Source organism: Trichosurus vulpecula, chromosome X (genome assembly GCF_011100635.1).
Source record: "Trichosurus vulpecula isolate mTriVul1 chromosome X, mTriVul1.pri, whole genome shotgun sequence".
Classification (NCBI taxonomy): Eukaryota; Metazoa; Chordata; class Mammalia; order Diprotodontia; family Phalangeridae; genus Trichosurus; species Trichosurus vulpecula.
In genome coordinates, this window is record NC_050582.1 from 59,257,364 (window position 1) to 59,329,452 (window position 72,089).

At 43.3% G+C, this 72,089-nt stretch overlaps 1 protein-coding gene across 1 annotated transcript; it reads right to left on the reverse strand.

Annotated features, from left to right (window-relative positions):
- Positions 1-14,014: 14,014 nt before the first annotated feature.
- Positions 14,015-15,807, reverse strand: LOC118832632 (CCR4-NOT transcription complex subunit 7-like). Its single transcript, XM_036739953.1, has 2 exons — positions 14,807-15,807; positions 14,015-14,407 (listed from the first exon to the last, which is right to left on the reverse strand). Exons 1-2 carry the CDS (start codon positions 15,790-15,792, stop codon positions 14,347-14,349), a joined length of 1,047 nt encoding a protein of 348 aa, XP_036595848.1. The 5' UTR covers positions 15,793-15,807; the 3' UTR covers positions 14,015-14,346.
- Positions 15,808-72,089: the final 56,282 nt, after the last annotated feature.

Below are 72,089 nucleotides of genomic sequence, written 5' to 3' on the forward strand. Positions count from 1 at the left end.
CCCTGCTTCATGCCAGTGGCCTGTGTATTTCTGAGATGGCTTATCAGGGCTGGAGATCAGAAAGGGTTTATTGGATCTTGTGAGTAGGAGTTGTTTCCTTCAGTGCTCCTATCCCCGGTACCTAGAAGAGTTCCTGCACCATACTAGGGGCTTAGTAAATGCTTGTGGATTTATTGCCTTGGACTGGATTGGAATGCATGGCTCTGGTTGTTAGGACAACTTATGGTAAGGAGGAGCAGTCTTCCGGCCACTAAATAGCAGTGTACCTCACCCAACAGAAGGCAGTCCAGGCCCCCAGGTGGAAGCTTGTCTAAATCCACTAGGGCTGGAGTCCTATCAATGAGCCACTCCCAAGCATCATTATGCCAACATAGAGACCTAAGGGAAGCAATAAGACTGGCAGTAGCTCTCACCTCTCCAGGCCCTCAGGATTTCAAAGCACTTTTCTCCCTACAGCCCCGTAAAATAGGGAGTAAAAGGTCGATCTGAGAGGAGGTGGAGGTGAAAACCTTCAATCTGAAGATCTAAGTCCTTGGGAAGGTGGAGCCCAGCAGAGGGAGCAGGGTGGATTCTGCTGCCCCCAAGGGCTTTCTCCTTGATGGATGGGAAACTGCAACCTAGAAATAGACCCTGGGGAGATAGAGACCCTTGGAGAGGGAAGAAGAATTGTCTTGACTCTGTATGAACTCAACCAAACAAGCATTGATTAAGTGCTTTCTGTGTATGTGCCAGGCACTGTGATCAAGTACAAGTCTTTTGTGCTTTGCATTTTCCACCAGATAAAAATAAAGCCTATCTTATATTTTCTATGTTTTCAATCTGATTTATCACATGGGAACTAAAATCTACACTTTTTCTTCTGGAGAATTAGAAAGCAAATTTTTATTTCCCCTGGGGAAACCATGGTTGGGAGGCAATATTTTATGCACATTCAGATATAGTCAGATTGTGGGTCAGTTATACTTAACTATTTTTCTTTTTTAAAGGAGACAGTTCTGTTGCAGAGAGGAATATCAGCAATTGACTGATGAAAAAAATCTCTCTTTTTTGTTTTGTTTAAAAAAGGAAAAGGAAAGCTACAGTATGATTTAGTGGAAATAATGATGGCCCTAGACTTGGAGTGTGAAGAAACATGAGTTCAAATCCCACCTCTGTCACTTATGAGCTGTGTGACCATGGGCAAGCCAGCTAACCACTCTGAGCTTCAGTTTCCTCATCTGTAAAATAGCAATAGTAATACCTCCTTGGAAAGTGGGAGCATCAGATGAGATAATGAACATTGTGCAGTCTCTGAAAATACTCTCCAGGCCCCACTCACACTAGTCTGTCAAGTCCCCAGAGAGCCATTGCTGCATTTCCCCTCAGGGACATTCATTTCTCATGAGGCTCTAACACTGTGTTGATGTAAATTAGTCCACCTGATTTAATTACCTTTTAGAAATAGGTATCTACAGTTGGTACAAGACAACCTACTTCTCTCTCCAATTCCATGACACAGCCTCCCACTGGTATATACAGAGTCCTGGGGAAAGTGGGCTAACACTTAGGAAATACATGTAGTTAAAGGGTAACACTAAGCTACTGAAAATCTTTTGTGGAGCCCCCAGGATGTCCCCCTGAGTTATGATGTATCTCTCCTGCTAGGCTACTTGAATCTACTTTTCCTTATGGTGCCTGATCTGTCCTCTACACACCAGCTGGGAACACTGCTAAGATGTCAAATAAAAAGTTGAAATCCTCTGGCCCTGTGGCATTCCCAAGGCCCTCCTCTGCTTAAGCGGAGGGGGCAAAAGAGACTGAGGCCCATGTTCTCCATCACCCATGGCCCCCTCCAAGAGATTCCTTTTCCAGGACTTGGCTGCAGGCTTCTAAATAAATGCTGGAGAGGATGTGGGAAAATTGGACCATTGTTACATTGCTGGTGGAGTTGTGAGATGATCCAGCCATTTTGGAGAGTAATTTGGAACTACACCCAAAGAGCCATAGGAATGTTCATACCCTTTGACCCAGTAATACCACTTCTAGGGTTGTATCCCAAAGAAATCACACAAGAGGGAAAGGGACCCATATGTACAAAGATATTTATAGCGGCTTTCTTTGTGCTAGCCAAGAATTGGAAATCAAAGGGATGCCCATCAATTGGGGAATGGCTGAACAAGCTGTGGTATATGAAGGTAATGGAATACTATTGTGCCATAAGAAATGGTGATGATACGGACTTCGTAACACCCTGGAAAAACCTACACGACATAATGCTGAGTGAGCGGAGCAGAGCCAGGAGAACATTGTACACAACCACAGATATATGGATTCCGTGAGGACCAACCCTGACATACTACGCTCTTCTCAGCAACGCAAGGTGCAAGGACAACTCTAGGGGACTCACGATGGAGAATGCTATCTTCATCCAGAGAAAGAACTGTGAAGTTTGAATGCAGATTGAGGCACACTACATGCTCGCCTTTTTTCTTCTCTTTTGTTTTTCTTTTTGGGGGTTTTTTTTTGGTTCTGTCTCTTCTTTCTCATGATTCATTCCATTGGTCATAATTCTTCTCCACAACTTGACTAGTGTATAAATTAATTCAATGCGAAGTTATACATGGTAGTTATATGAGATTCCATGCCATCTTGGGGAGGGAGGGGGGAGGGAGGGGAGAAAATCTGGAACTCAAAATTATGTAGAACCGTGTATGGTAAACTAAAAATAAAAAAAAATATTTTAAAAAAAAGAAATTTAATGAGAATTCTGTAAGAAAGAGTTGGAAAACAAATGAGAGGTGTTGAAGAAAAACTTTAACAGAAAGATTAGAAACCTTTCTCCATCCATACAGATTATTTGAAAATTAAAATGGACCAAATAAAGTTAATTCTTTTTTGAAACAACAAGAAATGTTAAAGGAAAGTTAAAAGATTAATAAAAATAAATTATCTCTTGCAAAAAATAACTGACCTAGAAAACAGAACAAGAAGGTATATTTTAAGAATTATTGGACTACTTGTAAGCCATGACCAATAAAATAGCCTAGATATCACATTTGAAGAAATCATGAAAAAACAAACTTGTTCATAGCTGTTAGAACCAAAGGGTAAAGCAAAAATATAAAGCCCACTCATTACCCCCTGAAAGAAACCTCAAATGAAAACATCATAGCTAAAATCCAGAGCTTCTATATAAAAGAAAAAATACTGCAAGGATCTACAAAGAGAATCACTTAAGATTTCACAGCCACCACCACAAATAAGTGGAGAGCTTGTAATATCTTATTCAAGAACATAAAAAATATAGGCTGATAACCGAAAATAACTTAGCCAGTAAAGGTGCACATAATCCTACAATGGAAAAAAATGGATAGTTAATGAAATGAACTGGTGAAAAGATCGAAACTTAGTAGAAATTTTGAAGTCATGAGAAATATAAAAAGGTAAAGACAAGCAATCAAAAGTGAAGAAACAGAGATGACATGCTTACATTATAATGGAAGAGATGAAAATGTGTACTTTAAGAATCCTAATGTCATAAGAGGTCTTAGGGGTAGTAAAATTGAAAGACCTGGGAGTAGTTTTGTTATATTTTGATGATCTTAAAAGAAGAAAGGAAAGGAAGAGGAGAAAAAGAAATGAACTACTAAAAAAGGAGGAGGGAGAAATTAATATATAATCAGGTTGTGCAAATAGAAAACTTTACAAAGAAGGGGAATTCATCTAGGGAACACGTAACACTTGAATTTTACTTGCACCTGACCTGGGCAAAGGAGAGAAGAACTCACACAAAGATAGGTACAGAAACACAACAGGGAAACAGGAAGGAAAGGGGAGAGGGAAAGGTGGGCAAATGAAAAGGAGGGTATATTCAGGGAAAGATTAGCCATAAGAAAAACAAATACTAAATTAAGAAGGTGCATTGGTAAGAGAGGTTCAGATTTTGGGTGAGAGAAAGAGAAGAGATGAGAAAGCAGAAGCAAATTACATGAAGCATATAAAACTAGTACTGGGAACTCTTCCCACTACCATCTTCTTTGTAAAGATGGGGTAGGAAGCAAAGAGAGGGAAAAGTAAAAGAGAATAAGATGACAGGAAGTACAAATTTAATCATCACAACTATAAATGTGAATGGGATAAATTCATCTTTAGAATAGAAGAAGATAGTAGAATGGACTAGAAAGGAACCAGTCTAGGGCTTCCTATATGCCAGTCACTGTGCTAAGCAAAGTAAGGTAAAAAATAGCCTTTTCTTTAAAGGCACTCACAATCTTAATAGGAGAGAAAACATGCTAACAACTATGTACAAACAAAATATATATAGGATAAATTGGGCATACTTTCAAGGGAAGGCACTTGAATTATTAACGATTTTTTTAAGTTTGTTGATAAGAAATATACTGAAATGGGGGGTGGAGCCAAGATGGCTGCTCGAAAGCTGGGACTTGTGTGAGCTCCCCACCAGGGACCTCCAAAAACCTATAAAAATGGCTCTGAACAAATTCTAGAACTGCAGAACCCACAAAGAAGCAGAGGGAAGCAGGGCTCCAGCCCAGGACAACCTGGATGGTCGTGGGGTGAGGTCTATCACAAAGGGAGCTGGGAGCAGAGCAGAGAAGAGCTCAGCTTCGGTGGCAGCAGGACCTACCAGACTGGGAACTGGGCAGAACAGGCCCTAGCGCTCTGAATCAGTGAGCTGTGGCAGTTACCAGACTACTCAACCCACAAACACCAAACACAACAGAGAAGGTTAGTGGGAAAAGCTGCAGGAGACAGAGTGAAAGATGGAGTTCATGGTTTGGCCACCGCCCTGGGGGCAGCGGAGGAGGTGCAGCTACAGAGATACAGCTGCAGTTGCTTCCGGCCCCAGGCCCACCTGGTGGGAGGAATTAAGTGGCGGATCAGAGCAGGAGTGCACAGCCTGCTGAAGATTTGTCAGGTCCAGGTTGGCAGTTTTTGGGGAAGGAGGAGTGCTGGTGTGGCAGAGCTGGCTATATAGAAATACCTCTGAAAACAACAGTGCATCCCCTCAAGCTAGGAACAAAGTACTCTTTACTCTACAAGCAGTCATACCCCCATGAAAAACTCAAGTGTCAAGTAAGTTGGCTGGGAACATGGTCAGGCAGCGAAAACGGACTCAAATTCAGTCTCAGACTTTGGAATCTTTCTTTGGTGACAAAGAAGACCAAAACATGCAGCCAGAAGAAGTCAACAAAGTCAAAGAGCCTACATCAAAAGCCTCCAAGAAAAACGTGAACTGGTCTCAGGCCATGGAAGAGCTCAAAAAGGATTTGGAAAACCAAGTTAGAAAAGTAGAGGAAAAATTGGGAAGAGAAATGAGAATGATGCAAGAAAACCATGAAAAACAAGTCAATGACTTGCTAAAGTAGACCCAAAAAAATACTGAAGTAAACAACACCTTAAAAACTAGACTAACTCAAATGGCAAAAGAGCTCAAAAAAGCCAATAAGGAGAAGAATGCCTTGAAAGGCAGAATTAGCCAAATGGAAAAGGAGGTCCAAAAGACCACTGAAGAAAATACTACCTTAAAAATTAGATTGGAGCAAGTGGAAGCTAGTGACTTTGTGAGAAATCAAGATAGTATAAAATAGAACCAAAGGAATGAAAACATGGAATACAATGTCAAATATCTCATTGGAAAAACCACTGACCTGGAAAATAGATCCAGGAGAGATAATTTAAAAATTATTGGACTACCTGAAAGCCATGATCAAAAAGAGCCTAGATATCTTCTTTCAAGAAATTTTCAAGGTAAATCACCCTGATATTCTAGAGCCAGAGGGTAAAATAGAAATTGAAAGATCGCATCCTCAAAAAGATCCCAAAAAGAAAACTCATAGGAATATTGTCACCAAATTCCAGAGCTCCCAGATCAAGCAGAAAATATTGCAAGCAGCCAGAAAGAAACAATTTGAGTATTGTGGAAACACAATCAGAATAACCCAAGATCTAGCAGCTTCTACATTAAGAGATCGAAGGGCTTGGAATATGATATTCCGGAGGTCAATGGAGCTAGGATTAAAACCAAGAATCACCTACCCAGAAAAACTGAGTATCATGCTCCAAGGCAAAATATGGATTTTCAATAAAATAGAGGACTTTCAAGCTTTCTCAGTGAAAAGACCAGAGCTGAATAGAAAATTTGACTTTCAAACACAAGAATCAAGAGAAGCATGAAAAGGTAAAGAAGAAAGAGAAATCACAAGGGACTTACTAAAGTTGAACTGTTTTGTTTACATTCCTACATGGAAAGATGATGAGTATGATTCATGAGACCTCAGTATTAGGGTAGTTGAAGGGAATATGCATATATATATATATATATATGTGTGTGTGTGTGTGTGTGTGTGTGTGTGTGTGTGTGTGTGTGTATATGTATGTGTGTGTGTATATATATATATATACATATATATGTATGTGTATATATATATATATATATAGACAGAGGGCACAGGGTTAGTTGAATATGAAGGGATGGTATCTAAAAAAATAAAATCCAATTAAGGGATGAGAGGGGAATATATTGAGAGAGGGAGAAAGGGAGAGATAGAATGGGGTAAATTATCTTGCATAAAAGTGGCAAGAAAAAGTAGTTCTGTAGGAAGGGAAGAGGGAGCAGGTGAGGGGGAATGAGTGAATCTTGCTCTAATCGGATCTGACCTGAGGAGGGAATACCATACACACTCAATAGGGTATCTTACCCCACACGAAAAGAGGAAGAAGGTAAAAAGGGGGGGATGATAGAAGGGAGGGCAGATAAGGGGAGGAGGTAATGAAAAGCAAACACTTTCAAAAAGGAGCAGGGTCAAGGGAGAAAATTCAATAAAGGGAGATAGGTTAGGAAGGAGCAAAATATAGTTAGTCTTTCACAATGTGAGTATTGTGTAAGGATTTTACATAATGATACACATGTGGCCTATGTTGAATTGCTTGCCTTCTTAGGGAGGGTGGGCGGGGAGGGAGGGGCGGGGAGAGAATTTGGAACTCAAAGTTTTAAAAACAGATGTTCAAAAACAAAAAAAAAAGCTTTTGCATCCAACTAGGAAATAAGATACACAGGCAATGGGGCCTAGAAATTTATCTTTCCCTACAAGAAAGGAAGAAAAAAGGGGATGGGAAGGGAGTGGGATGAGAGAAGGGAGGGCTGACTGGGGAACGGGGCAACCAGAATATATGCCATCTTGGAGTGGGTGGGAGGGTAGAAATGGGGAGAAAACTGTAATTCAAACTCTTGTGAAAATCAATGCTTAAAACTAAATATATTAAAAATAAAAAAAAAACAAGATAGATTCGTGAAAAAAAGAAATATACTGAAACAAAAAAATTCTATGAGGTTGAAATGAGAGTTTAGAACAAAATCTAATATGCTTCACCTAAAAAAAAGAGATATGTCAATCACGATCTCAAGTCAATAGCAAAAGTAAACTTTATTAAAATGATAACAAACAGGGAAAACTAAATTTTGCTTAAAGGGACTATTATAAAAACTAAACATGTGTATGCTTTATGGTATACCATCTAAATACCTGAAAGGAAAGTGAGTCATAAGGAGCAATAGACAGATTGTTATAATAGTGAATGACCTCAATCTATCTCTTCCAAGCTTAAATAAATCTAACCCAAAAGAATTAACAGGAAAGAAATTAAGGACTTGACTTTAATTTTTAAACAGTTAGATGTCATAGACATCTTGTAATTATGGAATAGGAATAAAAGTGAAGAAATCATTAATAACTAATTGGAGACCAAATAACTTAATCCTAATGAATGGGCAGGGTAAAGAAAAAAAATCAAACAATAATTTCACTAAGAATAGTAACAACAATGAGAAACAGAAGTCAACTTTTTAGAGAGCAACCAAAACATTCCCTAGGAGAAATTTTATACCTTTAAACACTTTCATCCACAAAAGAGAAAACATACAGGTGAATGAATGAGAAATGAAATTGTAAATAAAACCTTACAAATTTAAAAAATAAAAGATTTGAAAATCAAAGAACACATTAAGAAAAATTGAAATAAACACCATTAAACAAATAAATAAAAATACATGCTGGTTTTTTGGAATTAAACAATAAGGTGCAACAACTTAACTGATTTAAAAAGAGGTACACCAAATTACTAGTATCAACAATAAAAAACAAATTTACAACAAATGAAGAAGAGATAAAAGGAATCAGTAGAAATTATACTTCCTAATTACATGTCAGCGATATCGATAACCTAAATGACTTGGATGAATATTTATAAAAATATTACATTCCCAGATTAACAGAACATAAATAGAGGACTTAAATAATCGGATTCCAGTAAAAGAAACTTAACCAAGCCATAAAATCCTGAGAACAGATGGATTTACAAACGAAATCTATCAAACATTCAAAGAACAATTAATTCTAGTATTACATAAGCCATAAGGAAAAATAGGAAAGAGGAGATCCCAGGGAGAATGAAAACTGTAGACTAATGTTCCTAATAAAGGTAGGTTTAAATATTTGAAATAAAACACTAGCAAGGATACTATATCAACATATCAAAGAAGTTATACAGTATATATAACAAGCGTTGATTTATATGAAGAAGGCAGAATTGGTTCAATATTAATAAAACTATCAGCATAATGAGCAACTAGGTATCACAGTGCATAGAGTGGTAGGCCTGGAGTCCAGAAGACCTTAATTCAAATCCAACATCAGACATTTATTAGTTGTGTGACCCTGTTTGCCTCAGTTTCCTCATTTATAAAATGAGTAGGAGAAGAAAATGGCAAACCACTCCAGTATCTTTGCCAAAAAAGCAAAAACCCAAATGGGATCATGAAGACTCGGACACAACTGAAAAACAACTCAACAAGAAAAAAGATATACAAATTAAAGCAACTCTAAGATTCCTCCACACATCCATATGGTTGGTAAAGTTAACAAAAAAAGGAAAATAACAAAGGTTGGAGGGGCTGTGGGAAAACAGGCACACAAATACACTGTTGGAACAGGTTGTTGGCTCATCCATTCTGGGAGGCAATTTGAGACTATACCCCTGAATTATAAACCTTGCATGCCCTTTCACCCAGTGATACCACTACTAAACCAGAGATCAAAGAAAGAAGAAAAGAACCCATATGCACAAACATATTTATAGCAGCTCCTGTTGTGGTGTCAGACTATTTGGAGGGAGAAGTGAAAGGAGGGCTCCACAATTGTGGAATACCTGAACAAATTATGGCACATGAATGTAGTGGAATACTATTATACTCTAAGAAGCAATGAGGGGGGTGGCTTCAGAGAAGCCTGGGAAGACATAAATGAACTAATCAGAGTTGAGTGGTAGAACCAGGAGAACAATTGATATAATAACAATATTGTAAAGACAAGGACCTTGAAAGACCTAAGTACTCAGATCAGCACAGTGACCAACTGGGATTCTGGACAAACCATGACAAAAACATAAAACTCCTGAAAGCTCCTGGCAGGGAGGTGATGGACTCATGGTGCATGGTAGAGACATGTTTTTTGGACATGGCCGCTGTAAGAATTGGTTTTGCTTGGCTTGACTGTATTTTTATCACACCTATTTTATTTTCCTGTTTCTCTCACTGGGGAAGGAAGGGTAGGATGGGAGAGAGAGAAAATAGCTTTTGGTTCATTGAAAATAGTTGAATTTAAAAGAAAAATGGGTATAAGACCACTTGAACTTCCCACCTCAAAGCATTTCTGTAAAAAAAAAGCGCTTTAAGAAGCTAAAAGCACCATAGAAGGAAAAGTTATTATTGTTGTTTGTTTTATTGTTGCCGTCATGGGGAGGCAGCCTTGGTACTTTGGGTGGAGTTCAAAACTCAAACTCAAGAAGACCTGGGTTCAAGTCCAGCCTATGACACGTACTGGAAGTGTGGCCCTGGGAAAGTCAATTAACCTCTCAGTGATCTAGGCCAGAGGTGTCAAAAACAGGGCCAGAACCAGATTAAAAAGTAATTGGAAAATATTTAACAGAATAAATAAAAAGACAGTAGAACATAGACACCATTCCATTTTAAACACCAAAGAAATATGCTGCCATCAAGGACTCTTATGTCCACACTAGTGGCCCCAGTTTTTATTTGAGTTTGACTCCATTGTGTGAGGCAACTCTGCTACCTTAAGTTTCAGAAAAGGAAGGGACAACCTGCATTACTGGAGAGCATGTAGTTTTCCTGGAGGGGATTTCAGGACTTTCAGGCTCTCCCCTCAACAGCCTGGAAGGGACCTTAAAACACAAAATGTCAGAGCTGGGAGGGAGTTTCAATCATAGCCTATCACAGCACAAAAGGACCTTCGAATGTAGAGTGAACGTAAGAGGTACAAGAGAATTGAACACACAGAATGTAGACTGTGAGATCTTGTGAGGACCTTAATGTAGAGAAATCCAGAACTAAGAGAGTCATCAAGCAGGGAATAACAGAGCTAGGAAAGGTCTAAAATCATAGAACAGAGAACGTGAGAGATGGAAAAATGCAAATCTTAGAATATGAAGTTTGAGTTGGAAGGGACCTTAAAATATGGAATTTCAGAACCAGCAGGAACCTTATTACATGGAATGTCAGAAGTAGAAGGAGGCTCAGAACATGGAATGAGAAAATTTAAAACTTCTGGAAGTGAATGTTGAAAACTAAAAATAAATCAATTAACTTCTTATAAAAAAAGAACATGGAATGTCAGAACTAGCAAGAACCTTAGTACATGGAATGTCTGACCTGGGAGGGACCTGGGGACAGAGAATGGCATATGTAGCCTAGGAAGCACATGGAATGTCAAACCTTGAAATGGTCCTTGGCCACTCCAATCCCATCTATTTTCTGAAAAAGGAATAGCACTTCCCCAGTTCTTTTTTATCAGAAGTACCCTAGCCCACATTCCAATGTCACTGGAAAAAAATAATACTTTAAGTGTGGTGAAGGGATCTATAAAAGTATGCTTTGAAGATACCATATTCTTGACGAGCCCAGGCTTGTGGGACAGGATTGGCCTCTGGGCAGATGATGTTCCAAAGTTTGATCTTCCCTAGCAATCTAAGGATGGTAAGAGCTTCACAGAAGGCATTGAGGCTGGATCCGTGGGGAGCTGGGGACCAGTGGCTCTGGGTGGAAAGGAAAAGGGGTAAGGGAGTTAGTGGGAAGTGTCAGTGACCAGCCAGCATTGGTGGGCTCTGAGGACTGAGAAGAGCAGAGCATTCTGTGGAATAGGGAGATGAGAAAAAGGAAGGGGAATCGTCCACTCAGTGGGTGGCTGGGGACAGGCATCGAGAGGGCTGTCATGGACCCTGGTAAAGCACAGTATTCCAGTGTTGCAGAAAGAGGCTAGCTAGCACAGGCAGATGGGCTGTAGTGCAAAGAGCACTGGTTTGGGCTTCAGAAGACCTTGCTTAAAAATCCTCTAGTGACAGAAAACCCTTGGTTTTTGCACAGGGGGAAACTGAGGCTTGAAGAAGGGAAGAGCCTTGGCTAAGGTCACACAGCTAGTAAGCCGCAGACTCTCATTAATAAGTAGGAAGCCTTCCACTCAGACAGAAGACAGACAAGCTCCCTTCTGTTTGGGGGTGAACCATCTCACTGACAGAATTGCAGTGGTGACTTTTGATTTCACGCAGTACCACACCAAGTGCATCCTGCATGGGATCCAGTGACCTGGGTTTGAGACCTGGTGCTTCCACCTCCCTAGTGCTGTGACCTTGGGCAAGTCACTCCACCTCTCTAGCCCTCCGTTTTCTCCTCTTTAAAATGGGTATATTAATACCTATTCCACCTACCTCATTGGGGTGTATGTGTGTCTGTGTGTGTATCTGTATGTGTATGTGTGTGTGTGTGTATGTGTGTGTGTGTGTGAGAGAGAGAGAGAGAGAGAGAGAGAGAGAGAGAGAGAGAGAAATACAAATAGAGAGAAATAGAGAGGGGGGAGGTTAAGGGGGGGCGCTGCAAAAGTCCTCAGGAAGCAGAAACCACTACAAAGACGTGAACGATTCTTCCTCCTTGCGTCTGACCAAAATCTTTCTTGCTGTGCTCCACACCCATTATCCTTTCCTCAGTTCCCAAAGCCTCCTATTCTGCACCCATTGTGGAGGCCTGCTCTCCCCCAAGAGGGAACCTGGACCACCCACCTCTTAGGGCTGGTCCCCCTTTCTGGGCTCAGCAATCAAATTGCCTGATGCCACCCTTATGGAACCTTTCTGCAGAAGGGGAGATCCACTTCCAGCTCTGTAGCAGGTTGGGATGGGGCTGTGGCAGTAATGGTATGCAGGGGCTTTCAGGCTGACACCAGGGTCCAGGAGGCAAAGTGTGGAGGAATAGAGAGAAAAATGGTGAAGGGCAGAGGAGGAAGAGAAGAAAGGGAGGATGGTTAGGAGATGAAGGGAGGAAGGAAAGAGTAAGGGAGGAGAAGGAAGAGGAGGAAGGAGTAGGGGGAAAAGGAGATGAGGTTAAAGAAGAGGACTAGGGAGAGGAAGGGGAGGAGGAAGAGTGATCAGAGAGGAGAAAAGAGAACAGGAAGGAAAAAGAAGATAGAGGAAGAGGCAGGAGCTCAGCGCTTTGGGCTCGTAAAGTCCAGACCAGTCCTTCGGCAGGCCTCCTGTTGAGCTGCACATGCTGAGCCAGTGCTACGGCATGCAGGGGACAGGAGGCTTTGGGCCAGGAGGACAGAATACCAGTGAGCTTTGCCCTGCTGACCATCTCTTAAGGTAGTGGGGGCAGCAGGAAACAGCCAGGGCCTGACCCCACTACACATGGCCTCCCAGGGATGTGCCCGACCATCTCAGGGGAGGACTTCCCAAGAAACAGTAGACAAAGCAATCAGTCAACGAACATTTATTAAGTCCTTACTGTATGCCAAACACTGTGCTAAGCGCTGGGGATACAATGAAAGGCAAAAACACTATCTGTGCTCTCAAGGAGCTCACATTCTAACAGGGGAGACAACTTGTAAATAACTAGGTACACACAAGATATAGACGGATATAGGTGGAAGGCAATATGCGAGGGGAAGGCACTAGCAGCTGAGGGAGCTGGGAAAGGCCTCCTGCAGAAGGTGTCCCTTGGCCTGAGCCTTGAAGGAAGCCAGAGACTCTAAGAACCATCCACTCATCAGATGCCTGCTGTGTGTGTGGCACTGTACTGGGCAGTAGGAATGATACCACCTTCTCCTTTCCCATGCCTTCCTTCTTCTTGCACTCACCAAACCTGGCTGTGGTTGCACTTTTGCTCATTTCCCCACTCTGCTCCTCCCTCCCTCCCTCTCCTTCATTGAGGTGGAGGAGTTGGAATACTCCTTGCTCCCCACTGCCATCTCCCTCTACCACCAACACCCCAGCACTTTTCCTCCTTTGAGGTTCACCCAATCCATGTTTCCCACTGAGTCAAGGTTCTAGCAAACTTAATGAGAAAAGGGTAGTAAAGAACAAGGGAGACAAGCCCATCTGGCACACAGATAATATTACTGGTTGAAGTGCAGATAACATATACATACACACTTGCCATCCATCATTTCTGACTAGTATTTAATTACCCATGACCAAATTCTTCCTTCACATGCTCTGGCCTGGTCACATACTCTGCGTGGCTAAGAAAGTACTTCACAGTTTTTTCTGTCAATAGATAGAAAATATATGGCAAAAATATACACACAAAAATAAATAATCATTATAGTCCTCAGATGACTAACACCATTCAAGTTAATTTGGGGGACTTTTTGTTGTTGTACAACAAGACTCTGAATTAGTTTTCTCTTCCTAGCAGCTACAAAAGCACAATCTTATTTCTACAAATTTAATTTGGTATAAAATATACCTAAGGTGACTTTGCTCTCTTTGGACTTTCTATTATAAAGTAGGCTTTCAGAATTATCAAATCAAGCACATGGTAAACATGATGATATTAAAAGGGTGGAAGGAGGGATGTAGGAGAAAGAAGAAATGTTAGTAGAATTAAAAGGCAGAAAGGAGAAAAAAGGAAAGATGCTGCCAACAAAACTTCAGGCTGATGCTTCTTGGATGCCAGTTTCCTAACAGATCTTGAAAGCCAGTCACAGGGGACTCTGCTGAAGGGTGTAAAGCTGGATTGAAACATTTAGTCAATCACAGATCAAATACATATACCAATTTAAAACCAAGAACACTAGAGGAGCTTAGGAGATGAAAGACCAAGAAAAGCAGTCACTAAGTTCTTCTTTGCCTTCTTGGGTTAGCTTAGCTGAGTCAACAATTTACAGCACAGTGAAAGCACTCTGCTCCATGGGTCCAAAACAAGGGAATGCTGTGTAAAACTGGCAGATGATCAGGCAAACATCAAGGAAACCCCAACCTCAGGGAAAACGGATCTCAGCGGATTCACTCTCCATAGTTGTAGAACTGATGGTCCTCGACCTCACACTCCGGCATCTCTTGAATGCTGGAAGAGACAAAAATGAAACAAGGCCTTAAGTTACAGTCAGTGCTAGTTAATCTGGGAATGGGAGGAGAGGAGGGATGGGGGCCAAACTAAGACCAACTAGATATATTTACCAAAAGATTGAGTATGTTATGGATTTTTTCCCACGGCCACACATACTTGCTAACAGGTGGATTAATTAATACACTGCAAAATTCAACCTGAAAACTCTTCTACTTATCAGGATCTGTGGTAGGAAGGAATGGTTATAATTAGTACTGAAAGACAAAAGAGAAAACAGGTTGAGAAGGTAGGGTTAAAAAAAAAGCCTTATATTGACCAAGGGATTTAACTGGAGATAAAAACCTGTTATAAAAGCATGAGTTTAGGCATGAAAAAAAGCCCAGTTTTTTATTTCACCTCATGAATGCTTGCTGATCTGCTCTCCATACTGGTTCTCTGCCATAGTGGACATACTGGACGTTCTGGAAGCTGTTCTGGAAGCCGTTGTGGGAGCTGCTCTGGGCGTTCTTGTGGACATGAGATGCTCCAGAACCAAGGCCGTACAAGTATCCAGAATACTTGGCGTCGTCAATGTGGTCTTCAAAGAACATTTCTCTCATTTTGAAAAAGGCCATTCCCGTGAGCAAGGAATCGGACCCCGCCTGGTGTTGGGAGCCAATGCGCTCCAGCGCCAGCTGAGTGGCCACTTCCTGCAGTCCACCCCTGAGGGTTTTGCAGCTCTTCATGAGGTACTTGATGTCATAGATGACGGGAAAAAAGAGTCGGAGGATCTCGAAGAAGTCGTGGGCTTCTTCGGGCAAGGGAGAGTTGGTGAGGATCTTGATGAAGTAGCCGAAGTCATAACCGCTGTGGAAGGATAGCCATTTGACCCCTTCACACAGCACCACTCCCGATGTCATCAGGAGCTCTGCAAAATACTGTGCCTCGATGCCTTCTTCCTCGTGCTTCTTGAACTGGATCCCAGACATGGTGAGGAGCTCGATGGAGTCTTGGGCGTACATGTCTTCCTTTAAATTGAATTTAAAATTGAACTGCCAAGTGGAGGTTCCTGGAGGGCACTCTCCTTGCTCATTCATAAACGTCAGTCCCAGCTGGATGATCTTCAGCCAGTCCACATTGCATCTCAGGAGTTGGTATTGGTAGTCCGCATAGCTTCTGAACTCCCCCACGGGTCTGGCCACCACACCTGGAAACTCCGTGTCCATGGCCACGTAATTGTACTGCTGGATAACGGGTCGCATTTTCTTCATCTCCTCGTCCAGGTTGCAAGCCCAAACTTCCCGAATCCGCGGGCTCTGGTCGGCATGGGCAGGGGGCATGGTGGGCAGAGGCAGGGCGCGCGGCGGGGGGGCTTCGGACGCCAACAGGCAGCAGTTTCTCATCCAGCGGATCCAAGATTCGCCTCCTAAAGCACCTTTTTCGTCCCCCCGTACCTGCGCCGGGGCCGCTGCGGTCGCGCTTCTCCACCTCCTCCTCCGCCGCCTCCTCCTCACCATGGAGACGGCCTTCCGTGGCTGCGCCCCCCACCTTCCCTCTGTCCCTTCCCCTGTTTCGTCCTTCGCCCCCACCCCAACCCAACGCCCCGCGCTGGCCGCCTGTAGAAGGAAGGGGCCGCGGGAGCCGGGTGGCGCTGCCCCTCCTCTCTCCCAAGTCCAAGTCCAGGGAGAGAGCTGCGCGGTGACGTCAGCCTGCCTGAGAGCCGAGATGATGATGGGGCTGATGTTTCTTCTTCTCTCCGATTATGGGGGTTGTGCGCCAGTGTTTCTAGGAGACCCCGGCGGAACGTCAGCCCTCGCGAGGGGTGGGGGAGCTTTCGTGCTGGGGCAAGCTGTCGCCTTCCCCCTGCGTGCAGCAACACGCCATCCCCCCGCCTGTCCGCTCCCACCCCCGCGTCCTGTCCCCCCACCCTTGCCTAGCCCCCGGGCCTTTTGGAGGTGGTGATGGTGATGAATGAATGGATGCATGGATGCATGGACTGACGAAGTGAGTGACGGTGCTGACCTAAGCCCACAATTACGGGGAGGAGGACAAAGAGGAGGTGGAAGAGACGGGAGAGGAGGAAGCAAGGAGGGAGGGATTGCGTTTGGAAAACGGCAAATCTCTTTTAACCTTAATTTCCATATTTGAGACCTAAGGAAGAATTTCCTTGTCATACGAGTTAGCCCAGTAATGTCCAGCCTTAACCTGAGATGATGAATGAACGAATTAATTAAGCAAGCATTTAGGAAGTAATTACTATGCTCAAAGCACCATGCTAAGCTCTGGATGTGTGTGTGTGTGTGTGTGTGTGTGTGTGTGTGTGTGTGTGTGTGTTTGCTCGCGTACAAAAATAAGACATTCCCGAAAGAGCTCATGTTCTAGTGGGAAGCTAAATGATGTTCAATATTCCCTGCCAATTAAAGCCTAATCAATTTACCCACCTTTTCAGGCTCAACAAGATTACTTCCCAAAATTCATGGTGAAAATCACAGTCCACAGCTCTTTCTGTACCCCTCCTCACACAGATCCAGATGGAATGGAGTGGAATGTACCCTGAGGAAGTTCAGTCTTCCAAAGAGAAGCTTCGTTATGGGAATTATTATCCTTGATAGGGACATTATCACTGTGTTTTCACAGGGACCACTGGCCTTCTGCCACCAGTACACCTGCCACAGGGGCTCTATAGGTGCCAAGGCCATGCTGGAAATTATGCCCCCATGCCCCAGGGCTACACCCCTGAGGCTTGGATGAGATCTTGTGGGTAAAACACTTGTAAACCTTAAAGCACTATATAAATGTGAGCTGTTATGGTGGTGGGGACTGGCTGGAAGAGGGAGAGGACCTCACGGGGGAAAGAGGAAAAATGTCTGATTTAGGCCCAGTTTCAAGGAAAATTTCCTATTCATGGAAGCTGTTCCAAATGGGGATAGCCTGTCTGTGGAGGTGGGGGTTCCCCTTTCCAGCTGAGATTAGATGATCGTTTGTCAAGGATGTTATATCAGGACTCCTTTTTCTGTTTGGGTTGGACTAGATGGCTGCTGAGTTCCCTTCCCACTATCAGTTCTGTAGTTCTTTTGTAAATACCTAGAGTGCTAGACCAGGGGATTGGGGAGACCTTGGTTCAGATTCCACCTCTGATACTTCCTAGCTGTGTGAGCTGGTTCAAATCCCTTCACATTTCTGAGGCTCAGTCTCCTCATCTGCAAAGTGAGCATTATAGCTACTTAGCAGGGTTCTTGCTTATAAACTTTAAAGTGTTTGGAGCCAGTGCTGTCCAGAGCCTCTCTACTACCCACATTCCTACCCCAAAGGAAATGTTGATACCAAGGAATTCTTTTTTTTTTAATTTTCTTTTTATTTGCAGTTCCAAATTCCCTCCCTCCCTGCACCCTTCCCTCGTGCCCTGAGAAGTCAAGCAATATGATATCCATAATACATATGAAGTTATGCAAAACATTTCTTTATTAGCCATGTTCCAAAAAAACCTAAGGAAAATAAAGGAAAAAAATTATGTTTCACTCTGCATTCTGAGTTCATTGGTTTTCTCTCTGGAGGTGGATAGTATGTTTCATCATGAGTCCTTTGGAGTTGTGCTGGATCATTTTATTAATCACAGTTATTAAATCTTTCACAGTTCATTATTATTCCCATATTGCTGTTACTGTGTACGTTATTCTCCTGATTCTGCTCACTTCACTTATTCCTTGCTCAGCCATTCCCCAGTTGATGGGCATCCCCTCAGTTTCCAATTTTTTGCCACCACAAAAAGAGCTGCTATAAGTATTTTTGTACATGTAGGTCCTTTTACTTTTTTAACTTTTTGGGATACAGAGCTAGTAGTAGTATTGCTAGGTCAAAGAGTGTACACAATTTGGTTGCCCTTGGAGCATAGTTCCAAATTGTTCTCCAAAATGGTTGGCTCAGCTCCACCAACAGTGCATTAGTGTCCCGATTTTCCCACATTCTCTTTAGTATTTGTCATTTATCTTTTCTGTCATACTAGGTTATCTGATAGACACCTCAGAGTTGTTTTAATTTGCATTTCTCTTATCAATAGTGATTTAGAGCATTTTTTCCCATGACTATAGATAGCTTTGGTTTCTTCACCTGAGAACTGCCTGTTCATGTGACTTGATCATTTATCAATTGGGGAATTACTTCTGTTCTTATAAATTTGACTCAGTTCTGTATATCTTTGAGAAATGAGGCCGTTATCAGAGACACTTGCTGTAAAAATTATTTCCCAGCTTTCTGCTTTCCTTCTAATCTTGGTGGCATTGATTTTGTTGTTCAAAACTTTTTAATATAATCAAAGGGATCTGTTTTCTATCTTGTAATGTTCTTTGCCCTTATTTGGTAACAAATTCTTCCCTTCCCTATAAATCTGAAAGGTAAACTATTCTTTGATCTTCTGATTTGCTTATGGTATCACCCTTTGTGTCTAAATCATGTAACCATTTTGACCTTCTCTTGGTATACCCCCATAAAATCTTTATCCTACAGATAATTCCTTGGCTGGAGGTTTCAGCAGCATGTGCTGTTTGAAGTTTGCTCAGACTTTTGTGGGAATTTTGTTTGCTTAACTAGGCATATTTGTTACCAGAGTTTTGTTTTTGATTTTCTTTCTTCTGTGCAGGAAGGAAGGAATGGACCTAGAAGGGAGAGAAAATTAATACTTGTTCATTGAAGACAGTCAAGTAAAATAAAAGTTATATTTCTAGTGTGGATTCCCTCAAAGGAAATAAGCAAGTGGAGAGAGGGATAAGTTTGAGGAAAAAGATAGTTGTGACCTTGCTGAGATCCTATTAACTAGTTGGTGTTCTCACAGGGCAGGTGGGACTTGGCTGGTGGTCTCTTTAGGGGTCTGGGATTTTATTGATGGTCTGGTTGGAGGTTTGGAATCTATTGGATAATTTGGCTGGGGCTCTTTTTTTTACTTCCAAAATTTCTTTATTTCAATGATGAACTTTGTAGGAAAAAAGAAAACAATTCCAATTTTACAAATGAGTATCAAGGCACATTATTCCTCACATTCAGGCTGGGGAAGGCAAGAGATCCATCCTTTCTCTACCCTTTCAGAGCACTCAGTTAAAATAGTCCCCAAGACAGACAGACCTGAGCTCGGTGGTCTCAGTGGGGTCCTAGAACCCAAGTGGTGGGCTCACCTGGGACCTGGGATTTGATTGGTGGTTTTCATTTGGGCCAGGTAGTTAAGTAAAAGTCTCAGTGTATGCCTGACACCTAACTGTAGGTCCCCTGTTGAGTCTGACTACCCATGGCCAACACCAACCTTGGGAATTCTGCAGTGGTTGGGATTATGAGGGAGGGGAAGAGGTTTGTTCTTCCAGTCTCAAATTCCTTGTCATCTCCATAAGAGGCTGCTGCAGATTCTTCCAAGAGGCAACTTCCATGAAGACTGTCACTCGGATACCAGGGTCCTACTGAGATTGCCATTTAGGGATCAGGACTCCATTACGATCATTAACTGGCTGGAAAGACTATGAGAAAAATGGGGGGAAAGTGGAAGAGAGAAATAAAAATAACTTCAAGAAAGAGACAGTAGGACTAGCTCCCTTGAAAGTGCTCCAGGGAAGGAGATGCCATGGTCACCACTTTATAAAGGAGGTGCTGATGTCTGACCCAAACACTTTGGAAAAAAAGAGTCCCAGAGTAGCCATTAGGACCTAACATGTCATCTCCAGATCACCAAGAATTTGTCGCTGGAAGAACTGAACCAGTCACCTCCTCTCCTTGTGCCTCAGTTTCCTTGTCTGTCAAATGAGCTGTTTATGCTCAGTTATTTTTAACGTCCCTTCAAGTTCTCACATTTGAAGTTTTATTGTCCTTTCCAGCTCTTATATTCTGTGTTTTTGTATTTTCTGTTCTCTTCCAGCTCTAACGTTACATATTCTGTGTTCTAGGGACGTTTCCAGCTCTGACTTACTCTCTTCTATGGTCTCTTCGATCCATTCCCTGTTCTCAGCTCCCTCCCCAGTCTAACATTCCACATTCTGTGTGCTCACTGCCTCTTGGGTTGGGATTCTCTTTGCTCTAAAGCCTCTTGTTTCTCTAATATTGTATATTTTAAGGATCTCCCTAGCTCTGACATTCAAGGTGCTCTCAATTCTAACATTCCATGTTCTAACACTCTTTTACAGCACCTCTGTTTTGACATCCTCTGTTCTATGATTAGAAACAATTTTAACTTATTGAAGTTTACCTTTGGTCTGTTGCAACATTCCTTTAAGCACATCTCTTTTCCCAGATACTTCCCTCTCTATTGTATCCCCTTTGGATGCCCCCAGGGTGCCTAGGGTCTCACTGTCCTGAAAGGCATACTTTGAACATCTCTTCCTCCAAAGTCACCTGTATTCTATGGGCCCTGAGAAGCTCCCCTACCCCAGTTCTTTGACAATGCTAAATGCATAATTGTGTCATTTGAATATAGGGTAAATACTTCTTCCAGGGGGAGAAATGTTCTAATAGGGGCCCGATATAGTAGATAGAGTGCTGGATATGAATTCAAGAAGACCTGAATTCAAATCCTGCCACACACAGGTGCTAGCTGTGTGACCCTAGGGAAGGCACTTAACCTCTCTGTGCCTCAGATTCCTTATCTACAAAATGAGAAGGGGCTTGGACTCACTGGTCTCTAAGGTCCCTTCCAGCTTTAAAAATTATGATCCTACCCTTTTCTAACCATGTAAGTTCACTCTCCCACCTGCTCTATGTCTCCCCACTCCCAGATGGATAGAGACTACATTATTTTTGTTGGGAAGGGAAGAAGGTTTCTGGTGTCTCTCAAGTCATCAATGTGGCCAGAAATATCCCAATCCAAATCTAGGTTGGTTCCAGAGTCCCCCAGTCTGTCTGGGGCATGAGAATCAGTATTTACATGCTGGTTTAGATATGCTAAAGTTTGCACTGAGAGAGGATTGTGTGAAGGAGCCTAGACAGCAAAGGTGCCCACAAAGCTGCTCCTGTGTGAACCAGGGCCAGGCAGGGAGCATAAAGTTCAGTTGAGAGTCTCTGGAAAGAGAAAATTGCCTGGTCTGATTGAGAGAAGCAGCGGGAGCAGCCTTGGGGAAAGGCTTGAAATCAGCAGAGGAGGAGGGTCTGGGCAAGTTAATCCCTGTGAGTGGCAGCCCAGGCTGGTGGGCCCTTTAGGGAGGGGGAGGGGCTGGGAGGGCAATTAGGAGCTTCAGCTGCCTGTGCTTCAGTGCTAGAATCATGGAATCTTCCAATCACAGACCCCCAGAGTTGGAGGGGACTGCAGATGCCTCGTTTCTGCCCAGGCCTGAGCGCCAATCCCCTGGACAGCACTGAGGACTCGTGGGCATCCAGCCAGTGCTGGAGAACTCAGTCCTTTTCCCTTAAGGCAGCCTCTTCCCGTTGGGGCAGCTGCCTCATGGAGGGAGAGCAGTGATTTCAGCCTGATCCCCCTCCCTCCTCCCAACTAGAGAGAGTCTTCAAAGCTTCTCAATCCTCCCTTCCCTCCCTCCATCATAGAGGGCTAGAAGTGGCATCTCTGGGTATCAGGGCAGCCTTTCCACAGGGATCCATCCAAGGACCTAGTCCTGAAAGGAATGTCAGAGGTGGGTCTGGAACCCCAAAGAGGTCCAGTGTATTGTCATGGTGACCCAGGTTACTATAACCTTAGAAAGTAAGAACCAGGATTCCAAACCAGGCCCTCTGATTCAACCCCAGTGTTCTGTCCATTACATGGTAGCTATCTGTCACTTCAGGGAGTGGAGAAAGAGGTAAATAGGCTTAAATAATGTCGATATAAATGAGGATTCATCTACATTGGAAACCTTAGCCAGGAACTGCCCTGGGGAGGGGAATGTTGGGGTCCTGGAGGGAAGGCCCTCCCCTACATGAGCTCAGATCTAACCATGGTTCCCTCCAGGACTGAGGCTCAGAGGTCAGTCAGGTTAGGCAGGGAGGCTGCAAGCATAGTGGTTCAGGTGGGGGGTAGCAGCAGGGCTGGTCCCAGGTAGCCTGGCAGTTCAGCCCTGGCTTAATGAATGAGGCAGTGACCTCCAGAGAGTCTTTAGGGGAGAGTAGGGAAGGAGAATTGGAAGTTCATAGATTTAAAGTGGAGGACACCCTTGGAGAGAAGGAGGAACTTGTCAAGGGGATTCACAGAATATTTAGCAAATAATGATATTATCCCATCAATGAAGTTACAAATGTATTGAAATGTGTATCCATGGAGAAGGAAAGTTGATCTCTATATGCAGTAGAATTTATTGCATTTCTCACTGATTAAGGGGGATGGGAAGGTTTACTGAAAAGCCAAGGGTTTTGAGGCCTGAAAAAGTAGAGAATCTCTGCTCTCAACCAACCATCTGAACCACAGCATAGAGGAGGAAGGGCAGGGAACCTAGTCCTGACTCCAAACACTTTCTGTTACACTCAGCCCAGGCCAGATCCCTGCTTCCTTCACACTTTCTACAGTCAAACACAGTCTGGTAGATTCCCCCACTTTGGCCTTATGTTCTCCTAGAACATACAGTCAGGCTGTGTCTCCAGCAGGACACAAACAAAGGAAACCACACAATTTCTCCTAAGAGTAAAAGCAGATGGCAATCCCCAGAAAGGTTCCCCAGAGAGGATCCAGTCTGGGCATCACCTCCCTTCTCTCTCACCTCCCTGTCCCTTGGCTACCCGAACCTGTACCAACATACCCTTCCAATGCCTTTGGGTAACTCGGCAGGGCATGACACCACTCTTGGCTGCAGAGAGTCCTGCTCAGGTGCTTCCTCCTGTTCTTGGGTGCCCACCCCACTCCCTGGCTGAGAAGCTTTGGAGCTGTGGACCTTTTCCCAGTTCTCCAGGTGCCTGGTCTCGCACCTTTAGCACTGTGCCCCTGAAGGAGGGAGGGGGAGCCTGCTGTTCGGTTTTGTTCATTCCCTTTCATTTGGGGGTAAGAAAAGCCAAGAAAGAATGAGGAAAGCCAGGCCCAGGCAATGAGGGGAGCTTCTGGTTTTGGTTCCTGCTGGCTTTCTCCTTGTGCTATACCAGCCCTACTGTTGAGGTTGGGACGGAGTCCAGGAACCCCAAGACTGGAGTTCCCAGACAGGGTCATTGATGGGGGGTGCCCCTCAAGGACCACAGTACTGGAGAGGGTCAAGGCTGTCTGGAATGAATTCAGGATCTCAAGTATTCTTTAAGTCAAGGTGGCAAAGATTTATTATGCTTTTCAGTGGGCAAGAGTTCTTAGCGAACCTGCAACCTTACAGGGGTGCAGGTAAAGTTTATATAGGATAAACTTTAGTAAAACATGTACCAAATATGTTAATTAGGTGATTCAGGGCAGTATCAGGGAGTGGTTAAAGAGTGGTCAGTTCTTAAAGGAACATGCCCTTTTTGTATCTACTCTGCAGGTATCTTACCCAAAGTTCACTGGGAAATAGCCCAAGGGGTGACTTCATGGAGGTGTGGTTTTAGGCCTGAAATGTCACTAAGTCAACTAATGGTCAGGGCTGACTGGAAAATACCCAGGCTGCTTTCATCAATTTCTTGTTAGACAAGATAAATGTAAAGGAGTGTGTGTGTGTGTGTGTGTGTGTGTGTGTGTGTGTGTGTGTGTGTGTCTAGGTCTAGGTCTAGCATGCATAAGTCAGTGAGTAGTAAATATCTCTATGACCCAGTACACAGCCTGTTCAGCCAGTACACAGCTGGTTCAAACTAATAAATTCTATAGGTACAGCTGGCCACTGTATCAGGAAGAGACATAAGTGTTTTGCTAGGGCATACTGTCCTGTTTTGCTAGAGAGAAACTCCTAGGGACAGTATTTTGTAGCCAGGGAGAGATGTGATTTTGAAACTGGATGTGATTTTGGAATTGGGATCCAAGCACAGGCACTCAAGCATCCCATCACTACTAAAGACATGCTGGGGAAGTCAGGTCACAGTGGAGCCTCTGGGAGGTTGGGATGGCTGAGTCAGGAGGAGGCTGGTCTGAGCCCATCAGTGAGTGACTTGCTAGTGCTTCAGCTATAGGGCAGGGGACAAAGCCAGGAGGTGCCCATCAGAGGACCTGAGTAAGCTTGATGATCCAGGCTGAGTCCCACAATGATTCACATCCCTGGTGCTCCCTGGTCTTCCATTTCCTCATGAGATGTTGACTCTGCTGGCCTGAGTTCCTGTTCTACCAATTGTGGTGGGGTGGCCAGGGTGGGGGATGCATTTTGGGAATCATAACCAGTTCCCTGGCCTGCCTTTTTATCTGAGATGGGTTCCCTTACCACTTTGAAGCCTGCACATGGGATCTTTGGGAGAACACAGAGGGGGATCCTTTTCCTTGGGGGCAGGAGGAAGACTGAAGAGGACTTCCTACTCAGAAGCTGGGAGGTTTTTCCCCAATCCTAGCTAGCTGCCCCCTTTCTAGCCCTTTCCATCCCCCAAGGCTAGTAGTCAGGGACACCTGTGGGACTGACTCATCATACACCCAATGACTGTCATCTGATTTCTCCCCAAAGTCCTTCTCCTAGCCCCATATGCAGGGATTTTTGGAGCCAAGACATGGCTCCAGCTCCCCCCACTCCAGCTCTGGCCTCCCCATGGCATTGCCTCTTGTAAGGAGGCATTGAGGTTGACTCTGAAGGGCGCCCATTGGTCACTCTGACCAGTGCATCAGATGACTATCTGGGCAGTGGAGACAGAGCTGGGGCAGTGGACAGAGGGCTGGACTTAGAGGCAGAGAAAGACCTAGGGTCCCATCTGGCTCCTGACCCCTGCTAGCTCTGTGACCTTGGGGAAGGAGTCCATGCCCCACCCCACCTTTCTCTGCCTCAGTTTCCAAGGTAGGGGTTGGCCATCAGCTCTGGGGCCTCTTCTGACTGTGCCTCTGTGGATGACCCTGTGAGGTCCTTTGGCCAGAGGCAGTGTGCTGTGGTGGTAGAAGCATTAGACCAGAGGGATGGGACCCTACCCCACCCTACCCCCTTCCCAGCTGGGCCCATGGGCAGATTCCTTCCCCTTTCTGGGTTGCCTCAGCTTCTACCTGTGCATCTGAGCTCCTGTACTTTGGGCCACCCCACGAGGAGGTGGTGAGCTCCCTGTCACTGGAAGGAGGGAGGGAGGCCTAGCCTTTGGCTTCCCTGGGGCCAGGGTGGTGGCTTGGGGGGGGGAGCTATGGGTGTGAGAGGCTGTGTGCACAGCAGGGGGGGAAGAGCCAGGAGCTCCTTCCAGGGGCTTTCTACTCCCTTTGGAGCCTATGGCCAGGCCCTGGCGGTGCTGGCCTCTCCTCATTGGCTTGTCTCTCCCGGGGCACGCCCACCTCTGGGACTGGCCTCCTTGCCCAAGTCCCTGCCTCCCCCATAGCTCCCTCCTGGGGGTGTCATGTGACATGTGCCCTGCTTCTCTGCTCTAAGTGGGGCTGGGTGTGCCCCCAGCCCTTCACAATTGGCTGCAGGTTCCAGGGAGTCTTCTTTTGTTTAGACTCCCTGGGCCTGGCCCTTGTGTGGGGAAGGGTCATTGGGGAAGTGAGGTGGGGGAGACTGCCACAGGAGCAGAAGGGTGAGGGGAGGCAATGGAGAACCAAGCAAGCTAATTATTGAGGTTCCACAAGCAAAGAGCAGAACCCCTTTCCTTTGTGCCACCAGAAATGCAGCCCACTGCCCAAGGGAAGGAAAAGCCTCGAATGGGCTACATGCCAAGGGTTCTGAGAACTTGATCCTCTTACACTGGGACAGACCCTCTAGACCAGGCCACTTTCCTGGCCTGTCCCTGATGGCCCAGGTGGCTCAAGGTTGGTCTCTGAGAGCTGTTCCCTTGGGGCCAGGGGATCTGGAGAGCCTGGCCAAGGGGGAATGCCAGGCCCAGGGCCCAAGAAGGCCCTCCTGGGGGCCCAGGAGAAACTTGAGGAGGTGAAAAAGGAGACATCCAGGACCAAGCTTCTGGTCATGCAACGATGGCAGGAAAATGCTGGGAAGAGGATCTCTCTTTTAACTGATTTCCGGGGATCAGACCCCTGCCATGATCTACCTGGGAACAGAAGTTAAGGGCTCCTTCCTATTCACCCTGCCCTGCTGGAGGGAGACAGGGCTCTTTGGCCCTGAAATGTCAGTCATTTGGCCAGGTGGGCCTGGAGGGGTTTTCTGCACTCTTTAATAAGAGAAAACCTTTGACTAAATTTTTTGAGAACTTAATTTTGTCTCCCCTGTTCCAGGTGTTGAAATGTCCCTGTCAGAAAAAGGACATGAGGAATTCTTATATAAAAGAAGAGAGTTTTGGGGATGTAATGTACCTCCTAAAAAAACAACTAACCAAAGTTAACCCAGGAGGGTGGAGATTGCTCATTAGGGTCCCTTGCTCACTAACCTCCTTCCATAGGATGAAAGACAAAAATTTCCTTCTTGATTCTTCAGCCAATGGGTCGCTAGTGCCAGTTCTGCCTCAGGGGCCAGGGTGGTATCCTGCCTGCAGTCTTGCCAAGAAACTCTCTCCACTGAGGGGGAGGACATTTCCAAGTGATTTGTTTTAAGACACTCAGGAAAATATGTACAAAAATATTTATATTGGGTCTTTTTGTGTTACAAACCTAGGAGGTGCTTACCAAGCCCATCCCTCTGTCCCCAGCCATCAACTGTATATGAATGTGGTAGAATGCTATTGTGCTATAAGAAACAATGAATGGAATGGTTTTATAAAAAACCTGGGTCAACTGAATGAACTGATGCAAAGAGAAGTGATCAGAACCAGAACAATATACATAATAACACAATATTGTAACAATCATCAACTGCTTAAAGTTTAGATAATCTGATCAACAGTTAGCCACAACAATTCTAAAAGGACTTATGATTTAAAAGATGCTCTCTGTCTCCAAAGAGAGAACTGATGAATTCCGATTTTTATTTTCTTTTTCTTGCTTTTTTCATTAATACGGCTAATGCAGGGTATCTTAATATCTATAATGTGTATTAAATTTTTTGTCCTCTTAATGGGTGGAGGAGGGGGGACAGAAATTGGAACTGCAAATATTTTTTAAAGAAATTCTGGAGTGTCTTCCTTTAGAGTTTTCTTTCTTGGGTTCCTTTTGACTTAGCAAAAGGAAGCTGAATGTGACAGCATCACTATTTTAAGCCAATAGCATAGCAGCACCTGGGTAAGAAGTCATGAGCAGGTTGCCAGCCAAGTCATCTTTGTCAGTGGTAGGAAGCAGGTAACCCTGTGTCCGTGAGATAGACCAAGACCCTTTCTCAGGTCAGAAACCAGAGAATAAAAACCCAGATGTAATAATAGATGTACTGACAGGAAGAGAAAGGCAAATAGGCAGACAGATAGAAGCATGACAGCACTGTGGTGCTGCCCTACAGTCTTACTCAGTTGCTCAGGGCTTCATTCGCTTTGGTAGGGAGGGAGACAAACTTTTCTTTCTTTAGGCTACCCAAAGTAAGTGGAATTTCCGGGAAACATGTATGAGTAGGCAATAAAAAATAATGCCTTTATAAAAATAATTACAAACAACAATGTAAATAGAAAATAATAAAAGTGTTCCTTTTAGAACAGAATGGCCAGTGGTCCCAGAAGATAGATTAAAGGAAGAGGAATTGAGAGAAATTCCTTAAACTAGAACCTTCTTCAAACAGACAGAAAATCAAATGGGAATTCATAGAAAGGATCAGGTAGCTCCCAGGATCTGGCCTTGCATCCTCTGGCTCAGGCTCCTGTCAAACTACCCAGAATCCCTAAGAGGTCACCCAGCATCGATTGGGCAAAGGATAGAGACAGAGTGAGATTAGAGGTTGCCCAACCAGACAATTTCTAAGCCATGATTACAATGACTAGGAGTTCAGGGAAGAGAGCACAACATAAAGACAACTGTCTTATGGATCAACAGACATTCATTCCTTCACACACACACACACACACACACACACACACACACACACACACACACACTTTCCTTTAAATTCAGGACCACAGAAGATAGGATTGTTTTGATGCTGCTGCCTTAACTTTGACTCTGAGAAGGGAATGAGGCCTCTTCTGTAGTCAAGACCCTCCCCTGTCAGTCTCCCTTCCTCATAGACTTGTAAAGTAGACCAGTATATTGGCCTCATTTTGAAACTCTTACCTTATGTGAATCTCCCCAATGTCCCATATCTTTTACTCCAGCCCAGCCAGCCTTGGGCACTCTGAGTATCATTGGCCTGTTACCCTTGATCCCAACCTGAACTTATGTTCCCCAAATACCATGCCCTTCCCCACTCCTCTCCCTAGCCCCACAGGGTCATCCAGAGTCTGTCATGAGCCCAATATCAACCCAGATATTCCCTTTTGATGATGTTCCATCTCTATAATTCCTGAGCATCTAGACCTGACAGATTGCCCCACCCCCAAATCCAGAGAACAGCATTACTTCAGGAACCCAATTCATCATCACGATCTAATGGACCTGGGGCTGGAGACTCAGAGGACCTTCACGAAGTCTCCTCATCAAAAAGAGTTCCCTAGGCCCTGTGTACCTGTGAGGAAAGACCCAGGTGAGTGTGTGGGTGGTGGCAGGTCTTGCAGGTAATTAGGTATTGCTTCTAAGATCCATATATCCCTATGTGTGCTCTGACCAATTGAATGCAGTTGGAAAACTAAATTCTTGATAGGGGAGGAGAGGTGATTCTTAGCTTCTTCCCCACCCCCAAACTCTTGAGGGTGGCACTAGGACACTGAGCCTGGTGGTCAGAGCTCCCCCAGATGCTTACCAAGAAGCTCCTTCCCCTGAAAGGGGAGAGGACATTCCCAAGTTATCTGCCTAAGAGACTCAGGGGTGTCTCATTTTAGACAGCTTGGTGCAGTTTGGACAGCTTAGCCTGACTAGAAACCTGTTCAGAATTTGAGATCTATCCCTCCCCTTCCTGTATTGTCCCACAATGTACCCATCACTCCCTTCAGTTCAGAACTGGGAAGAAGGGCCACAGAATACCTAGTAAGATGCTAAAGTGGACAAGCCAGTGTGGCCAGCAGGCATCAACTTGGGCTATGTGTTCCTGTCTCAGGTTAAGTGATGAGCAGAATGGAGGGGGCTATTTCTCCAGTGGCACTAGCCCAGGCCACTCTCAGGCATAAGAATAGAAGTCATTTCCCAGTTGATAAAAGGTCAAAAGTTATGCACAGGCAATTTTTGGATAAAGAAATCAAAGCTATATATAGTCATATAAAATGCTCTAAATCATTATTGAATAGAGAAATACAAATTAAAACAACTTTGAGATATCTCACACCTATCAGATTGGCTAAAATGATAGAACGGGAAAATGACAGATGTTGGAGGGGACGTGGAAAAATTGGGACACTAATACACTATTGGTGGAGTTATGAACTGATCCATCCATTTTGGAGAGCAAGCTGGAATTATGCCCAAAGAGCTATAAAACAGTATATACCTTTTGATCCAGCAATAAGCACTAAGTCTGTTTCCCAAGGTGATCAGAGAAAACGGAAAAGACCCCATATCAGGGGTAGGGAACCTTTTCCTGTGGGAAGGCCGCATTAATATTTAGCTGTATTCAAATAAGGCTGCATTAAAGAAATTTCAATTAGATGTACTTAAAATGTACATTATTTTGTAAAAATCTATATACTTAATAATTTCAAAAAATGAAAACTATTTGTTAATTTTAAAGTTAACCAACCTTTTAATGACTTTGTTGTGTGTGCTTTTTGTAGGAAAGCATTTGAATATCTGGTTGCAGCATGGAGGTCCACAGTTTCAGTTAATCCTCTAGATCCGTATCAGTCATTTGTGACCTTAAGAGTGTCTTGATTTGAGTTAAGTAGGAGAATGTAGATTCGCAGCAATAAATGATTGAAAAGCAAGAAAGCATTTTTCTGGCATATTACCAAAGATGTGAGTATTCTACTGCATTTTTCCATATTTCAATTGGATCTTTCTTAGCATCAAACAATGACTTTAAAATGTCATCCACTGAGAGCTCAATCAATTCTATCTGTAGTTCTTTAGGTACCTTGGTGATATCAACTAGGTGAGGCTGAAGTGCTAGTTTGAATGTGATGTCATGATTTTCAAAGTCAGTGAACCTTTCATTGTATTCTCTAATTAATAGGTCTATAACATCTGTGTATTCTTCAAATGATTTGCATATATCATCCTGCTCATCAGTGACCTGTGCTGACTGGGGAAAATGTTCAGCTGAAATTTCTTTGTGAAGTATTTTGAAAAAGGATAGCTTCTTTCTGAAATGCTTGGATTTTTTTGCTACATATCATATATAAACTTAGTTTTACCTTGCAAAGAAATATTCAAGTCATTTTGATTGAAATGATATCACACAGAAATGCAGCATCCTATAGAAATCTCCTTTCAATAATTCATATTGCTGATTCTGTTCTTCATAAAATTTAACTGTCTGTTCTCTAAGGATAAAATTTTGACTGACACCTGTCCCTGTGATAACCAGCACACTTTAGAATTTAGCATGTTATGAAACTGACGATGCCAAGTTGCATTTGCATGAATATCATTAACAATACTTATAACTTGTTACAAAGTGTCCCTTACAATAGAAGCTGATGAAGATTTTGCTGATGCAAGATACAGTGAAATAAAAGAGTGCATCCAGATCTGTTAATACTTTTCTTATCTGTGCAACAAACCCTTCATGTTTTCCTGTCATGGAAGTTGCACTGTCTGTACACACTCACTAAATTTACCAAACTCAGGTCAACTTCACTACATTTATCTTGAAAGTTGATGAAGATATCTATTCCCTGTATTCTGTCCACAAGAGTGCCCAAAATGAGTCTTTGTAGCAAAGAAAATCTTCTGTTATGACCTGAATGAAGTATAAAACCTGCGCTGAGTCAGTAGTATCAGTTGATTCATCCAAAGCAATTGAATAATATAAATTTTCCTTTTGAAGTATTGCATGAAATTGGATTTTTAAAATTAAAGGCTAATTCATGCTGCTGATCAGTTATGGTTCTCCTTGAAAGAGGCATTATGGCTTACTAATGTTCTAATTGTGCTGGTCAGTTGCGCTGGTTATTTCATGGAAACTTATTTTATTCTTTGGTATTTTATATACATTCATTGTACATTGAAATGTTATAGGAGTCTAAGCATCCTACGACTTCAACAATGCATTCTTTCACAATTTCTACATCACTTAATGGCTTCCCTTTTTCCCCTGAGTACATAAGCTACTTTATAAGTTGCTTCAGTAGCATTGTTTCCAGGTCTTATTGCTGCTTGAAGGAATTGTCTTTGCTTTTGCTTACCTTTAGTGCCTCTCCCTCTAATTTAAAATATTTGTGGTCCTTATGAATGCTGATGAGCATTTAATTTCTTTAATGTTGATATTGCAGTATCACGAAGCAAGAAAATCATCTTATCTTTAGCAGAAACAAGATAATATTGCAGTTCCCAATCCTCATTAAAAATCTGTTTTCTTTCTTCAGTGTTCTCTTGGTCTTCTTTGACATGACGGTCAAAAAAAACATTAAAAAAATTAAAAAATACTGTCAAGCTGTGCAACTGTTCACAAATTCCACTTCAAACAGAAACAGTGCACTTTTGTCAAAAGCTGATAACATACTTGCATACTCAAACCCCATAAACTCTCGCCAACCAGCCTCATGCAGTAGTGGCACCAGTCAGGCAGGGGAAGTTACAATTAAATCATCATAAGCATAGCAGCTGTCAATTTAGTTCTTATGACTTACTAATGTTCTAGTTGTGCCGGTCAATCTGAGAGGATTATTTTGTTGAAACATTTTATTCTTTGGTATTTTAAATACATTCATTTTAAAAATAAAATAAAAATATAAAAGATGAACAAAATGTATTAATGAAAATAAAAGCATTTGTTCTTTAAAATTTGGATTCAGTCAAAAGGCCACACTTCAGGACCTAGAAGGCCACATGTGGCCTTAAGGCTGCAGGTTTGTCACGCCTGCTCCAAATGTTCTAAAATATCTAAAATGCTCCTTGTGGTGGCAAAGAACTGAAAATTGAGGGTATGTCCATCAATTGAAGAATGGCTAAACAAGTTGTAGTATATGATTGTGATAGAATACTACTGTGCTGTAAAAAAAAAAAAGATGATGAGCTGGACCCAGCAATTCCCCTTCTAGGTTTGCATCCCAAAGAGATGATAAAAATGGAAAAAGGACCCATATGTACAAAAATATTCATAGCAGCTCTTTTTGTGGTGGCCAAGAATTGGAAATTGAGGGATGCCCATCAATCGAGTAAGGGCTGAACAAGTTGTAGTATATGAATGTAATGGAATACATAAGAAATGATGAGCAGACAGACTTCAGAAAAACCTGGATTTACATGAACCAATGCTGAGTTAAGTGAGCAGAACCAGGAGAACATTGTACACATAACAGCAACATTGTGTGATGACTGACTTTGATAGACTTAGCTCTTCTCAGCAGTGCAAGGATCTAAGACAATTCCAAAAGACTCATGATGGAAAATACCATTCGCATCCACAAAAGGAACTATGGAGTCTGAATGCAGATTAAAGCATACTACTTGCTCTCTTTTTTTTGTTTCTTCTTTCTTGTGGTTCTTCCCGGTAGTTCTAATTCTTCTTTCTAACATGACTAATATGAAAATATGTTTAATATGAATGTATATGTAGAGCCTTTATCAGATTGCATACCGTCTTGGGGAGGCGAGAGAGGGGAACGAAATTTAGAACTCAAAATCTTATGGAAGTTAATGTTGAAAACTAAAAATAAATTAATTAGTTTTTTTAAAAAGAAATTATGAGCTGGTCGATTTTAGAAAAACATGGAAAGACTTGTATGAACTGATGCTGAGTGAAATGAGCAGAACCAAGAGAACACTGTATACAGTAACAGCAATATTATTAGAAGAATAACTGTAAATGACTAAGCTATTCTAGACTTTGAGAGATAGTGGAGGATAGAAGGACCTGGAGTATCATGGTCCATGGGGTCACAAAGAGTTGGACAGGACTGAATAAATGAACAACAACAAGCTATGCTGAGTATTAGAAATATTCAGGACTTATGAAGAAAGATGCTATCCACTTCCAGAGAAAGAACTGATAAGCAAAAGTATTGATAGTATGGTTTTATATATATATATATATATCAAATAGTGGCCTTCTCTAGTGGAGCTGGGGAGGGAGGGAGACAATTCAGAACTTAAAATGCAACAAAAGATAAACAAAATTAAATAAAATCAAAACACAAATCATGCAGCACCAACTGTTTCTGCTTTTAAAAAACACAGCCAGAAATGTAATAACTGCTCTTCCTTTTGGATCGTGCATCCCTCTGGTTAGCCAGCAGTTTGTCTGAAAAAGATCTCAGGGTTTGAGTGGAATGCAAGCTCCAGCTGAGGTAGCAGTAACCCCTGGCAGACAAAAACCCTACTCTGAATGTGTTCTGCCCTGAGAGGCCTGGCTTCCAGGAATGGGAAGGTGACTGTCCTCTGGACTTTGCCCTGGTCAAACATCATCTGGGGTTTTGTGTTCTAGAGAAGCTAGGGAGTGTCCAGAGGAGGGCAGTCATGGCAGGGGAGCACCTCAAGGTTCTGTCATAGGAGATCCTTTTACAGTAAATGGGAATGTTTAGCCTTGAGAAGGGAAGTCTTGGCAGGGGGCAACCACACATCCTTAGACACTTAACGACTGTGTGATCTTGGGCAAGTTACATTAGGCCTCAGGGTAATTCCTACCTAACACTTGCCTACCAATAAGTCATTGATCCCTTGTGATCATCTGATGAAATCACAGATGGACCTACTGATATTCGCTTAGGTAGATACAAAGCCTTGGGCCAAGCCGTGGGGACAGACAGAATAAATCTACTGGTCTGTCTTCTTCAAGAATCTACAGTCTGGTACCATGGGGCCACATGCAACAACACAGAACCACTGCTGGATCTGAAAAAGCTGGGGTACATGCTTTCTTCCATTAAAGGAAAGGTCTGGACACACTGGTAGGCTGGTTTCAGTCCTAAGGGAGTCAGGCACCTCAAGGAAGGGGTCATGTTCTTTTGCTCATACTCTAGGTTTCTTTATACCCCTATCCGAGGTCTTGGGGAGAATTTCTGAAAGCTTGGTTCATATCTAGGTTCTCCTCAAGAAGAGGATTAGAAATGCCCTTAATGTACTATATAGATAAGGTATAGCACAGCTATTTATTTCCTCCACACCAAAAGAAATGCTTCAGACACAAAACAGTCACAGTCATGCATTGACAAAGACTTCAGCATGAACCAGTTGCCTAGAACTTCTCTTATCCTTTCCTGGGAGGATGACATGTAAAGCATTAATCTCTGAAGCACTTGGCTGGAATTGTTGAATAAATAGGCATTTCACCTTCACCTCTATTCTGTGCTGTCTGAACACTACTCTCAAGGTCCATCTCCTCTGGAAAATCAGGCCATGGATGGGCCACCACTCCTGTAGATCATAACTTATTCCAGAAAGTGCAATATTAACTAAAGGGGCACCTCCCATCATGTAGCCAGCACTGACTGAAGGACCCACAAGTTACTGACCCCCAGAACTCACAGGGTTATCTGCAAGGTTGGAAGTCTGCATCTCCAGCTTGCTGTCCAGACAGCTATAGTCAGGCAAAGAAATAGCAAAAGAAGCAGCCAGGGCCTTGAGATCCAGACTCAGGGTCCCCTGCATTAGTGTCTGCTCTAGTGACTATGTGCAAATGGTTGCTATCTCTGCCAGGACTGGGAAAAGCCTTACAGGACTTTCACAGAGAGGGAATTCCTGTTCTGGCCATACTTTCAGGACAGTGAAAGGAGAGAGAGGGAAATGTTCTCTTTTAAACAGGAATAATGCCCAGTCACTTCTGTTACTAGGTGGGAACTAAGGGAGACATCCAGAATTGGCTGTGTCATCCCCAAGTACCAAGCTCCACGGTGCTGTGTCAGAACCTGTGTGACCAAAGGTCCTCCTGATTGGGGAGGGTATAGAGGGGCAGGCTCAGCTGTTTCCCTCATTCCACACCTAAATGTCTGAAATGCATGGGGAGGTGGGTGGGGTGGGAAATGGGAGCCCTGAGAGGTCTCAGGAGAGAGATCACAATGGGGTGAGGAGGCTAAAGCAAGATTCCAATGATGTGCTGGCACCTGAACAGAGTCATCTAGCTGGAGATGGAAGGCAGAGGGCATTGGTGCCAGGGACCAATTAAGTGGACCAGCTTAAGGAGTACCTAAAGAGGAGTGAAGCATGTGACAAAAGAAAGGCAAAGTGTGTTGGAGCTACATGGGCTGGATGGCTGAAGGGTGTGGAGCCCAAGCCAGAAGACCAGTTAGGAGCCTATAGCATTAGTGGAGGCAAAAGGAAATGAGGTCCTGTACTAAGCGTGGTGAGTGGACCCGTACTGCAATGGGAATGAAGAGAAGGGGATAGAGACGAGAGACTGTAAAATCACAAAGCCAACATGCAGTGAGCAAAGATGCCAAGAACCTTTAGTATATGCCTAAGAGAGCCCCATTATGAAAATAATCACAGGCTCCTGGGGTCAGGCCATCACTTTTGTCCCTCTCCCCATTATGCTGGGGTTATGTGGTCCCCAGGACCAAAGTATACCTGCTGGCTGGGAGCTTAGGCAGATTGAAAAAAATAGATGGAGGAATTGGAATGTTGAAGATTGGCCCAGAATAGCCATTGTAGGTCCTCATGAATCTGGAGGGCATCGGCCACATAGAATTCTAGCCTGAAGATGAGATCCTGGTTCCACTTCCTTAGGGCAGGATGTACTGGGCCTTTATAAATTGTTTTGAAGCTCCTTTATGGTGTGGGAATAGGTACATGCATTGGGAGCTTGGGAAATGACAATGACTGTGGGTCTCCTTTCAAGGAGCAGTTGGTCACTGGGCTGTATCCCTGGGGAAGCCTCAGAGCCCTGGGAGCTCCTTGGGGCAAGAATGTCTAAACATTGTTCTTAAGGTTTCAAAGTCCTAAGGGGCAGAGTCATCATCCCAGCTCTGCTGCTCCATAGCTGTGTGGCCTTGGGCAAATCAGTTCCTTTCTCTGCCTCAGTTTCATCATCTGCCAAATGATAGATTGGACTAGGTGCTCTGGAATGTTCCATCCATTTCTGATCTTCTGTACTCTTATACTCTAGTCTTTTCAAGGACTGGTTACTCTGTGCTATCAGGGTCCCCAAATATTTATTCCTCCCTGGTACTCCTGTCCTTTCTCCCCCTCTTCCCCAATTTATCTAGATGTTTCAGGAAGCAGGCCTGGGTAGTTTCAATAACCCAGCTCAGCTGCCTTGGATGGAGCGGAGAGAGTGGGGTGGTCTCACTAAAGCTCTGGACCCAATGGGAAGTGCCAATGTGATCAGGAGACCCAGTGTCCAGGTTCTGGGAGGGAGAGGAGGCAGAGTCACAGAGAGCCTCCATGGAGTTGGAGACCACTTGGGAGGTGCAAATGGAGATATTTCCCATAGACCTGAGGGGCTCCCTGATGTGTTCTAGGGAGGTCTTGGCCTTGCCCTGCCACTGGCACCCTTAGTGGCTCTGGTCTTTCTATCCACCCTGCAGGCGACCCTTGTTGTGTGCATTGTCCTCCCCAATTAGAGTGAGAGGTCCTTGAGAGCACTGACTCCCTTTATCTACTGGTAATGGCAGCTTTTAGCAGGTTCTTGGTGAAAGTAAGTAAGCACTTAACCAATGCTCATTCATTCATTCACTTTTAAATAACATTGCTTGTGTTTTGAGCCTTGGGAGCCTGTGTGCTTGTCAGCAAAGCCGCTGCTGCTGCTAGAGGTGTTAGTGAATTGTCAAATGCTGAGGCTCCCATGTTATCTGGAGGGGTGGGTGGGGGTGGGGGGAGAATGGATCAGGGACAAGAAAGGTCTTTGAAGGTATCTGCACTCTTCATTACAGGAGGGAGCCTCTATGCGAGGGTCACACTCCTGTGACCTCCTGTGATGAAAAGATATATGCATCAGTGACTCAAGTTTCCAGAGGACACAGGGACCAAGTCCTCCACTGCATGGCACATCAAGAGAGTGAGCTCTCCCAGAGAGCACAGGGTTGTGAGTGACTGAGACAAAGTGTGTGGCTCTCCCAGTGTGAGGGAGTGTGTGTGTGTGTGTGTGCGTGCGGGCGCGCGTGTGTGACTATTGTAGCCACGTGAGTGTATGGGAGGGTGTGGGTAAGAATGGGTGGCTTTGTCCTAGAGAGAGAACAGGAGGGAAGTGGGAGAGCCCAGCCCAGCCCAGCCCAGCCCAGCCTAGTGCAGACAGCCTTTGTTCCCTCCCTTCCCTTCCCTCTTCTAACCACACTTTCATCCCTCTTCCTCAGAACCTCTGTGGGCTCCCTGGGCTCCCGGTGGGGTTCTGGATGCCATCTCCTCACCTCAGCAGCATGAAGAGCTTCTGCCTTTTGTCCCGTCTCTCTTCCAAGTCTTTACCAGTAAGTAAGTGCGGGAAGCAGGAGAGTGACAGCCGCTGCCTAGAGGCTCTTTCCCTATTCTGTTACTTGGGAGGGAACATCCCTGGGCCAAAGCTGGGGAGTTCATGCTGTTCCCCATGCCTCTCTGAACCTGAGTAGATGCAAGGGCTGGGGTAAGCTCCAGCAGAGGGAGGGCAGTATCTCTAGCCCCTATTGGGGGTGAGGGGGTAGCTCTGACCCCTCTTTCCCTTGCCTGTGGGATGGGAGGAGGGTGTTGGTGTGTGTGTGCTTGTATATGTTTGCCCAGTGTTCTATGCCTAACCACATAGTTGCCTTAGCTGGGGTGATTTCAGGTGGCATTAATACAAGCATGGGATGGATCCTGGGGTACACAATAGAGAACCAGTCTGGGAGTCAGGAAGGCCTGGGTCCAAGTCTGACCTACTGGCTTGGCCATGTGACCATAAGCCAATCATTTAACCCCCTCCGTGTCCCAGGCAACTCCCTAATTTGTGGCTGATTAACAGCAGCAGTAGCAGGACCCTCCAAGCTGGACCCTCACATCAGTGAATCACAGGGCTGGATAAAATCATCATGCCAAGAATCAAAGCAACTCTCTGGTCAGACCACACCTAGAGTATCATGTTTGCTTTTAGGATCTATTTACGAAGGACATTGACAGGGGATGGTGAAGGACCTGGAAACCTCACCTTATGAGGAACAGATGAAAGGAGGGGGGTTATGTGGTACAAGGAGCCCTGAATGTAGAATCAGGACTTCAGTCTGAATTCCAATTCTATTCCCTTCTGCCTGTGAGCCCTTTGGCATGTCACTGAGCCTCCCCCTCTAGTTTAAGCAGAGGGGATTGGACCTTGCAAGCCCTAAATTCCATGAATCTATAAGTGGGTGGCATTTCACTCTGAAAATAAAAGACAAGGGGTGGCTAGGTGGTGCAGCAAGTGGAGCATTGGCCCTGGAGTCAGGAGGACCTAAGTTCAAATCTGACCTGAGATACTTGACACACTTGCTAGCTGTGTGACCTTGGGCAAGTCACTTAAGCCCAATTGCCCTGCCTTCCCTCCTCCAAAAAAAAGAAAAGAGATGATGGGGTTGGGGGGAGGGGGGAGGTCGTGGGGGGAGGGCCGTGATAGCTGTCCTCACATATCTGAAGGACTGTCACAGGGCAAAGGGATCAGACTTTCATGTGGCTTCAGAATGGAGAATAGAATCAAGGGGAAAGCTAAAGCTCCCAGCACATAGTAGGTGCTTAATAAATACTTCTGGTTGATTGATTAATGGATTGATTTCAGGGATGCATGTTTGTGTTAACATAATGAAAAACTGCACTTTCCAAAGGAATGACCTAGTTTGGGAGGTGGTGAGTTCCCCATTACTGAAGGACTCCAAGCAGAGATTGGATGGGCTCTTGTCAGGGATATCATAGGGAGGATTCATTGTGTCTCAGGTGGGAAACCAGAGTCTGATTCTCAGTCCTTTCTAAGATTTAAGGCTCCTATGAACTCTCTGCTTTGGCACTGCTTTGATGGGGTTGTAGGGAGGGATATCCCCATTGCTTTACTCTTCTCTCCTAGAAAGTTGGCAGCCTCTCTTTCAAGAGAAAATACACTGGTGCCCTTGTTCAATTCCTTCTCCATAGGGGACCTGGTGCTCAGCTCCAGAGATTGTTCCCAGGGGTTTTTTGTTCCACCCATGGGGCCCCTTCTGAAATGTCTTCAGCATCTCCTAATTGCCAGATCTCTTTTCTGCCTTTCTCTTCGTAGAGAGACATTACTTATTTAATGTCTGCAGGCTCTGAATCTCTGGAGCCCTTGAGACAGCACCCCTCTGATTGCAGCAGGCTTTTTCCTCCACATCTTTGCTCTCTGGTTCCCTTCCTTTGAGTGGTATGGGAAATCCCTTCTCGCCTCTCCTGCTCCCATTCCCACCTGCCCCTGCCCCAATCTTCCTGGCCCAGACTCCATGCTTCCTTTCCCACCTCACTTCCCAGGGCTCAGTCTCCCCTCATGTCTAGTGTTGCCTGGTATTTGCTGTACTTGGGCTACTCACTTTTCAGCCATTCCTGGTCCTTGAACAGGTGTCCTCTTACTTGCCTCCTTCTCCTTTCTTTCCTGTTTCCAGGATGGAGATCTTTGAGAATGACAGTAATAATGATAGAACAACTTGTATTTCTGTAACGCTCTGAGGTGGATTAAGGGCTTTCCCCACAGCAAACCCCTGTAAGGTAGAGAATGCCAGCATTACTCCCATTTTATATTACAAGGAAACCTAGACTGAAAGAGGTTCAGGTCACAGAGTTGTGACTATTTCTCTTAGCCCAGAATCTCTGTTTTTCCTGTAGCCCATGTTCCCCCCATGGGTAGCTTTTCTTGGCTGTTCCAGAGATCTCAGCTACCTTCAGGGTCACCCAATACCCTTCTACTACTCAGTGGGGATGCTGTGGTTAGGCAGACTCTCCCTTGCAGATGAGGGCGATGGCTCTTTTCAGGTGGCTCTTTCTGCTCAGAACAGGGAGCTGAGCCTGGGCTCCTGAAGCCTATGCCAACAATGCGTGTGGTGTCAGGGAAACGCTCTGAGTGTGAGCCCAATGGTGATGTGTGTGTGTGTGTGTGTGTGTCTGTGTGTGTGTGTGTGTATGTGTATGTGTAGTGTACAAAAGACTGTAAAGGTTGGCTACCTGGGCATGAATGTTTGTGTGCAGAGTGAGAATCTGTGTCAGAAGAGGGAGTTCCCTTCCAGGTGAATCCCAGGAAGTCAGAGTTGGAAGGGACCCCAGAGGCCATCTAGTCCCACCTGAGCTTGGACAAGAATCACCACAACAACAGACCCAACAGAGGGTTACCTAGGATAGCCATTTCACAAGCTCCTTGCAATGCACAAAGCTGGGGGCCAATGCAAGTGCCCGAAGCTGGGGATATTCAAATCTGAAAAAACAATAGGGTCCCTGCCCTCAAAAAACTGACAGTTTAATTAGATTTAAGACAAGCAGAATACAAAATACTGAGTTTAGAGTGAGCAGATCTAGGTTCAAATCTGAGATCTCTATGCGGCCTAAATCATTGCACATCTCTGCAACTCGGCTTTCTTCCCTAGATTGATGGGATTCTAGTAGATGGACTTGAGGGTCACTATATACCTCTAGACTTCAGAAGATGGGCACTTTCTCCCAAGTGGTCATTCCTTCCAGCGGGCCATAGGAGACCCATCCTCATGAGTTGCTTTGCTCCAAGAAGTCTGTTTCGTAGTGGTCAATCTGATGATGAGCTTCCCAAAGTTTAGCTCAGCTGGTCCTCGAATCACAGACACACACACACACACACACACACACACACACAACTGTTCATGGCTGGATCCCTCTTCCCAGACCCCTCTGGCATGGTCTCTCCATGCCACCAGGAGACATTGGAAAGGAGCTGAAGGACAGAGAGATTCTAAAATTCCTTTTAGCTGGGGCTCACATGAGAAGACCAAGGTTTTCAGTAGGCAAGGGGAGCAGGGCCCTGGGTGAAAGAATGGCGTTGAAGGAATATCACCCTTCAGAGCTGAGCATTCCAGCCCTTCTCACTCATTCTGAGAGTCTCTCCCTGCAGCTTGTGTATAGCAATTCAAAGTATATAGAGAACCATCCCGTATAACAACCAATATTAAAAAAAGAAAAAATTCAGCAAAACACATCAACAATGTCTGAAAATATATGCAGTGTTCCACACCAGTGTACCTCTCACCTCTTCAGTGGAATGGAGGGTGGTGTCTTCTCCTATGTCTATTTTCTTGAAATTCTGGATTTTGTTTATATTTTGTATGTACTAATATATGTACATGTTGTCTCCACCAATATGATATACTTTATTTGAGGGCAAAAGCCTTTCTTTTTATTTCTTTAGATCTCTAACATGGAGAGCAGAACCTGACACTTAGTAGGTATTTAATCTTTGACCAATTTATTGCCCTTAAAAAGTATAATAAAGCTTTTCAATAACATCTGGTAGTCAAAAATGAGATTGAAAAATACTATAGCATAGTCTTTTGCTGACATCTAGTGGTCAAACATGAGATGGCCAAATATTATAGCACAGTTAGGATGACTAAGGGTTAAAAAAAATGTTGCAGTTTACTGGAAGTTTTAGGCTACAGAGGAATAAATACCCATGAAGATCACCCTTTAATGACCAATGCAGATATTATGCTTTAAACTGTCATCTTGTGTCCCATTCCTTGTATTACACTCTGACTCATTCCAAACAGACCTTTTATCAGATTTTAGTGGGGAGATACAGATACACACATATATGAGGTATATATAGATATATATATCTATATATACACACATATACACATATATAAAACACATACACACACACACACACACACACACACACAGGCATATATAATATGCCAGCTCAATTCCTGATAAAGGGGGCAGAACAGAGCCAAATGAAATCCTGAATTCACAAAGTAAAGTGATTGATGATTTCCTTCAGTGCAAGTAGGAATTCAGACTAAATCATTAATATTAAAGTCACATTGTACAGTCAGTCCTATCAAAGAATATTATATCAAAATGTTAAAGTTGACTACCCATCAGAGCCAAATATGGATAAAATGAACACAAGAAAATGATTGATCTTAGTTTGAAAGTAAATATATGAAATAAATGTCAAAAGTTTGACTGAGATTTTAAAACCAATGTTAAATTGGGCATTCAGGTAAATATTTACCTTGGTAACCAGGGATAATTAAAAAATAAGAATACACAATAATAATACTCTGAAGTATATACAAAATCAAATAGTAAGGAGGGCTATAGCTGTAGTCACTGTACTCAATAGGAGAGCGGCAATATGAATCTGGATCTTTTACCTCCAAATCCAGTCTTCTTGCCCCTGCACCATGTTCTCCACCCCTCTCCAACAGGAGTGTTCCATTGTGAACAAAGCTGTCTCTCCTTTCATTTTTTTTCAGTCTTTTTGTGTCTGACTTTTTGTGACCCCATTTGGGGTTTTCGAAGCAAAGTTACTGGAATGGCTTGCCACTTCTTTCTCCAGCTCATTTTACAGATGAGAAAACGGAGGCAAACAGGGTTAAATGACTTGCTCAGAGTCACACAGCTAGGAAGATGGGATTTGAAGTCAGGAAGGTGAGTCTTCCTGACTCCAGGCCCAGTACTCTACTGCAGTGTACCCATGGTACCCATGGTCTACATAACCTGGTACAATTCCCTTTCTACCAAGTCTTTCCTTTAAACCCTTCTACTGACGGCAAGGATCTCAAAGGCCCTCTGGCCCAGTAGTATTAAACACATGGCCCACACCACTCTCTAGTATAGCCCAAACCATATTAAAATGTATTCAAGAAATATTTCACAAAATAATTAAAAATATAATAAAGCATAGGTAACTACTTTTTAAACTAAGTTTTTAACTACTTTTTAAAACACTTAAAAAAATTCAATATACAACCCACAGGGATCCTTATGTATAGATTAGGACCCCTGTTTTTATTTGAGTTTGATATCACTGATCTAGTTCAATACCCTCATTTAACAGAGGAGGAAACTAAGGCCAAGAGAAAGAAAGTGACTTACCCAAGGTCATACAAAAGATCAAAGATCTGGGGCTGGAACAGACCTCAGAGGCTATCTGAGGATGGACTTGACCACAGTCATTATACATAGCTCACAAGCTATAGGATCATAGGGAAGTCATATGAGAAGTCATCTAATTCAATTCTCCCATTTTACAGAGGAGAAAGGAAACTAAGTCCCAGAGAGGGGAAGTGACTTGTTTAAGGTCATACATAAGAAAATAGATTTGGAAATGAAAGGGATCTCAGAGGACATATATTGAAACCTCCCCACTTTACCGATCTAGGAACTGAAGCTCAGAGGCCTTAAATGACCTGTTCAGGGTTACACAGGTCATCAGTGACAGACAGGATTTGAGCCCAGGCCTCTTTGACTCCAAATCCAAGCTTCTTCCATTCTACCACAAAATGGTCCCATTGCTAATCCCCACTTCCTCTTTCCGAAGCCCACATATCTATATCCACATGTGGAGTGTTAGTATATAAAATCAATGCCTAATTTGGTGAAGCAGACTACACTGACTCAAAGACGAGGGGAAATGGAAAGAGGAACAAGAGAGCAAGTCAATTTGGTTCTGGGAGTGGAGTTTAGTCTACACTTTCCAAGGAATGCTGTTCCCCTAATCTCCACCCTTCCTTTGTCTTATTCTCCCACCCCTCCACAAAACCTAGCCATGTTCTGAACAGGCAGTAGGAGTTCAACAAATGTTTTTGGTTCTTTTCTAGAGTGAATCAACCTGAAATCTAATAAATAAGAAACTTCTAACTTAGATTTTGTTTATCATCTACTCAGCAATTCCTCAAAGTTTTTGAGCCTAAGAAATCTTTGCTAATTGTCACAACTATCACACATACACAAAGGTCTTTAAGATTTTTTTTTCCTTCTCTGACTCCCGCTTACACTAAACTATTTGGCTCTTCAGGCCCTTCAGCCCATGTGAAGTTTTCTTTGGCTAGTGTCAGTCAGTCGAGAAGTTTCTCAAAATCTGACCCTGGCCTTAAAGCAGATATTAGAGCAAAATATTCAGGTGAAATTCACATCAGCTCTTTAATAAGTATAGTAGATTCACTGTCAATGGTTCTCTGTGTTTTGAAACTGACCATCCAGCAGCAAAGGGTAACTGGACTGATTTGTTGCATTATTCTGTTTCTTAGCACAGCACTTATAGGAAGAAGGAGATTTTCTGAGACATGATCACCCTGGACCCAGGTGTTGCAGACAATCTGTCTTTTTTTTTTTTTTTTGCTTTTTGATGACAACACTTGATACACCGATGCCTATGGTAACCCTCATACTTGGAGGTAGGTGAGAAGGAGATGATGCATTCCCATCGGATTCTTATAGACAGAATGTTTTTTTTTTTTCCTGAGAACAACAGAGTTGGTAGTGCTACCATGTCACCACAGGTCCCCTCTGATGCATAAGTACTATTGAATTCAGTTGTTTCCACGATAGGATGCCCACAGGAGCTTTCCACTATCTTTGGTGCTGAAGTGACTTTGATATATGTTTATATCTTGTAAGCTAAGCTACTATGTAAATCCTTTCAAACCTTTCATTTGAACAAAAGACAAAGTTGAGGTAAGGAAATTCACACATTCAAGACAGAGTATTATGTAGATAGAAAGTCGAAGAGTTTAATTCAGGCCAATGACTATATATTGGAACCTTAATAGAGGAAACTAGGTTTTAGGGAAATTCTGTTTCTCTTAACATTTTAAAAAAGAAACCAATCCCTTGTGGTTCTGGTCTTAGAACTTCTAGACAGATAAAAATAGATGAGAGTATACGAGGCAACAGAATCCGTAGGATAGATCACTGAATTTAGAGTCAGGGAAACCTGAGTTCAAATCCTGCCTCAGATAACATCTAGCTGTGTGATCACAGACAAGTCACTTGACCTCTGTGGTCTTCAGTTTTCTCCTTCATAAAATGAGAGGGTGAGACCAGATAGCCTCTGGGGCCCCTTCCAGATATAGATCTATGACTGCGGTCCTGTGGACTCATCTAAGACCTTAAAGGAGTGAGTGGGTAAAAAGGGAATTGTTCCAGCTTACATAGGCCATGTATTCAAGAAGCTTGGAAGTGAGAGAGAGAGAGAGAGAGAGAGAGAGAGATGGCTTTGTGCAGAATGGGGGGCCACAGTTGGAGGGGGATGGAGAACATGGTGAAGTTATAGAAAGACTGGATTTGGAGGTAGAGGAATCAGTTTTGAAGCCCAGCTCAACTACTTAGTAAAATGACTATAGCTGTAGGCTTACTTACTATCTGATTTTTTATACTCCAGAGTTATTAATTATACTTTAGCTAATCCTGAGCACCTTTGCAAATATTTGTTTGTGTACCTGATTAAGCACAGCATAAAAGATATGGACAGATAAATATCAATTTACTCAGGGATTATTCTCATGAGAATATGTACCTGCAGCAAAAGAGAGGTCTCCAAATATTAGCCAAGAAGGCCTACTCAGGATTAGGATGGTAAAATTATAACTGTGCCTCACTGGCAAATTTGTAAGAGAGTTTCAGCAGCCCATTCTTACTAGAATTGGGAGGAGTTAAGCCTTCAACATACCAGTGTTATGTAACAGGATCCAAGCCTGGGAGAGTGGAGCCATAGACTTCTGTGGCCATTCAGTCTTTACCCCCAGTTCCACTATCCTGGCCTGCCTCACCATAACCTTTACCATCTTGGAAACTCAACTCCCACCAATCACATATTAAGTTGCTGAGGCGGGATCCATTGGTTGTATCTCAGAACATGTTGGACCAGTATTAGTGTAGTGACACTTAGGTTGAGGATTGTGGGGACTGATTGTAGAAGGCCTCTGAGCCACACTCCCCAAGAGCCTAGCCCAGACTAGGGGAACAAATCCCATGCCTCTGTCTCCTCGACCATGGCCTATTCTGTTCTCTTCTTGAGAAATTGTTCTACTTCTCCACTGGCATTCACCCCAAAGCAACAAGAGGTATTGGCTAGGGTTACAGACACCTCTTTCACTAGCCAGCAGATAACCCAGGGCAATATAGTAATCTAAAATTATCAATACCGGGTAGTTAAGGCCTTTTTTCCTTCCTAGGCAGTGATGTCCATTCCATTGGCTATAAGGGCAATGGTGGCTGAAAAGTTGCAGATCATGTATTCTACCTCATAAGCCCTTAAGGTAAGACTACCCTGACAAATCTGTGAAACTCAATGTCTTGAATATCCCTTGGAATGTTGTCCCTACAGACCTTGTGTACTCAAGATATTCAGGATTGAGGGGACCCTTGTGTATGGTAAATGGCCTGGCCTCCCTACTGATCATACTATCCTTGTTAGGGACAAGGGGGCATAGAGAGAGAATATGCCATCACATATACACCTGGTTCTATTAGGTACATGCTAGGAAAGAGTAGTTATTTTAATACTAGTGTCTGAAGAAGAGAATGCCCATGCTATTAGGGGAACTGCCTCCCTGTTTAGGAAGTCTGGGACTGAACACTTAATGGGAGTAATTTGTTGCATAGCCACAAGGACAATGTTTTAGTTCTGACCCTAATTTTCTCCCAAACTATGGAGGAGGCATGAGTGCAAGAAAGGGAGCACAATGGACTCTGACATGGCTAACCACTTCAGAGATGCCATTTGTAAAGCTGAATATACAAGTGGTGTATTCATCACCTCTCAGTTATCTACTGATTGTATCCCAAACTTATCACTCCCCGCCCAGGTCAGTGGGCTCATGGGCTGACATTCTATGGGTTTGACTCCTGACTTAAGATTCCTAACTGGAGGCTAAATCCTGCTCTTGGTTGAGGGGGGCGGACACTGGGTGGAGTTAAATGGAAAGTCTTGGATCTATCCATCTGGTATTCCTGGAGCTGAGTAGAACAACCAGCTGGCCATGAATTTCATGGTAGAGGCAACCAGTCTCACTAGTGTATTCTGGTTTTATGATAGAGCCCCCTGGAGAGCTCCGGCCAGGTTTGAACCAGAAGTATCCTAAACCTGAATACCATCTTCATGGTAAGGAGAGAGGTGCTGGCCAGTGGTGAGCCAGTTGGTCAGGTTGCAAACCAGATAAAACAAGTCATCCATCAGGAGGAAGAGTAGGTGGCAGATGATGCCAACTGGTGTGTTCCTATCAGTAGTCAGATGTAGTCTGTGTCATATGTAAGGAGACCAAAGCAGAGAAAGAGATGCAGACCAGGCTTGTGGCTCTTGCCTGCCACCTCACCCCATTCCTCATGTGTCCCTGATGTTCAAGCTTTTGGTCTCACTAATCTGAAAATCTTTCATTATCTTCAGGGTGTTACCTATGCCCTGAGCTACTGTCTACCTGGGATCCCACCTCTCACTCCCTGCATCTTTCCACCATACTGGTCCACTTTCCTCAGAGCAGGGAGGGATAAGAACAGGATCTGATGTCTTAATAAGGTGCCTGCTCCTTATGGATTCCTCTGGTTGCAAATTAGGTGCAGTGCAAAAAAAAACCTAAAGACTCTGATGAAAAAAAATACTATGGACCCTCTCTGTAAGAATGATTGTAATAAGATGCCTAGGAGGATTTATAACATCCAGATTGGTGCTTTTGCCTCAATTTGTGTGTGGCCTGACATAAAGAAGGTGCAACCCCCATTTTCCTGTGCTTTCAGTGGGCAAGAATAAAGGAACATCTGGATGTGGATTTATACAACCAGAAACATCTATTCTCTGAATTATGAGTTCCAATGCTAGCTTTCTGTGTTCATCATCTTATTCTCTATTTCCTGATACTGAGTTTGCTAGAACACGAGTGAGAGATGACTGTCCATTTTTTGGAACTGCTGTGTCCATTTCTTGGAGCTGAAGGCTGCTCTTGTAAGTGAGTCTGTTGACCCAGCATTTCTGTCTTTGTCTAGGGTCCTGTGTCTTTAGGGCTTGCTTGAGGATACCATTCCATCGTTCCACAGTCCCTCCTGCTGGTGGGTAAGATGGGACAAGGAATACTCATATATTTCAGTTTTGTTCATTTTGGAACTGCTGCTGTTAAGGTCAAAATAAGGTAAACTAAGGCAAAAAGTTCTGACCATGATCAATTTATTAATAAGGTGCAAATGTAGCAATAAATAAGATTTTAGTTTCCTCAGCAAAGCTAAGACCCTGAATGAAATGGACAGCTCTCTTTTACAGTTTGGCGGGGGGGCGGGGGGGAGGACAGAACAAAGAAGAGGACTTCCTAGGCAGGGAACAAGTTATGATTGCTTAAAAGAACTCAGCATCGTGAATGGGGAAATCGATGTGATTGGTTACAGATCTGGGGCCTGAGGGACAATATGATTGGTTGGAAATTAGGAATGAGAAGCTAGCAACAACTCCCTCCTTCCTTCCTGTGCTAAGAAATGTTCATTGTTTGAGGTTATCTGCAAGGCTAGACATAGTGAACCAGAAATCTTTAATAGCAAACCAAACATCCTTGAAGGACAGCTTGGTGGTGTAAAGATACTAGACCTGACTCCCTGGTGTCCACTGTCATCCCTCAAGCACAGATTTCCTTGAGGCAAGAACAGAACAGTGATTAGCAGGAGAACTGGATTTTTAAACTCAATTCATTACAGGCTAGCTGAATTTCTGAATTAAGCTCAAAGACAAAGAACCAAGACTTAGGCAGTAAGAGGACAAAATCAATTAATTGTAAATAAGATCATTTAAAAAAAAGAATTGATCTGATCATTTCAATACTGATGTGAAAGTTGTACCATTGTTTGGACTCAGCATCAGGGTGAGCATCCTGGTCAGTGATTCTCCTCAGAAGAGTACTTTCTTGTGGGCAGAGATTGGTTGGTTGGTTCTTCATAAAGAGGACAAAAATCATATCACTATGTTGGGGTCAAGGCACAGTGTGTCCGACTGTGGCTCATCACACTAACACTAGCTTGGAAGGCTCTGTCTCCCACAGGTCGGGCACAAATAGTCCACATGAACGTGATGGTGATGTCTCTAAATCTGCACATCTCACTTTTCTTTTGAGCTACTGCAATTTCGATTTGCTCACAGAGTATAGCACCTTCTTTGATGCAGGCACACCATGCTGCACAGTCCTGTGCCAGTGTCTCCCAATCAATTCCAAAGTTCTTCAGAGAGACCTTGAGAGTGTCCTTGTATTGCTTCTTCTGACCTCCGTGTGAACACCTGCCTTGTGTGAGTTCTCCGTAAAATAGTCTTTTAGGTAAATGTACTTTGGGCATTCAAACGACAAGGCCAGGCCATTGGAGTTTCACTCTCTTAAGTACAGTTTGAATGCTTGGAAGTTTAACTCAAGAAAGGACCTCAATGTCTAGTACCTTGCAAGGTGATCTTCAAAATCATCCTGAGATAATTCAAATGGAACTGATTCAGTTTCCTGGAATGGCGCCGGCATACTGTCCAGGTATCACAGGCATACAACAATGAGGTCAGCACAATGGCTCTGTAGACCTTCAGTTTGGTAAACAGTCTAATACCTTTTCTCTCCTATGCTTTCCTTCAGACCCTCCCAAACACTGAGCTAGCTCTGGCAATTTGTGCATCAACCTCATCATCTTTGTGGATATCTCTGGAAAGTATACTGCCAAGGTAAGTGATTTATATAATGTCCAGTTGTTAAGCTTGGAAGAGATGCATCTCTACAGTGAGGTTCCCCAGGCAGATAATTTGATCATCCAGTTTGTAGATTTCGTTTGACCTTACCACACAAGATTATTAGCTACTGTATAGGAATCAGTGAAGAGAAATGGCTCCTTTGTGGTGGACCACACAAGCAGCAGGAGACCTGCCTATAGTTCTACCATTGGGTGGACTAGATGGAGCTATGGGCAGTGTAGACTAGACTGTCTGCTGACTATCGTGCCATGGAACTCCAATAACTTTGGCCATTTTTGAGGAGGGCTGTGCCATCTGTGAATTAGGTATCTCTTCCTTTTAGGAGATCAGCTAACCAAGGGCCCTAGGTTGTAAGAGGGGGTTTCATTAGAGACGCAGCAAGACCAGCTTCTGCGGCAGACTGTTACTAAGCAATAATCTCACATAGGTGGCGAACCTCCCTTGGGCCAGTCCTGGTTTAGCTCTGAATACATCACTTCCATTTGATGATGGATTTTCCATTTGATGGATTTGGCATCAGTCAGTCCCCATTGAATGACTGGAATTTCTGGTCAGAGAGTACCTGGGATGTCTCTAGTCAGCCTCTGAGTTCCAAATAGGAACAAAGACAGGAGCTTGTCTATTACTTAGGTGGAATGTCCCAATAGGCACCTACACATTAAGCCTCTGTCCCTCATACACACTCCAAATTTTCCTTGTTAGGAAAGGTCTTGAATTTTGTCTGGGTTAGTTGACCAAACATCCTGGCTTACCTAGTCAACACCCATGTCAAGGGCCAGGGTCACAGCTTCCTCATTAGGGCTTACTAACAAGAGGTCATAAATAATGGATTGTCCTCAGGTTTGGAGGAAGCTGATGTTTAGCTAGAGTCCATGCCACCACTGGTAACAATTTGCAGGGCTGTTAAGATGGCCATGTCATAGGACCATGAAAGAGTATTACATACCTAACCAGGTAAAGGCAAACTGGCCTTAGTCTTCTATCTGACTAGGACCTGAGAAGAACGCAGTGCTCAAATCAACCACTGCACACCAATCTCTGAGGATGGCCGCCAACACCTTTTTAATAGTTACAAGGTCAGGGACCACTAGAGCCACCAAATCAACTTCTCTTTTCAGGCTGAGGTAATCTATGGTCAGTCTTCCAAGTGCCACTGTCTTTCCATGATGTCCCAAAAGGACTGTTGAACTGAGGTTTGCCTTAGGACTCTGGCATTCAGCAGTTCCTGTATCAACACCTGTCTATTTCACACACCCCTACCCTGAGATTTGTACCATCCACTAAGGTGGGGGAAGCACTGGAGGAGTAGAGAGTGTTAAAGACAGCCACCTGGCCAGCTATGTTTGGTCTCCTTAATGGAGTGAGGTCAGGGGAGAGGGCAGAGACTTCGGTGCCACCCTTCATATCCTCTTCTGAAGGGGGTAGTCAGAGATTGCAAGGGCTCATTTTGATTTGGTCCCAGAGCATGTCCATAAAATGCTGGAGTCTTGGTTTTTGGAAACTTGTGCATACACAGGGGCATCTTGCATGTGGGAGATACAAATGCAAGCAGCCTTTGCTCTTCCCATCCTTTCACTCTGCTCCTCCCTTGGTCCTTCAGGCCTCAGTGAAGAATCCTTGTGTCTCCTTCATCTCGAAAGAGTTCTAACCTCTCACCAAACCCCTGTATTCAGCACTATTAGTCCAATCAGACAAGGATCTTGTGGGCATTAGATCTTCTTGTATGTGATTGCAAGTAGAACATATGTGATAATACAGGACTCTGGGGAGAGTTGGGTGGATCCTAATTGGAAGATAAGTGGCATAAATGATCCCTGGCTGTTTTGACCCCTGAGAGGCATGTCAGATCTTTGCCTCTCCTCTCTTGTTCTTCTAACAGTGCAGGAAGCAGGAGAGGGCTAGTAGTGAACATTGTCTCACACCCTGGAGGGACAGGAGAGCCAGTGTCTAGAAATCATACCTGGCTAACCTGTGTACCAGGCAAGGAACAGGACCAGAAGTGAGTGCCAGCCCAGCAGCAGGCTAGAGGACTAGAAACTACATACTGATGCCTCCTTGAAGATCCTAACTTCCCAGCTCCTCTATTTACTCAGTTCCCATGACTTAACTCACTGCTTTCTGGACATCATAAAAAGGATGCCCCACCAACATCTCAAATGCAGGAAATTCAGAAAAGAATTCATCTTTCCCCCTCTCCAACTCTCCCTTCTTTCCAATTTCTCTATTACTATTGAGGGTCCCTGTGTTCTTCCAGTCACCCAGGCTTGCTGCCTCCATGTGCCCCCCCAACTACTCACTCAAATGCAGCCCACAGGCCAATGTGCTGCCAAGTCCTGATGATTCTACCTTCACATCTCTTGTGTACTTCCCTTTCTTTCCATGCCCAACTGCCACACTGGTGAAGGCCCTTATCACCTCACACCTGGACTGTTGCAATAGGCTTTTGGTTGCGTTGTCAGGTAGTTCCCCACTCCAATCCATTCTCCACTCAGCTCCCAAAGGGATTTTCCTAAAGCTCATTTCTGGACATGTCACTCCCTCCACTCAGTATACCTCAGTGGCTCCCTAGCATTCCAGGAGGAAATAGAAACATCTCCCATTTCCCATCAAAGCTCTTCACAGCCTGACCTCTTCTGACTTTTCCAGTTGCCTTGAACCTTCCTTCCCTCCATATACCCATCTGCCAACTTCATGCCTTTTCACTGCATGTTGTCTATAGCTGGGATGTTCTCCTTCCTCATCTCTACCTCCTGGCTACCCTCAAGACTCTGCTCAAAACTTACCTTCTCTCCATTTCACCTTTCACCCTTCACTGTTAATGTCTTTCCTCTGTGATTCCCTTCCATTGTCATACAATGTCTATATTTTGTATGGACATAGTAATTTACCTGTTGTCTTACCCAATGAAATGTGGGCACCTGAGGGCAGGGACCCTCTTTCCCATTTTCTTTGCATCCTCAGAGCTTAGCACAGTGACTGGCACATGGTAAGTACTTAAACATAAATGCCTATTGACCAGCTGCCCAATCAAGGGCACACAGTGAAAGCTTTTCAGCCTCAGCTTCCTCTTCTGTAAAATGGGTTAACAATAGCACGTGCTTGTCAGCAGTATGGTGAGGATCAAATGAGACAACATTTACAAAGTTCTTTGAAATCTTCAAGAGCTCTACATAAACTATAGCTGTTTAGATTATTGATAATAATAATAAAACTGGGGCAGCTGCATTTGTAACACCTCCTTTCCAGGGTCATTGAGGACAGCCCAGTCCTTACGTCCAAGATGGCTTCAGGGTTTTCTCATCACTGTCACATTTAACCTTCCTGCCTCCTCCTCTTCAAGGGCAGGGGGATGATGGTTGGCTTTTCCTTAAAACAACTTCAATTGTGGCATTAGTACTACCCCCTCACTCACCCCCAGTACCTCCCCCTTGTGACCTTAGACTTAAACTGCTGTCCTCAATGAGTGGATGAGTGAAAAAGGCAGTTGTTAAGCTCCTACTATGGGCTAAGCCCTGTGCTAAGTGCTGGGCATGCAAATAGAAAAGAGAGAGAATTTCAGCTCTCAAGGAGCTCACAAGGAGCTAATAGGTGAAGACCAGAAACACAAGAGGTTCCAGCATCAGCAGCAGGGAGGATGGCAAGGCCCAGGGGTCCTTGGGGTGCAGCAGCAAAGCAGATGGCAATGAACCTTGTTTAGCAACATTTCCACTGATAAAACCCTGTTGGTTCTGGCCCACCAATTCCATTCCATTCCAATTAATAGACTTGTATCAAGCACTTCCTGTGTGTGAGGCACTAGAGCTACAAACACCCTACACCCCTAGATGCCTCCTCAGAGAGCTTCCTGTTCTACTAGAGACAGACTCCATGTAGATAGACCAGGGAATGCCACATAACACAAAGTCATTTCAGACATACAGAACACTAAGAACTTGGAGGAGATGGCCACCCCTCATCCAGCTAGAAGAGCACGTTAATTGCCCTCACCAGCTACTCAGGTCAGGGATGGATGATTGAGAGGCAGTCTTGGGGGCAGTTTCCTCAACTCTCTGCCCCACCCTGTCTGTATTAACCTGGACAAGCCACTGAAACTCCCAGGGCTCTAGGTAACTCTCTAAGAGTACAAAGTTGCTGAGAAGTTGTCAATCACACTTGAGAGAGGGATTTTCTTCCTCTGGGAGTTCCCCACATCAATCACACATCCACACCCTATCCCTATTGTTACCCTAACAAGCACCCTGCTCTTAGCTACCTGGGTTCACCTAGGTGCCCCAGGCCCCCTGGGTGATTCTCATCATTGAGACTTGCAGCATCCTGGGGCCTGTGAGCATCCCCAGGCCTCTCCTGAAACTCTGCTTCCCAACTCTCAGGCTCCTCAGCCCCCAGTTTCCTACAACAGAGATCCAGTCAGGTGCAAATAGGCAGGTCTGCCTTCTAAACGCCAGCTGTTACTGTCCAGCATGGGGCCTTTCTGAGCATTCGGGCAGAAATTCAGCTCAGACCGTGTTAGGCAGCCATCCCTTTCATTGTCTGCTCTAGAATTTTGTCAGCAGTCAAAGCCATACTCAATGGCTTAGTTTGCAGATACTATTCTCTCCCCTTTCTGGAAAATCAGGAGGACCTTTGGCCTTCTCCAGGTCTAGGGTACCTCTCCTGGTCTCCAAGAACTTTAAAATATCACTGACCCTTAGCTGTTCAGCCATCACATCTGCCAGTTCTTTCAGTACACAAGGGTAAAGTTTCCCTTGGAGAATAACTGGCCCCTGTGGGTCCCTGCTGCCTCAGCTTCGAGGCTCTTCTTCCTTCCCTGGCCTCTCCCCCTCCCCACCCTCCCCTCTGATAGCAGCTCACATCTGCCAGCGTTCTCCCTAATTGTGGGATGGAGTTCACCTGGGCCAAGACTTCATCAAGGGCATCTGGGCACTCTCTTACCATCCCCTCCCTTGGCTTTCTTTGCTGCCGTTTAGGGACCATTTTTGTTCCATGCTTCCCTGACCAAAGGCCACATTCCTGGGCAGAGAAAATTGAATCAAAGTCAAGGAGTAACCTCTGCATCTTCCATTAATTGTCACCCTCCTATTCATCCTGGACTGGCATCTTGGCCTTTCTTGTTCTTTTCTCCATAATAAAGACACTTTTTCACACTTCCTTAATTTTCTTACCAGCCTCAGCTCCTTCTGAACTTTAGGGGGGGCCTGCCACTGTTGTGACAGTACATTGACAAGCTTTGGTATTGGTAAGCCAGTGTGGGAAATCAGAAAGTGTGCTGGCCCTGAGGTCAGAAGAAAGGTGAGTCTGAAACCCAGACACTTCCTAGCTGTATGACCACAGGCAAGTTCCCTGATCTCTCTGGGCTGCAGCTTCCTTACTTGTAAGATGGAGCTAATGATACAGCAGCAGCTCCCTTTGTGGGTTTCTGTGAGACCCAAGGAGACAAGGTCTGTAGAGCCCTTTGCAGACTTTAAAGGACTATATACATATGAGCTACTTGTCTCTCCCCTCATACAAGGAACACAGCTCATATCTGGGCTGGAATTTAAACTCAGTCTCTGCTGACTCCATCTCCTCCTCCGTAAAATGGGGACAATAATACTTGTACCTTTGAAAAGGTTTTCATTTACATTTGTAAACTCTCCAGTGCTAGAAAGATGTCAGCTGTTCTGCTTCTCATTTTGATTCCTGTTCCCTACCCTTTGCTGCCTTCCTCTGTCTTATACATGGGAGGCAGCCTGGTCCACTGGAAAGAGCCCTGGCAGCTAGGTAGTACAGTAGAGAGAGGGCTAGACCTGAAGCAAGGAAGACCTGAGTTTAAATGCAGCCTCAGACATATAGTAGCTCTGTGAGCCTGGGCAAGTCATTTAACCTCTGCCTCCCTCAGTTTCCTCAACTGTAAAATGGGGATAACAATGGCACCTACCTGGCACGAGTGTTGTGAGGATGAAATGAGATAATATTTGTAAAGCACTTGGCACAGTGCTTACAACCTTCATCAGCGCTTCTCCCCCTCCCTTCCCCTGCTTCTCTGCCTGACCCTTTGGAGTCAAAGGACGTGGGTTCCACTCCTGCCTCTGACAATCCTCCATGACCTTGGGCAAGTCCCTTCTCTTCCCTCAGCCTCAGTTCCCTGCTCCTGCTTTTGAGCTCCTGGATTTCTAAGTTGCCCCCCTCCACAGATGTTGTGTGTACTAAGGCCTCTAACATTCTGTGTTCTTTTTTCTGAAGTTGCACCCCCCTCCAATTCTGGCATACTGATTCTTTTTTTTTTTTGTTTGTTTGTTTTCCTTTTTATTTTTTTTTATCTTTAAATTTATTTATTTAACATTTAGTTTTCAGCATTGATTTTCACAAGTTTGAATTATAAATTTTCTCCCCATTTCTACCCTCCCCCCCACTCCAAGATGGCATATATTCTGGTTGCCCTGTTCCCCAGTCAGCCCTCCCTTTTGTCACCCCACTCCCCTCCCATCCCCTTTTCCCTTCCTTTCTTGTAGGGCAAGATAAATTTCTACGCCCCATTGCCTGTGTATCTTATTTTCTAGTTGCATGCAAAAACTTTTTTTGTTTTTGAACATGTTTTTAAAACTTTGAGTTGCAAATTCTCTCCCCTCTTCCCTTCCCACCCACCCTCCCCAAGAAGTCAAGAAATTCAACATAGGCCATATGTGTATCATTATGTATAACCCTTCCACAATACTCATGTTGTGAAAGAATAACTATATTTTGTTCCTTCCTAACCTATCCCCCTTTATCCAGTTTTCTCCCTTGACCGTGTCCCTTTTTGAAAGTGTTTGTTTTTGATTACCTCCACCCCCATCTGCCCTCCCCTCCATCATCCCCCCCCTTTTTTATCTTCTTCCCTCTTCTTTCCTGTGGGGTAAGATACCCAGTTGGGTATGTATGATATTCCCTCCTTAGGCCAAATCTGATGTGAGCAAGATTCACTCATTCCCCCCTCACCTGCCCTCTCCCCTCCTCCCACAGAACGGATTCCTCTTGCCACCTTTATGCGAGATAATCCACCCCATTCTATCTCTCCCTATCTCTCTCTATATATATATTCCTCTCTCATCCCTTAATTTGATTTTATTTCTTTTAGATATCTTCCCTTCATCTTCAACTCACCCTGTGTCCGCTCTCGCTCTCTCTCTCTCTCTCTCTCTCTCCATATGTATATATATATATATATATATATATATATATATATATATATACACACATATATATATACACACACAGATATATACATACATACACATTCACTTATATATATACATAAACATATATATATGGATATTCCCTTCAGCTACCCTAATACTGAGGTCTCATGAATCATACATGTCATCTTTCTATGTAGGAATGTAAACAAAACAGTTCAACTTTAGTAAGTCCCTTGCAATTTCTTTTTCTTGTTCTTTGTCTTGATTACCTTTTCATGCTTCTCTTGATTCTTGTGTTTGAAAGTCAAATTTTCTATTCAGTTCTGGTCTTTTCACTGAGAAAGCTTGAAAATCCTCTATTTTATTGAAAATCCATATTTTGCCCTAGAGCATGATACTCAGTTTTCCTGGGTGGGTGATTCTAGGTTTTAATCCTAGCTCCATTGACCTCTGGAATATCGTATTCCAAGCCCTTCAATCTCTTAATGTAGAAGCTACCAACTCTTGGGTTATTCTGATTGTGTTTCCACAGTACTCAAATTATCTCTTTCTGGCTGCTTGCAATATTTTCTCCTTGATCTGGGAGCTCTGGAATTTGGTGACAATATTCCTAGGATATTTCTTTTTGGGATCTATTTGAGGAGGCAATTGATGGATTCTTTCAATTTCTATTTTGCCCTGTGGTTCTAGAATATCAGGGCAGTTCTCCTTGATAATTTCTTGAAAGATGATATCTAGGCTCTTTTTTTGATCATGGCTTTCAGGTAGTCCAATAATTTTTAAATTATCTCTGCTGGGTCTATTTTCCAGGTCAGTGGTTTTTCCAATGAGATATTTCACATTGTCTTCCATTTTTTTATTCCTTTGGTTCTGTTTCATAATATCTTGATTTCTCATCAAGTCACTAGTTTCCATTTGCTCCAATCTAATTTTTAAAGTAGTATTTTCTTCAGTGGTCTTTTGGACCTCCTTTTCCATTTGGCTAATTCTGCCTTTCAAGGCATTCTTCTCCTCATTGGCTTTTTTGAGCTCTTTTGCCATTTGAGTTAGTCTATTTTTTAAGGTGTTGTTTTCTTCAGTGTATTTTTCAGTATTTTTTGGGTCTCCTTTAGGAAGTCATTTACTTGTTTTTCATGGTTTTCTTGTATCCTTCTCATTTCTCTTCCCAATTTTTCCTCTACTTCTCGAACTTGCTTTTCCAAATCCTTTTTGAGCTCTTCCATGGCCTGGGACCAGTTCATGTTTTTCTTGGAGGTTTCTGTTGTAGGCTCTTTGACTTTGTTAACTTCTTCTGTCTGTATGTTTTCATCTTCTTTGTCACCAAAGAAAGAATCCAAAGTCTGAGACTGAATCTGGGTGCGTTTTCGCTGCCTGGCCATATTCCCAACCAACTAACTTGACCCTTGAGTTTTTCAACGGGGTATGACTGCTTGTAGACTAAAGAGTTCTATGTTCCACGTTTGGGGGGGATGTGCCAGCTCTGCCACACCAGCACTGCTCCTTCCCCAAGAATCCCCAACCCGAACTAGACTTAGATCTTCAGCAGGCTGTGCACTCCTGCTCTGATCCGACACTTAATTCCTCCCACCAGGTAGGCCTGGGTCAGGAGGCAACTGCAGCTGTAGCTGCCCCACCTCCGCTGCCCGGGGCGGTGGCCAAACCTCGAACTCCTTCCACTCCCGCAGCTTTTGCCACTAACCTTCTCCGCTGTCTTTGGTGTTTGTGGGTTGAGAAGTCTGGTAACTGCCGCAGCTCACTGATTCAGGGTGCTAAGGTATACTCCGCTCGGCTCCTGGTCTGGTTGGTCCACGCAGCTCATGCTGGGCTCTGCTCTGCTCCCAGCTCCCAGCTCCGTGTGGGATAGACCTCACCCAGAGACCATCCAGGCTGCAGGCTGTCCTGGGCTGGAGCCCTGCTTCCCTCTGCTGTTTTTTGGGTTCTGCAGTTCTAGAATTGGTTCAGAGCTATTTTTTATAGGTTTTTGGAGGGACTCAGCGGGGAGCTCACACTAGTCCCTGCTTTCCAGCCAACATCTTGGCTCTGCCCCGGCATTCTGATTCTAAGCATGGCTGTCCATAGACCGTAGGCCAGATGTGCCCAGGAGTACTCTTACACCCAGCTCCCACTTGATGCCGAATACGGTTCTGTGGTTCCTCCCGGCTCTAAATGCTGAGTTCTAAGGTACCTTAGAACTGACATACCATGTTCTTTTGTTTTGTGTTGTGTTCATGTGGAAAATAAGCACATACACAAAAAGCATTTCCATACACATACCATGATATACAAAGAGGATTCAACATGAAACCATCCATGTCCATTTTCCACCACTTGCTTTAAAGAGAAAGAGAGGGAGAGGGAGAGAGAGAGAGAGAGAGAGAGAGAGAGAGAGAGAGAGAGAGAGAGAGAGACAGAGACAGACAGAGAGAGAGAAGGAGAGGAGAGAGAGAGAGAGAGAGAGAGAGAGAGAGAGAGAGAGAGAGAGAGAGAAGCAGAGTCAAGATGGTTAAATACGAGGAGGAAGCCACAATTCATTTACAGATCTAGTCACCAAACCAAATTCTGATTGATAAATCCAAGAAAAAAGTCTTGCTGCCATTTTCCAGCACAGGTTGTCATAGAAAGACAGAGACATCTGTGGATGCTGGGGTCAGGGTCAGGCCAGGAACAACCACTGTGAGCTTTTCAGCTCAAGGAGAAGTTGTGTACCAAGGTAGGAAGAGGTCTCAGATACAGCAGAGAAGGGCTGAACCTTGTGAAGGGCAGAGGAATAGGTACCAACTGGCAGTTCTGTTACTAAGTATGTACTTCCAAGTCACAGATCCAGGGCATACTGAGGACAGAACCTGGGCCTAGTGGGGCGGGAGCCGAAGGTGTTGAGTGACTCCGATTTATTCAGGATAGCAGCAAACTTTTATGTCTTCAGTGACATAGGTACATTCTTTGGTTACGTGGGTAAAGAACAGGTAAAATCAAGACACCTGGGTACTAGGACTGCCCCAACTCTGCCTACTCTCCTCCCCTTCTCTTCCCATACTAACCCGAAGCTCCCTGTGGTCAGGCAGTCCAGGCAAAGAACCGGAAGTTCCATGTGCTCTGGCAAGCCCAGACAGAGAGCCGGAAGTTCCATGTGCTCAAGCAGGTCCGGGCAAAGACCTGGAATTTCTAGGGAGGCAACAAAGGCGAGACCCCTCCTCCTGGCTCCACCCATATCTCAGAGCCCTGAGTTTACCTCAGCAGGCCCTGGGCATGGAGGTCCAAGGAGGGCAGGGCTCGGCTCTAACTCGGCCCATAGCAAGTATTAACTGATTTGATCTCCTTGCTGTCCAAAGGACTCTCAAAAATCTTTTCCAGCACCACCACTTGAAAGTGTTGAGTTTGTGTCACTTGACTTTTCTTGTAGTCCAACTCTCACAGTCATATACTGCTACTGAAAAAGACATATCTTTGACTTATATGGACCTTTATTGGTAAGATGATATCTCTTCTTTTTAATAAACTGTCTAGATTGACCACAACTTTGTTTTCAAGAAACAAGCATCGTTTAATTTCATGGCTGCAGTCATCATCTGCAGTGATCTTTGAGCCCTAGAATATAAAATTTGGCATGGCTTCCATGTATTCTGCTTTTATTTGCCAGGAAGTGATGGGACCAGTTGCCAAGATCCTAGTTTTTTTTATGTTAAGCTTCAAGCCTACTTAACATTCTCCTCTTTCACCCTCATCAAGAGGCTTCTTAATTCTCCTTCATTTTCTGCCATCAGAGTGGTATCATCTGAATATCTGAAATTGTTGATATTTCTCCTGGCAACCTTAATTCCAGCTTTTGAGTCATCCAGCAGGGTATTTCATATGATATACTCTACATATTAGTTAAATAAATAAGGTGACAATATACAGCCTTGTTGTATTCCTTTCCCAATCTTAAACCAATCAGTTGTTCCATATTCAGTTCTAACTGTTGCTTCTTGTTCTGTGTACAAGTTCCTCTGGAGACAAGTAAGATGACCTAGTACTCCCATTTCTTTGAAGACTTGCCACATTTTGTTGTGATCCACACAGTCAAAGGCTTTAGTGTAGTCGATGAAGTAGAAATAGATTTTTCTGGAACTTCTTTGCTTTCTCCATAATCCAGCAAATGTTGGTAATTTGGTCTCCAATTCCTCTGCCTCTTTTAAAACCAGCCTACTCTTCTGTTAATTCTCGATTCACACATTTCTGAAGCTTAGCTTAAAAAATCTTAGGCATAATTTTGTTGGCATGTGAAATGAGTGCAATTATTCAGTAATTTGAACATTTCTTAGCATTGCCCTGCTTTAGGATTGGGATGTAAATTGATCTTTTCTAATCCAGTGTCCACTGTCGAGTTTTCCAAATTTGCTGGCATCTTGAGTGCAGAATTTTAACAGCATCATCTTTTAAGATTTTATTTTTTGTTTTTGCTTTTTTGGAGGGGGGAAGGCAGGGCAATTGGGGTTAAGTGACTTGCCCAATGTCACACAGCAGTAAGTGTGTCAAGTATCTGAGGCTGGATTTGAACTTAGGTCCTCCTGACTCCAGAGCTGGTGATCTACTCACTGTGCCACCTAGCTGCCGCCATCTTTTAGGATTTTAAATAGCTCAGCAGGAATTTCATCACCTCCACTAGCCTTACTGTTTGCAATGCTTCCTTCCTTGAAGGCCCACTAGATTTCATTCTCCAGGATGTCTGGCTCTAGATCAGTAATCACACCACAGTGGTTATCGTTGATTTTAAGATCTCCCTTGTGTAGTTTGTCTATGCATTCTTAATCGGTTCTGCTTCCGTTTATTCCCTACCATTTTTGTCTTTTATTGTGCCCATTTTTACATGAAATATTCCCTTGGTATCTCTCACTTCCTTGAAGAGATTTAATCTTTCTCATTCTGTTGTTTTCTTCTATTTCTTTGCGTTGCTCATTTAAGAAAACTTTAGCTCTCCATGTTATTCTCTGGAATTCAGCATTCATTTGAGTATATCTTTCCCTTTCGCTTTCCTTTTCTCAATTTTGTAAAACCTCGTCAGACAGCCATTTTGCTTTTTTGCTCTTCATTTTATTTGGAATGTTTTTTGTTGTTGCTTCCTGTATAACATCATGAACTTCTGTCCATAGTTTTTCAGGCATTCTGTCTACCAGATCTAGTCCCTTAAATCTATTCATCATTTCTACTTCCTATTAATAATGGATGTTATTTATGTCATACTTATATGGTCCGATGGTTTTCCCTAATTTCTTCAATTTAAGTCTCAACTTTACAAAAAGAAGTTCATGATCTTAGCCACACAGTCTGCTCCAGGTCTTGTTTTAACTGACTGTATAGAACTTCTCTACCTTTGGCTGCACAGTATATAATCAATCTGATTTCTATATTGACAATCTGGTGATGTCCATGTGTACAGTTGCCTTTGGGGTTGTTGAAAAAGAATGTTTGTTATGACCAGCAAGTTATCTTGACTAGACTCTGCCCTGTTTCATTTTGTACTCCAAGGCTAAACCTGCCTGTTATTCTAATTATCTTTTGATTTCCAATTTTAGCATTCCAATCCCCTATGATAAATGTGCCATCTTTCTTGGTATTATTTCTAGAAAATGTTGTAGATCCTCATAGAACTGATTGTCTTTGGCCTCCTGGGCATCAGTAGTTGGACCATCGACTTTTACTACTGTGATATTGAATAGTTTGCCTTGGATTCAAACAGATGACATTGCCATTTTTGAGATTATACCGTAGTACTACTTTTTTCACCCTTTTGTTGACTATGAGGGTTACTCCATTTCTTCTAAGAATTTCTTGCCCATAGTAGTATATGTAATGATCACCTGAATTAAATTAACCCATTCCCACCTCCTTAAGTTTACTGACAGCAAGATAACAATGTTTAGTCTTTCCATTTCCTGTTAGACCACATCCAGCTTACCTTGGTTCATAGAAGAAGAGACAGACTCTAAAACAGCTACATGTGAGCCTCAAAGAAAAACACAACTTGGGCAAAAATTCAACTAGAATTCCTCAAAGACAGGAAACAAGAGTTGTTTGGTTTTTTTTTTAAGAGCATAAAATGTTTTTATAAATGACATGAGAACACTGAAAACTGAAAAGGAAATGAGAACAAAGGAAGAAAGAATAAACCTGCTGGTGGTGGGGTGGGGTTGAGGTGTGTGACCTTTTGTGCAGTTTGTATGTGGACGAAGTCACCCACTATCATTTCTCATTGGATTCCTTGATCATTTTGGGGATGTCTGTATGCAAACTTCAGGGTTTTCCTTAAGTAGTCACATGGAACCTAAGCCATGTGCCTCCCATTCAGGCAGTCACCTTGGCAGGAAGTCTGATCTATTATATTTGTAAGGTCTCTTTCAAGTTTAGTCAGTTAGTATTTGGAGGTCCTTTCCAGCTCTGACATTTAGTGTTCTAATATCCCTTTCAGCTGTGACATTCTGTCTTCTTGAGACCCTCCCAGATGTGACAGTCAGTGTTGTCAGCTCTTTCTAGTTCTGACATTCAGTATTGTAAAGGCCTTGAATTCCCTGCAAACTCTGTTAGGATACTTTCTGTTCTAAACATAAGAGCACATACATAGATGGTGGTCAGGATAACACGGCATGCAGGTATACTTTATCCAAGTTTCCCCCACCTTCCCAAACAAAACTTCTGAATTTCTATTTTCTAATGTTCTTTCTACCTTTCCCATTCTGTTTTCTCAGGTTCTTTCCAGCTTTGACATTCAACTCGAAGTTCCTTTTAGGTCTCATATTCTAGGACCAAAAGTCAAACCCAGATGTGACATTCTATGTGCAGAGGTCCTTTCTGGCTTGGACATTGCATTTTCTAAGCGCTCTGCAGGCACCAATAGGTTCTGCTTTATAGGGGCCCTCCATAATTGTCGTTCTATGTTCTCAGTTACTGTCAGCTCTGATATTGTGTTGTTGCCCCTTTCACTTGTGACAGTCTATGTTCTATAGTCACTATCAGCTCTGACATCCTGCATTCTAGCTTTCTTTCTCTGAATTTTCTGTCTCTGGCTTCAGTGGTTAGAATCATATTTGACTCAAAGAAGGTGTTTGGTAGGACCTCTTCTTTCCCTATTCCTTTTTTTATACTTTAAGTTCCAAACTGTCTCCCTGCCTCCCTCCCCTCTGCCACCCCCCACACTACAGAAGGCCATTTGACACAGATATCTATATCTATCTATGAAAGCATACAATGCATACTTTTATTCATCAGTTTTTCCTTCATAGGTCCTTTGTAGCTGAATCGAATATTTATAATACTTGGATGGAATATTACTGTGCTGTAAGAAATGATGAGCATCTTCCTTCATAGGTCCTTTGTAGTTGAATCGATTATTTATAATACTTGGATGGAATATTACTGTGCTGTAAGACATGATGAGAAGGTTGATTTTAGGAAAATATGGAAAGACTTGCATGCAATAATGAAGAATGTAATGAACAGAACCAAGAGAAGGTTGGATATAGTAGTATTCCATCACAATCATATACCACAACTTGTTTAGCCATTCCCCAATTGATGAGCATCCCCTCTTTCCCAATTCTTGCAAAAAAATTGATATAAAATTGGAGGTAGTTGCTATCCATCTATATGGGGGGAAGAGAGTTTCCTGCATTTGGAAGTTCATTTATGGTTTGCATTTCTTTTACTTTGGGCTATTTTAATGCTCTATTTTTTGTTCTCATCCGGTGTTTCATATCTTTGCAAACATTTATCCATTTATTAAGTTTGTTGGCAAATACCTAGACAAAATATTTTCTAATAATTTTCTTCATTTTATCTTTGCTTATTTGTGAAACTGGGAATTTGGTTTTCTTTTTGCAAAAATAATCAAATTAGGGAAATGTGTTTTACATGACTTCACATGTATAACCTATATGAAATTGGAGTGAAGGGAGAGAGGGAGAGAATTTGGAACTCAAAATTTCAAAAAGAAAAAGAATGTTAAGACTGTATTATCATGTAATTGAGGGGAAATAAAATATTAAACTATCAAAAATAATCACAACAACCAATGACTTGGCTATTTCACTATTTTTTTTTAACAGCCTCCCACTTTCACCATTTCACTTTGGACTCTATGCTAATTATCAGAATTTCTCATTTTTTACAGTTGCTTCATTCCCAGTACCGTTTTGTGGCCGCCTGCCACGTTTATTCCTGCTCTTCTGTCTTTTGCTGATGACAGTGTCTAGAAAGACAAGGGGTAGCCCACGTAAGGCGTGCTTTGCGTGATCCCCCAAATGTGGGCACACGGGGTCTCCCCTAGGTCACGACTATATCGGATGAAATGATGGGAGGTTTCTGTGAGTTGCCCCGAGACACCGCCCTCCCCCCACCCCCCCCCACCCCCCCCCCCAGGTTCTTTGGGATTACAGTCGAGAGGGGGAGAGGTAGAGGGTGAACTCTTCCTTGCGGGCACTATCCAGAAGCTCCGCTTCCGGATCTTACGTCACAGGCCCTGCCTCCGGACTCCGTTTCCATTGTTTTTTGCGTCCATAGAGACTGAGTTCCGCCCCCTCGTCGCCCGGACCCGCCTCCAGGTAGAAAGAAACCGTGGCTTCTCTTCCTGCAGAGTGACCTGAGGCCTAGCCCTGAGGGCGGAGGGATACGTGGCTTTGCCCCGCAAACAGCAGTTTAGGACCCAGGGCCCCATCCTCCCATACCCACTAGAGGTCACGAGGCCCCGCCCTCCACCTCCCACCGTAGGCCATTAGCCAGTTTGTTAGTCTCTTAGCTCCTTAGCCCGTTAGCCCTTTCCCTCTCTTTCATTGGCCGTGGCAAGCCCTGCCTCCTGACGTAATGTCAGCTCATGTCTCGTCCTCACTTACGTCTGAACTCGCCCCCAGACGCTCTCCCGCCTTCTCCCCATCCACCGTATCCACCCACATGATCCCCAGTCAGGTGTGCCGGGATGCGGTTGTGGGAGTGCGCGTGCGCGCGTCTACGTCTTTAAGTGCGTATGTGAAAGAGAGTGAGAGAGAGAGAAAGAGAGTGTGTTGTCGGCCTCCCTACCTACTCCGCAGGCTGGGGGGAGGAAGGGGGGAGGCGGTGTGGTAGAGGGGAGAGTCTCTGGCACCTCCTCATGGGGGAAGGGGAGTTGTCAGGGACCGGGACAGGAACCAATCTGTGAGACCACCCTCCCTCTTCATCCTCTTTTGTGACTTTCATTTGTTTATTGCTTTTTATTTTACACTCTTAATGGCAGATGCCCAATTAACGGGGCATTTCCATGCACATGATAGAGCAGCTTGTGCATGAACCTGCAGAACTCTACTTGTGTGGCTTAAAGTCCATGATGAGTTTTAGTAATTGCTTCAATAACTTTTGACAATACTTTTCAAAGGTACCTGTGCTCCTTCCTGGCTCTCTTTTTGTATCTCTCATTTAAAAGAAAATGCATCAATCGCCCTCTTTTTTTTCCATAACTACAGTTCTATCTCCCCTTAACCTTCCACTCCACCCAACCCCATTAGAAAAGAAAAATAAAAACAGACCTTTTGTTAGATATGTATACACAAAGAAAACAAATCCCGACATGGACTTTGTCTAAAAATGTTACGTCTTATTCTGCATCTTGAGTCCATCCCCTTTATGTCAGAAGGTGGTCAGTTGGTCATTGATCAGGGTTCGAAAGTCTTTCAACACTGCAAAAAAACATCTCTTTTAGGAATTTTACCCTCTCCTTTCTAGTCCCTTATTAGGGAATTGGATGCAGACAAATTTTTTCTTTATGGGTCTAGGTTTGCGCAACTCCTCCCCTTAGTTAACGAAAAAAGACAAAAGATAGTCAAGCATCTGGGACTTGTATCTGTGTTAACTGGCTTTCAAAGACAAATTTTTGGAAAATATTACAAAATTTATTTTTGCAAGCCTTTATCATTTCACCCTCCATTTTTTATTCTCCTCTTCCCCTAGCCCTTCACACCGTCACCCCCAACAACAACAGCAACAATAATAAAATAAAACCCTCACTGTTTGGCAACACAAATTCCCATAGTGGCCAAGTCCAGATAAGCACGTCTCAGGATTTTAAATCTATGGGCTCTGTGGTTGGATGTGGGTAGCAGGACTCCTCTTCAGCCCTCTGAAGTTATTGTATTAATTATAATTCTAAAATCTTTCAAAGTTTTTTTTCTCTTTACTATTGTTTTTCTGTCATTGTTCTCTTAGTTTTGCTCATTTCAATCTGAATCAGGTTAAAGAAATCTTCTGTCTATGCCCAAACTATCTGTTTCGTCATTTTTCATGGCACAATAATATTCTATTACATTCACATGCTACAATTTATATTCATCCTGGAGATGATGGGGAGCCATAGGGGTAACTCACAGAAACCCCGTCATCTCTATTAGATGAGCACCTTTTATTTTACATTTGGGGCTATTATGAAAAGAGCTGCTATAAATACTTTTGTACATATGATGGTTTCTTTTGCTGTAGGCCTAGTAGTCACATGGTTGAGTAAAAAGATATGCACAGGGGCATAGTCCTAAATTGCTTTCCAGAATGACTGAACCAAATGACATCTCAACCAAAAATACCTTATTAATGTGTCTATTTACCCACAGCATTTTTCATCTTTGTCAGTCTGATGGGTGGGAGGTTGAACCTCAGAATTCTAAATTGAAACATTTTCATTTCTTTAACTTTTAGCAATTTAAAGCATTTTGTCAATAGTTACTGATAGCTTAGATTTCCTCTGAAAACTGCCTGTTTCTATCTTTTCTGTTCTTTGGCCATTCATCTTTTGGAGAATGACTCTTACTGTTATAAATTTCAATCATCTCTCTCTCTCTCTCTCTCTCTCTCTCTCTCTCTCTCTCTCTCTCTCTCTCTCTCCCTCCCTCCCTCCCTCCCTCCCTCTCTCTCTCTCTCTCTCTCTCTCTCTCTCTCTCTCTCTCTCTCTGTGTATGTAAAATTTATCAGAGAAATATGCTGAAATGATTTTTCCCACTTAGCCATTTCCTTACCCATTTTAGATTCAATTGCATTTAGATTAGACTTCATTAGATTTGTTTGTGCAAAAACTTTTAGATTTTATATAATCAAAATTTTTCCATTTTGGGGTATCCATTCTATTGCTTGTTTATTCAGTAACCCTTCACTGATCTGAAAAGTCATATTTTCCTTACTCTTCTAATTCATTGATCTGTACCCAATTTCTGCCCAGCTGCTTTCCATTTTTTCCAACAATTTTTGTCAAATAGTGAGTTTGTATCCAACTAACTTATTTTTAAGTTTATCAAACACTATGTCGCTATGTTTCTTCGTTTCTGTATGTTGTATATCTAATTTGTTCCACTGATCTACCTCTCTATTTTTTCATTGGTAGCAAATTGTTTAAATAATCACTGCTTTGTAGTCTAGTTTGATATCTGATACTGATAGACACCCCCCTCCTTCCTATCTTTTTTCATTATTAATCATTAGATTCTTGATCTTTTGTTCTTCCATATGAATTTTGTATTCATTTTTTCCTGATTCTGGAAAATAACACATTGGTAGTTTGATTGGTATGGCATTGAATAATTTAGGCATTGTAATTTTTATTTTATTGCTTTGACCTATCTATGAGGAAGGAATATTTCTCAAACTAATTAGATCTGTCTTTATTTCTGCAAAGAGAATTTCATATTTGTATTCATACAGTTTCCCAGGTGATTCTTAGTACATACACTACCAAATATTTTATAATATCTGTAGTTATTTTGAATGGAATTTCTCCTTCTAGCCCTGCCTTTTGGGTTTTGTTGGTATTATGCTGTAATGTTTCTGATTTCTGGAGATTTATCTTATATCCTACAACTTTGCTGAATTTATTGTTTCATTTATTTTTTGGTTGGCTAGTGTTTTTTAAGTGAATCATGATACCATCTGCAAAGAGCAATAACTTTGTTTCTTCTTTGCTTATGCTATTTCCACATGTTATCTTTCTTGTCTCATTTCTAATTCTAGCATTGCAAGAGTGGTGATAATGGCCATCTTTGTTTTGCTACCCCTAATCTTATTAGAAGGGCTTCTGACTTTTCTCCATTACATGTAATGTCTGCTCTTGATTTTAGATAGATCATGGTTACTATATTTAGAAGAGTTCCATTTATTCATATATTGCTAGTGTTTTTATAGGAAAGGGTCTTAAATTTGTCAAAAGCCTCTTCATGCTTGTTTGATATATATTTAAAAGTGTGTTTAAAAACTATATAATTGACATGATTTATCATCTTTGGGGATATTGGCCTATAATTCTCTTTCTCTCTGTTCCTTTGATTCTCCCTGCTTTTGGTATCAAGACCATATTTATATCATAGAAAGACTGGAAGGATACTATCTTTTCCTGTTATTGTAAATTGTTTTACAGCATTGGAATTGACTGTTCTTTGAATGTTTGACCAAATTCACTTGCAAATCCATCTGATCTTGGAGTTTTTTTTTTTCCTTTTGGATATCATTTATGGCTTAAGTTCTGTTTCTAAAAAAAGTTTTTGACAAAATATAATACCCATGCCTATGAAAAATTGTTAGGAGGTATGGAAATAAATGAAACTTTTCTTAAAATAAGCTGTATATATCTAAAACCAAGAGCAAGCATTATCTATAAGGGGGATAAACTAGAAGCCTTTCCATTAATATCAGGGGTGAAGCGATGAGGTCCATTGTATTGAGATTGTATCTTGTTCTGGTTACCCTGACCAGTACCATGCCATATTCTACTCAGTACAGTAAATTTCTAAGTAGCCAGTATAAAGGGACAGTAGCAGGAAAAAACATTGCAAAGGGAACATGGAAGTCATGTACAAACTGTCCCAAAGATCAAAGGAGAATAATTTACAAATTTTATTCCATATTAACCAAAATTCACATCCTGATAATACGTTTCAAATCAGCTTTGCTGCCAGGGTTCTTATTCTAATATGTAAATTCCAGACAAAATCCATACCTCCATATTTCTGCTGTAAAGACCAGCAGAACTTCAAAAAGATCCTGATAACTTTGAGAAGTAATTGAAGTTTTACTGATAATTTTGAGATAATTTGGATATGTTAATGAACTATAACCTCAAGGTAACACAGGAGTTTGTCTGTTCCCCCCAAAAAAAACATAAAAAGGAGATCTCAAATTCTGCACCCCCCCCCCACTTTTCTATCTCCATGGGTCCATGCTGCTGAGTTTTCCTTCCTATAATCCCTGGTTATTGAGTGTGACTGCTCCTGTCACTCTCCAGTCTCTTCCCCAGTATCTGCCTCCCTTCGCAGTCCCATTCCCCTGTCCCACCCATTTGCCTCTTCACTTTTCATAGCTTATCTCTGTATTTTCTGTGCTGTACCCCAAGGCTTTGTCCAGAGCCCTTTTATCTCTGTGTACTATTTCACTTGGTGATGTCATCAGCTCCCTTGGATTGAACTATTGATGCTATACAGATGATTCTCAGATTTATTTGTCCATCCCTAACCTCTCAACCAACCTTGCAACTCTGTCTGTCAGACATGTTGAACTGGATAGCTCATAGACACCATGAGCTCAACATGTCCAAAACAAGTCATTATGTTTTCCCCCAAACGGTTCCCTCTCCCTGACTTCTATGTTACGGCTAGGTCCTGATTAGGATTGGTGAGAGTAATGAATCCCCTGTATTGATCACATTATATAAATTCATACTACATAATTCCATTGAGGTGGAAGCAACGACCATATTTTACATGATATCCAATAGCGTGAATTCTTGAATATATGTGACCACTTCATGAGATCCATCATTCCCACCAATTGGGACCTCCCTAGACTGTCTGGAGTACCTCCATTCTCCTAGTCACTGAGGCTTACAACCTGGGCATCATCCTGGGTTCCTCACTCTCTGTCACCCTGCCCTCACCATGTCCAATCATTTGCCAACTCCTGTCCCTTCTACCCTCTTACCATCTCTGGTATACTCCCCCCTCTCTCCTCTGACACTGCCACCACCCTGATACAGGCCCTCATCTCCTCCTACCTGAACTATTGCAGAGGGAGGCCTGCTGGCTGATCCCCTTGCCTCCAGGGTCTTCTCACTCCAGTCTTCCCTCCACCCTGCTCAGCTGTTGTGTGAACTTCTGGCCTAGCCGGTCTGATCATGTTAGCACCCTTTTCAGTTCATTTCAGTGGCTCCCTGTCATCTCCAGGATGAATATAAAATCCTGTTTGGCTTTTGAAGCACTTCATAGCCTGGTCTCTTCCTCCTTCAGCAGTCTTCTCACACCTGGCTGCACCCCCACACACACATACTGGGAGATCCAGTAGTGTATTGAAGATGACACTCATCTCCTGGCCCCCAGTGTTTCCACTGGCTGTCCCTTATGTGTAGAACTCTCAACCTCTTCATCTCCATCTCCTAACTTCCTTGGAAGCCTTTCCTGGTCCCCCTTCATGCTAGTGCTTTCCCTCTGTTGATTGGCTCCAACTATTCTATATAGATCTGGTTTGTATGTAGCTGTTTGCTTGTTTTCTCCCCCTTTAGAATGTGAGCTCTTTCAGAGCCAGGATTGTCTTTGGCCTTTTTTTGTATCCATACAATTTATTTAGCACAATGCCGGGCACACAGTAGGTGCCTAACAAGTGCTAGTTGACTGTGTTCTCTTTAACCCCAGAGGGAAGAAACTTGGAGCAAATGGGATGGAGGCCTGAGGGAAACTCTAGAGAGACAGCTTTAGGCTCAATGTCAGGAAACTCATCCTAAGCCTTTGAACTCTCCAAAAGTAGAATAAGCTGCCCAGGGAGGTGGGGGGAGTGGTTCCCTCCCTGTCCATGAAAGCCTGCAAGCTAAGGCTGGTCGACCACTTGTCTGACAGTGTAGAGTTTCAGGAACAACAGCTGAGCTCTTACCTGACTCTTCAAGGGACAGTAACAGTCTCCATGATTCTATTAGAGAAACGTTGCTAATAAGGGTTA

Excerpts from the sequence above, each read along its gene's own strand:
- LOC118832632 (XM_036739953.1), bottom strand. The coding sequence starts at position 15,792 with ATGAGAAACTGCTGCCTGTTGGCGTCCGAAGCCCCCCCGCCGCGCGCC. Across the intron at positions 14,408-14,806 it reads GATCAGCAAGCATTCATGAG|CATTCAAGAGATGCCGGAGT; the intron begins GTGAAATAAAAA and ends TGTCTCTTCCAG.